The sequence below is a fragment of the Quercus robur genome, chromosome 9 (assembly GCF_932294415.1).
Source record: "Quercus robur chromosome 9, dhQueRobu3.1, whole genome shotgun sequence".
Classification (NCBI taxonomy): domain Eukaryota; kingdom Viridiplantae; phylum Streptophyta; class Magnoliopsida; order Fagales; family Fagaceae; genus Quercus; species Quercus robur.
The window spans coordinates 33,402,350-33,474,438 of NC_065542.1; the positions used below are offsets into that span (position 1 = coordinate 33,402,350).

The following is a 72,089-nucleotide window of genomic DNA, read 5'->3' on the forward strand; positions in this document are numbered from 1 at the left end:
TGATGTAATGTATGAGATTTTAAACACATTTAAATGAAAACCCGACCCAAAATTTCAATGAAATCTCATCAATTTTGAAAAACCCCAAAAATTTCCAAAACCCCAAATCTTAGGTTTCAAAACATGAAATGCATGAATGAGAAAGGATTAGAAGCTTACCAAGTGAAGAAAAACTTGAAAAACCTTGGAAAATCCTTGAGAACCAAGATAGGAGTGAGATTGGAGTGTTTTTGGGAGAGAAACGGAGAACTATCGAGAGAGAGATCGATGGAAATGAGATCCGGATCACACAGGGGCTTTATATAGGAAAGCCAGTAATTCTCGACAGATGAAGGTATCGACAGGTATCGAGGGATTTGTCGAGGAGGTGTCGAGAAAGTACTTGTCGACAGCTGAGGTGTCGAGGATCATCACACCGGAATTTAGAACAGAAGCTCGATCGATCCACCAGGTATCGAGAAGCTATTGAGCATACAGACCCAATCTCGATAGATCCACTAGGTATCGAGGTGCAGGTGAGATTGCGATAAGAAAAAGCTTAAGGAAGCTCGACAGATAGCCAGCTATCGAGGAGGTATCGAGTAGGTGTCGAGCTAGCTTTTAAAAATAGTTTTTCGAGATGTGAAAAACACAAACATGAATGCAATCCAACATGCAACTCAACCAACGATCCAATCAGCATATTAAGTTCTTAAAATCATCTCTCACATGAAAATTTAAGCACATGTATCTCCACAAACACATACATACACTAAACAAGTCTAACCAATTTTATATTTCAAAAATAAGTCTAGACAGTTTAGTGAGCATACATTAATACATGTAAAACCTTGTGATGACCAAATCACATTGTACTTGCACATGTACCAAGAGTAGCAAAGAATATTGCGTGTTGTGTGTGAAAAATATCGCAAGATTGCATATGTGTATGCATGTTATGATGATTTGAGATATGAGAAAATCACTTAACTCACTCACAATCATAATTGCTTGATGGGGACTATCACCTTTGAGGTACATCCTATAACTCCCACATCTCGTAGAATACACGCTTGCAATCATATTTAAAACATTTTTAATCTTTTTTGCTTTTGATTTTACTTTGCATATTTTTCTTTTAAAACATATCATGCATGGGCTTATTAGAGAGAGAAAAGAAATACCCAATGATATTTGACATTCCAATTTTGTTATGCCTAAGCACACAAATGTCATTGACATTGCATTTTTGCTATGCCGAAACATACAAGTGTCTTATTATGATTGGTGGGTAACAGTGGTGAGATGGTTATTTATGCCTTTCTCTCAGGATTTTTCAGTCCTTCCCATAAAAAACAGTGATATGCATGTTAAGTTTAAGAGACAACTTAATCGTACTCATCACAAACACGAGTCACAAAGCTCACTTGCTTAGTTGTGCAGAGAGATGCTCATCTAAGCTACAAGATACAAAGTTTAGAAGATTTTGTTTCAATGGCCATCCAAGGTACACAAGTACCAATGTACAAAACACACACTATTTTTGTATTTTTCTGATTTTTCAATTTTTTATTTTTATTTTTATTTTTATAAAGAAAACAAAACAAAGTAAAAACTGAAAAATAACCAAACAAAAACATGTTAAACAAACAAAGCATAAAAACTAGATGCAAATGCATGAGGAAGAGGGAAAAAGAGAGGAAGAGGGAAAAAGAGAGGAAGATCATCCCATGGAGATAACACCAATGTTTTTACGAAGGAATTCGAAGCGTTTACTGTCAAGAGGTTTGGTAAACAGGTCAGCCTTCTGATCATCGGTGTGAATGAACTTAAGAGTGAGAGTACCATCTTCGACAAGTTCCCTAATGAAATGATGTCGAATCTCTATGTGTTTGACTCTAGAATGTTGAACCGGATTCTTAGAGATATTAATGGCACTGGTATTACCACAATAGATAGTGAGATGTTCTTGACAGATACCATAATCACGGAGGAGTTTTTGCATCCATAAGAGTTGGGTGCAATAGCTACTAGCAGCAATGTACTCAACTTCTACAGTGGATAATGAGATGGAGTTCTGCTTTTTACTCATCCAGGAGACAAGATTATTACCCACAGAGAAACAACCTTCTGAAGTACTCTTTCTATCATCAGCATTCCCAGCCCAATCAGCATCAAAGTACCCAGCTAGGACATCACTTGTGTCCTTGCTGTACCACACACCAAACTCAACAGTGGTTTTGACATACTTTATGATTCTCTTTAAAGCAGTCATATGGGACTCTTTGGGATTAGCCTGATATCTAGCACAGACTCCAACACTGTAACTAATGTCACGTCTACTAGCAGTAAGGTAAAGGAGACTACCTATCATGCTTCTATAAAGAGAAGGATCAACACTTCTACCTAACAAGTCAACAGTGAGTTTAACATTTGGGCTCATAGGAGTTCTGACAGAACTAGTAGATTCCAAACCAAATTTTTTCACAAGATTCTTAGCATATTTATATTGAGATAGAAATATACATGAATCTTGTTGACGAATCTGCAACCCAAGGAAGTGAGTCAGCTCTCCAATCATGCTCATCTCGAACTCTGCCTGCATGAGTTTTGAAAAATCATGAGCAAGTTCATCCTTAGTTGATCCAAAGATGATGTCATCAACATAGACTTGGGCAACTATTAGCTCGCTATCTTCTCTTTTGATGAAAAGAGTCTGATCAGCCTTTCCTCTTGTGAACCCATGTGACACCAAGTATTGTGTAAGTTGATCATACCAAGCTCTGGGGACTTACTTTAACCCATAGAGTGTTTTCTTGAGTTACAGTACATGATCTGGAAAGTGTGGATCAATAAACCCTTTTGGTTGCACCACATAAATGTCTTCCTTGAGAAATCCATTTAAGAAAGCAGTCTTCACATCCATCTGATAAAGCTTGAAATTTAATTGACATGCCAGTGCAAGGAGAATTCTGATGGACTCCATACGGGTAACCGGAGCAAATGTCTCATCATAGTCTACTCCTTCCATTTGAGAGTATCCTTGAGCTACAAGCCGAGCCTTGTTCCAGATTATATTGCCCTCCTCATTAGTCTTGTTGCGGAATATCCACTTTGTACCAATGATGTGTTCACCCTCCAGTCTAGGTACCAAGGTCCAAACATCATTCCTCTGAAACTGAAGAAGTTCATCATGCATTGCTTCAACCCAACTTTCGTCCTGAAAAGCTTCCTCAACTTTTGTGGGTTCAACCTGTGATAAATAACAAGAATAAGACACAAAGTTAGCAACACATTTATCAACAGTTCGTTTCCTTAATGTGAGTTCATTCATATTTCCCACAATATCTTCTGGAGGATGGTTTAATTTAACCCTGGATGAAGGTCTTGTCATGAGACTCAGAATTTGGTGAAGTGAGTATGTCTACAGAATCTTCCAAAACACTGGGAGTACTAGGAGTACTTGGAGATGCAGGTTCTTGTTCAATAAGTTCTTGAACTTCATTAGGCTCAGGATGAAGAATTTCTTTGGGTAACTCTTCAATACTTTTCTGAGAACTGGAATCTGAAGACTCATCAATAACAACAGTTACTGTCTCCATTATCTTCATAGTTCTCTTGTTGTATACTCGATAAGCCTTGCTTGTGGAGGAGTAGCCCAAAAATATACCTTCATCACTTCTAGAGTCAAACTTTCCCACATTCTCTCTATCCTTGAGGATGAAACAAGTGCTTCCAAAGATCCTGAAGTACTTCACATTCGGCTTCCTTCCTTTCCATAACTCATATGGAGTCTTCTTGGTACCAGGTCTGAAGTACACCCTATTAACTGTATGACAAGCAGTATTAACAGCTTCTCCCCAAAAGTTTCTGGCCAAATCCTTGTTATATAACATGGCTCTGGCCATCTCTTGAATAACTCTGTATTTTCTTTCTACCACACCATTCTATTGAGGAGTAATAGGAGCAGAGAATTCTTGAGATATGCCTGATTTCTGGCAAAAGGACTCCATATCTGAGTTTTCGAATTCTTTACCATGGTCACTTCGAATTCGATCAATCTTCAGGTTCTTCTCATTCTGCAATCTTGTGCATAAGGCTTCAATGTGCTCAAGAGCATCAGACTTGGATCGTAAGAGAATGATCCAAGTGTATCTGGTGAAGTCTTCTACCACAACCATGATGTATCTCTTACCACCAAGAGACTCGGTTCTAGTTGGACCCATAAGATCCAAATGTAGGAGCTCCAATGGCCTAGATGTAGCTAATGTCTGAGTGCTTGGATGCTTAGCTTTTGTCTATTTCCCAAGTTGACATGGTCCACACACCACATTGTTCATTCTACTAAGCTTCGGTATTCCCAAGACTGATTCATGCTTAGATACAATAGAAAGATGTTTGTAACTAGCATATCTCATCCGTTGATGCCATAAATCTTCATTAGGCAAACGAATATTGTTGCACACAATATCAGCATCAGGAACCAATCCATAACAGTTGTCTAAAGTGCGAACACCACTTATGAGGTTCTTTCCAGACTCATCCATGACAAGACATTTTCCCTTTGAGAAAAGCACCATGAAGTCTTGATCACATATCTGACTTATGCTTAACAGGCTCACCCTTAGACCTTCTACATAGAGGACATTTACAATGTCTGGCAATCCAGGTAGATAAATAATTCCCTTTCCTTTAATTTGAGATTTGCTCTCATCACCGAAAGTTACATTGCCACCCTTTTTAGACTCAAAGGTCTTGAAGAGAGATCTGTCTCCAGTCATATGTCTTGAGCAACCGCTGTCGAGGTACCACAGACATGTGTCCATAACTTTAAATGTAGATTTCATCATAAAACACACTTCATGTTTAGATGACAAATCAGTAGGAATTGTGCTTTCTCTCATCTGCCTTTTTCGAGCTAAGCCTTTAATGTTTACTCTTCTCAAACGAACTCCTTTGCACATTTTCATTCTAAGTCAGTCTAGTTTCTTCTTAGCCAAACTGAGATCTTCTTCCATAGTCATTATAGGAGAATTCAAATAACTTTTAGACTTGTATGTTCTGAAACACTCAATCAAAAAGAGATTAGAAAAACAAGATGTATTTGAAAACATAGATCTCTTCAAGCTGGTTTCAGTCATGACAATAGGGGGTCAATGGATCAACACAGCAAAGATTAAACCCTAATCAGAGTGTGCCTACTCTGATACCACTTAATAGGCCACAAACTAAATGACCCCTTGTGATAGAAATTAATTAATTAATTAGCCAAGTTATTAATTAATCAATTTATCATGCAAATGCGTGGTAGCACAAACAAATCATCAATAAATTAAATATGCAGCGGAAAATAAAAGACACGGTGATTTGTTTACGAATGGGAAAAACTTAATGGCAAAAACCCCACCGGGTAATTTTCAGGTCACCATTCCCGAAACTCCACTATTATCACAACAAGCGGTTACAAGTAAAGGAATCCAAGTACCTTACCAACCTACAGTTGAACTTGTTCTGTAGTGATAGTACACAATTGGACTTGTTCTGTAGTGATAGTTCCCCTTTCAGATGCACGACTCCCAGTACGCGACTAACCAATTGCGCGGATCTCAGTACGCGACTTCAATCACCAACTAAGAAGGTTGTTGGTTGCAAAGTTCTTCAGTTCATCAAAACGATGAAAATCAAGAAGATGCTTGGTTACAAAACCCTACGGTGCACATACACAACAACTTCTTCAAGAGAAAGAGATGAACTAGGGTAAGAACTTCGTCTCCGGCCACAATTTGCTTGAATAGAGTTTGCTCAAAACTTGTGCAACTTGTGAACACTTTGACGGCCCTTAAACTAATCATTTTATATGTCTAGATTTAGGAGAAAAGAAGGCCTAAAGACATATTCATGGATCCCAAGAAAATCATATTGAAATTCTGAAAATCTTAAACCTCGACAGATAGCAGGTGTCGAGAAGCTGTCAAGCAGGGGTCGAGCACACTGAATGAAGAACAGCTTCCTTAAGCTCGATAGATGCAACTGTCGACCAGCTGTCGAGCTTTAATGATTTTGCACTCTGAACTTATTTTCTTGAACAGACTTGAAAGCTTCAATACTTGATCTTGAAACAAGGTTTCTTGAAGTATTTAGAACATCCTAAATCTACCCAAATACAAGTAAAGTGCGTTTTGTCAAAAGATAAGCCAATTACATAAAATCATGACATATGTTCTTAACATGTGAAACACATATGTCCTAACAATTATTATGAAGCACTTTTTTTTTTTACGATTCATTTATTCTTGATTCTTTAGTTTTTGTACTTAATAACTTACTTGGATAAATATTTATTATGTGGTTCCACATTTGATTCTAAAATTAAGAAATAAAACTCTTTAAGAATAAATAATTTAGGACACATGGCGCAAAATTGGAACTTTAATTTGGAATTCTAATTTAAATTTCTCTCAGTTTCACCTATTATTATAATTTTAATTTGAATGAAAAAGCAGGTCACTTGCAACTTATATGACATTTGCATACGTGAGTCATGACACAACATGGAAAGAACAAATTACCCCTCTTCAATCCTTTAAACAAAACCATTTAACAAATTTAACTATATGGTCCCACATTATAACCTCTGTTTTTAAGGATTGAAGAGGGATAATTTGGTCTTTTCATGCAGCGGCAGTGGTAGCTCCAGAAATTTTTTCAAGATGGTTATCAAGAAACTTAAATTATACAAAATATAATAAAAAAATAACTTCATATATTGATCAAATAAATAAATAACACATGCACACACACACATGCAATACATAAAGTCTTATAATTTCTTTTTATGAGTTTTCTTATTTTAAAATTGTTGCTTGATAGCTTCATTATCAATGCTGCAAGCTATATCTCTTTCAAAATTTTAGTTTAATAAAATTTTTATTGGATTGGATTTTTCCTTTTTGTTTGTAAGGACCTAATATATTGTTAAGATGACCAAAGTTTAAGAACAAAACTTGGCTACAAACTTAGTTTCTAGCCAAACTTAGTTGTAGCCTAAGGCACACAAAAAAAAAAATTAACATGACTATATATTTTGAAAGTCTAACTATTGAATTGCATGTTCTTTATTTTTTTAAAATACATATTAAATTTCATGCCAATCGGATATTATTTACTATTTGATCCAAAAACTTGAAGTTTAAACATTTGAATGATGACATAGTTATTGATCTTTGATTTTCTTGAAATTTTGTAAGCATGGAGGATATAAGAAGAAAATGTAATCCAATATAGTAGATTTGTCAAAATTTACATCCAATAAAAAAAATATTAAGTAGAGTTGTAACATTGGTCTACAACCAAGTCTATTGCCAAATTTTGTCCAAAGTGGTCACAAATTTATATTGGGCTTAAAAAAATTTAGAGTGGTCACAATTTTTTTTTAAGGGTAGAAAAATCATAAATTTTTTAAAGTTTATATATAATAATTATTTTTTTTCAAGTTAGGATGATCCTATGACCACACTGCCTTCAATGTGAAGCAACCCTATGCATGTAGTTCGACATATGCAGAGGTCATATGAGTCGCACATGACATACTTTTCCGTTCAAGTTAAGAGCCCAATTGACAGTATTGTGCAAAGTGAAACATTGGTTATAGTTTAGGGTGATAATCATACATTCTAAAAGTCTAGGGTAATAAGTGTTAACAATGTTATAGTTTCGGGTTGTAAAGTATAATTATTCCAAGAATTTGATGGTTATAATATGGCGACTGTATCTCAATGCATAGAGTTGACATCAAAATAAGTTGAATTTGCAAATGCTTTGTTCTAAAATTTGGAGCTCTGCATCCTTGGGCTACTTGTTTGATTCCATATTTTGAAAAAAAAAAAAAAAAAAAAATGAATTATGTCTGCAGATGGATGCTTAATGCTTTAATATCTCATAGCTCCAAAAGCTATATGCTTGTGTTGGATAGAATACTCATGCATATTACAGCTCTTCAAGAGACCTGACTACTCCGACCAAGTGCTTGAATGGGTATGCTTTTCTATATGATTCGACTTCTGAGGTTTGATGGACCCTGTCCTCACTAGGATTACTTTTTCGGTGCCTGGAAGCTTAGCTCAGAAGCGCCCTAAAATTTGACGACGTTGATATTGCCTTGGTTAGTGATTCTATGGTGGCCAACAGCCTCTATCTTTAAAAACAGTAGTTGTGCATCCTCATCAGGTGTACCACTGAAATCTGAGCAACCTGGCTCTTAATTAAATTCATTGTTTGTAAAATTATTGTTCTTCTCTCATTTCTTGACTTATTTTAATCTATACTTGTTTTTTCTTATGATGGGTTATTGTGTGAGGAATGCTAAATACTTTCTTTTCTTAGATCCTGGAAGAAAATTATATGGTTTACAAAAAGCCATTTGTTTGATGTTGTAAGTAACTGAAGTTTTACAATTAACTAATACTGTTATTTTCAATCATCAGTGCTTGCGAACATGTCTCTCATGTTACACTCAAATTTGTATTCATTAATCATGAGATAGACTGATTTTTAAGTGAAACAAAGAGCTTGAACTTTAGCCAAGCTTTTATTCATGAATAGCTTTAATTAGGATGATTCTATTCGCTCATTTGCATTATTCTACTACATTAGGTTATGCTTAAGTCATTTACATGATTCATGAATATTACTTGGGTCTAGTTAATGTATACCCTTGGAGTATAAATTAATTAATTATTTTAGGAAAGTTTTACGAGGAATTGAAAAAACTGTTAAAACAGTTAATCATTTTTTCTTTTTCTTTTTTTTATAAAAAAATTTCCTAAAATAGCTTACTAATGTATGCCTTAAGGGTACATATCAGTAAAACTCATATTACTTTACATTGTTAGGGATACATAAGATCAATTTTTTTTTTTTTTTTTTTTAAGGTGATAGCAATGAACTTTTAATTGATATAAAACAGACATCACAAACCTTCCTAGAGCAACGAGGGTGCCTGAAATCACAGTGCAAGAGCAAGGAGTACTAATAGAAATAATTGAGGAGATAGTGTCGGAGTTGGATAAAATTTGGATGGTTGAAGGAAAATGATCTTCTGAATAAAAGTTGTCATTTTACCATAAGGTGCGCCTTAATTTTGGTGAATTCCTCCATTAACACTCTAGAAAAAGTGAATTTTTCATTTTTAGTCATTTTTGTTTCTTTAGGTGATAATATTGAACTTGTAATTGATGTAGAACAGTCATCACAAACCATCCTAGAGTAACGAGGGCGCCTGTAATCACAGTGCAAGAGCAAAGGGTGCTAATAGAAATAATTGACGCGACAATGTCGGAATTAGATAAAATTTGGATGGTAGAAGGGAAATGATCTTCTAAATAAAAGTCATCATTTTGTCATGAGGTGCGACTTAATTTTGGTGAATTCCTCCATTAAGGCTCTAAAAAAAGTGAAATTGTCGTTTTTAGTCATTCTTGTTTCTTTAATAACTTTTTACTCAAGAGTCAGAATAAAGTCCCACTTGGTTTTGGACGACCCTTAAAGTCCGTAGTTTATGATTTTGCATTTAAAAAAATATTCACTTTAAATGGTTGTAGGTGTTTGATGAAGAGCTTTGATCGAAGCAAATAGCATCATTCATTTCGAATAACTTGGTTACTTACTCTTGGAAGATGATGTTGGTTATCATTTTTTGGAATTTTTTTTAGAATGGATTGTACCTTGAGGTCATAAAAGTTGTATGAAAATATTGTATTCAAATAGATATATGTACACGTAAAATAACCATTCTAAGTAGAGTGTAATCATAGTTCCTATAAGAATGGGATTGACATTGTATTACATTTTTGGTGCATTGTTTCATATTTTTTCAAATGAACACTCTATAATAAATTTCTTACTCATAGAGTAGCACAAGCCTTACACATGTCATAAGAGGTGTAGCTAGGAATTTTTATTTGGGAGATGTTGCAAATTATGTCTAGTTCACTATGGACATACAAAAATATCCAAAAAAGACATTTCGTATAAAACTTATGCTCAACAACGATCTTTCATAAAATAGATTTTTTATTGCAAAGTCTGAGTTGTGAGGGGTTTTATTTGGATGTTGAGATGAGAGTTGTGTTAAAAAGAAAGAAATATTGGGTAATGTGGGGCATCACTATAGAGGAGGAAAAGGGCGGTAGCATTGAGATTGAGAATTGAAGGGGGAAAGTAAATTTTTGTTTAGAAATGAGCTGCCAAATATGCTATTTGGAAAGAGTGAGTTATTGTTCATTGGATAAACTACAAATATTTGGACAATTAATTGAGGTACCAGCTATTATCTTAGTTGAGAACAAATAGTCATTGTCTAATGGATTAAATACAAATCTCAGGAACAACTGGGTTGGAAGGGCCGGTTATATTAAAATTAAAATTTAAGGAGCAATATATATAGCCCCTCCCCTGCGTGCAACCCAACCTAGTACAATATTAGACAAGGATTGGAAACATCATTCTTAGAATATCTTTTTGTTTTGTATATTCTTAAGTAGTGCACTTCTAGACAGAAGAGAGTGAAAATTTTATTTCTCTATCAAAAATATAAATTAAAAAAAAAAAATGATGGAGTAAGTTAGTGTAGAGTGAGTATGACTACTAAGGGTCTGTTTGGATACCGCTTATTGTTAAAAACTGAAAATATTGTAGCAAAATAATTTTTAAATATGTGAATAGTGCCGTGGGACCCAGTTTTAAAGAAAAATTTACTGAAATCTATACTTGCAAGTCCCGTGAACAGTGCACAGGACCCATACAAAAAACGTTAGCACAAGCACAAACGCAAACACGTTTGTATCGAAACGGTCACTAAGCCATCCCCAGTTGCCAAAAGATGATACTTGGTTCATACCAGATGCAATATAAATAAAGGAGATCCATTTGAGACTTTCACATGCAGTTGTTACTTGTTAGAGAGAGAGAGAGAGAGAGAGAGAGAGAGAGAGAGAGAGAGAGAGAGAGAGAGAGAGAGAGAGAGAGAGAGAGAGAGAGTGCAGAAGCAACAGCAGCAAGGTAAGTGCTGTAGTACCATCATCAACATGGGGTGGAGGGAGCAACCGTATAGCAACCATTAATCTGGAGGGAACCCCATCTGCCAATATCACTAATAGTCCTGATAAACAGTTTGATCATAATGAGGACTCTTTGGTTTTTCACATATAACCCTCTTTTATTTCTTTCTTAACTATGCATTTTCTATTTTTAAATCACTTAGTTCTATACGTTTATATAAATTACCTTGTTTGGATAATATATGATGTTCCAGAAATCTAGGTGGAGAAAGTTCCTAACATATATGTAGGCCTTGGATTCCTTGTCTCCATTGCTTATATTGACCCAAGCAATTGTAAGTCTCTCTCTCTCTCTCTCTCTCTATGTGTATTTGTGTGCATGTGTGTGTTTGACAGAGTAATATCATTTTTACCATGTCACAATGGAAATTGATCTGCAAGCTGGAGCAAGTTACAGATTTGAGGTAAATCAAATAGAAAAAAATAGAACTATTACACGAAATATTATGGAAGAGAGAATGAAAGCAAGAGCATTTATTTATTATTTTAACGCATGCAAAAATATTATATAGGACTATTTTGAAATATTTTCAAAGAAATTATTTTTACTCATTATATTACTTCTCGATAAAAGGAGAGGAAATATTGATGGTTAAGATTAATATAATTTGCAATATTGTTGATATTCATTTTTGTAAAAATCCTATAAACTCAATGCATGTTAAGCACATTTTATTTTTGGGTTCAATTCATGTATTTTATCTTATTTTATTCTCTTTTTTCATGGCATGGCCCAAGTCCATGCGCCTTAAGGGAGATTTGAGGGGTGGTGGTTTGGTTGGTGTGGGTAGACTTTTTGCATGATCCCAAAACATAGGTCATGCTATGTAGGATGGAGATGTTTGCATGACCTAGTACTCATGGAGAAGGTCACATGTCCAAAATTTTCAACGAAATGGGACTTATAATTCCTGCTTTATGTGACTAAAACCTTTAGACGAACCTTTTTTATCCCTAAGAATAAGCTAACTTCTTAGTCCACTTAGGGCAACTTCCCAAGGGGTTTAGTTGGCTGGAGAAGAGCACCCAATCCCATTTGATTAAGCTTTTCCCCTTTTGATGTAAAAAGCAAGCCAACTCTTTACCTAAACAAAAGCAATCTAAGTACAAACATCAAAATAGTACCAAAGAGGTCCATGGCCTCATCCATTATCCATAGACAAGTCCTTACAAGCTTGTTATAAAGCCTCCCAATTAAATCTAAACCAACTAGCCACGTTTTACCTACAAAAACTCCAACCTTAGAGCAAAAGCTCTTAAATAGAAGCATAAGAGCCACATTCTGAGGCCTTGGAGTGAAGACAATGGCACAATCGATTCTTCCCTTTCTCCCTCACCAACTTTCTCAAATTTCTCTTCTTGTTTTATGTGAAGAAAAGTTTCAAATTTATGTATTTCACATACTTTGTCATTTTTTCGTTGTCTAGCACCTTGGACTTGTTCTTGTAATGCACCAATAGCATCTATTTAACCAATATTGGAATTTCACACTTGATCTCCCCATCTTATTTCATTTTCTAAGAACCCAAAGGGATTTCATTTTCTTCATTTCTGCCTATTCGAAAATCGTCCCTAACAAATGTTAATGTATTTCTTGGGTGCATCATGCATATGAAATTTTCTTTTTCCTTATGTTACTTTTAGTTTCAATTATTGTTAAAGGAACTAAATAGACCTAAGAAGTAATGTCATATTCTGAATAAATTGTTTCTTATATAAACTCATTTTACATGAATAATTAGTGCATTTCCTATAGATTAATACATGAATTTAAATAAAATTACCCCCCTTAACATATGAGAGTGAATTAATATTTTGATATGAATACAAAGTTTTGATGAGATGAAAAGTTAAATAAAATGTATTTCATTTTCCATCATAGAAGTATGACTCATGGCACAAATTTAAAGTACTGTAACTTACTTAGGTTCATACTTTTAGATGAAAATATACTTCTGACCTTTAAAGTTTGAAACTATTTTCATTTTGGCAATTTCTGTTTTATAAATTCATTTTGGCTCTTCATGTTTGACTCGGTTTTTGTATTGGCCCTCGAAGGTTCAAGTTTTTCATTCAAAATGAAAATTTTGAAATGTAAATGACCAAAATAAAAACAACCCAAAACTTTTTTTTTTTTTTTTTTTCTGTTAGGACATATGTGATTCACTTGTTAGGAACATATGTCACTATTTTATGTAATTGGCTTATCCATTGACAAAATGCACTTTATTTGTATTTGGGTAGATTTAGGATGTGTTTAATACTTCAAGAAACTGTGTTTCAAGATCAAGTGTTGAAAACATGCAAGTTTGTCCAAGATTCAAGTTGAAGAAGTGCTGTTCATTAAAGCTCGACAGCTAGCTATCCATCGAGCTTAAGAAGCTATTCTAGCCTTGTGGCTCAACAGCTGCTCGACAGCACCACGACAGACAGCTATCTGTCAAGCTTTATGAAAAACAGAACTCCAGTTCTGTTTTGACTCTAATCTGTAATTATGTGTTTGGGCCTTCGTTTCTTCTAACCCTAGACATATAAAAGGATTATTTTAAGGGCCATCAAAACATATACAAGTTGCACAAGTGTTGAGCAAAGTTTGTTTAAACAATTTGTAATCGGAGACAAAATTTGCCCTAGTTTATCATTTTTGTGAAGAAGTTGTTGTGTATGTGTACCGTAGGGTTTTGTGACTAAGCATCTTCTTGATCTTCATCGTTGGGATGAATTAAAGAACTTTGTAGCCAGCAACCTTTTCTAGTTGGTGATTGAAGTCGCGTACTGGGATCCGTGCATTGGTTAGTCACGTACTTAGGAGCCGTGCATCAAAAAGGGAAATTGTCACTACAGAACAATTCCAATTGGGTATTGGGGTAGGGGTTCAACTGTAGGTTGGTATAAGGTACTGGGATTCCTTTACTTGTAACCGTTTGTTGTGATAATAGTGGAATTTCTAGAGTGGTGACCTGAAAATCACCCAGTGGGGTTTTTGCGGTAAGGTTTTCTCCATTCGTAAACAAATCACCGTGTTATTTATTTTCCGCTGCATAATTAGTTTAATTGGTGATTTGTTTGTGCTATCATGCATTTGCATGATTAATTAACTTAATTAATTCACTTGGCTGAATTAATTGGTTAATTTATCACAAGAGGTCGATTCATTTTTGGCCTATCAAGTGGTATCAAAGCAGGCACACTCTGATTAGGTTTTAATCTTTGTTGTGTTGATCCATTGACCCCTGTTTGTCATGGATAAAGGACAATCTTTAATCATACCTCCTTTATTTGATGGCACTAACTATGCATACTGGAAAGTACGCATGAGAGCTTTCTTGCAGTCTTTAGATGAAAAAGTGTGGCAAGCTGTAGAGTTAGGCTGGACTAAGCCTACAGAAGCACCAGTCGATTGGGATGATGCCAAGATCAAGGCAGCAAACTTTAACAACAGAGCGTTGAATGCCTTATTCAATGCAGTCACCAATGAGGAGTTTAAGAAGATATCCTTAACTGAAACTGCCAAAGAGGCTTGGACCATTCTCCAGACAACCTATGAGGAAACAAAGGCTGTCAAGGATTCAAAACTTCAGAGGCTCACTACAAGCTTTGAAGAGATTAAGATGGAGGAGGATGAGTCGTTTGATGAGTTCTATGCCAAGCTTAAGGACATAATGAACTCAGCTTTCAATCTTGGGGAAACCATTCCTGAACCCAAGATTGTGAGAAAAGTACTCAGATCTCTACTCGAGAGATTCCATACCAAGATCACTGCAATTGAGGAATCAAAAGATATTGACAAGATTTCTTTGACAAAGTTGGTTGGTAATCTGTAGACCTACGAGCTAAGGTTATCAAGGATTGGCAAGTCGGGCAAGAGTAAGAGTATGGCACTGAAGGCCAAGAGTAGTGAGACAGATGAGTCTTCAGATGATGAAGATTCTAAGATGAAGTCCTACATCACTAGGCAGTTAAAAATTTTTATGAAGAATGCCAATGGAAAGGGCTTCGACAGGGACCGTAGGCAATCCAGTTCTTCTCAGTTCAAGATCCAAGACAAAGGGAAGAAGGATTCAAGGGATGGCGGTCAGTACACTGTTCCCGCAAGACCTAAGTGCTTTGGGTGTCAAGGCTTCGGTCACATGAAACAAGAGTGTCATATATATCTCAAGAGCATTGGGAAGAGCAAAGCACTTGCTGCTACCTTAAGCAACACCGAGCCTAAGGATGATTCCAATAATGAGGATGACGGAATCTTGAATGCCTCCACTGCCACTGTCAATCCTACTGATGGGATTGTTGAAGATGTGGTTGAAGAAGAGGAATTGGTGGAGTCCAAGTTTGAGAAGATGGATGATCAAGATGATATCCATACAGCCTATGAGAAATTATACAAGCTTTCTGAAAAACATGAGAAACTTTACAGGCTGACCACCAAGAAGTTCAGTGATGTGGAACTTGACCGTGAAGAGCTTTCCACAAAGTTTGATGAGGCTAATCAGACTATTGGAGTACTGAGATTCGAGAACAATTTCTTGGCTGAGAAGACCAAGAAGCTTGAAGCAGAGCTATTTCAAGTCAGAGCTCAATTGGAGAGGACTTCAAGTGCAAAGCTTGATGAGATGCTCAGTCTTCAGAAATCTGCTTCTGATCGAACTGGTTTAGAGTACGGTTTCTCTTCCTCTAATACTGCTTCTACTAGTACTACTGTTTTTGTTCCTCTTAGCAATAATGTTGAAATTGAGAACAATGATGTTAAAACTGATTTAGCTAGTTAGAAATTAGACAAAGGTAAATCTATCTTAGGAGCACCCCATAAGCAAGATAAGAAGGAAGCTAAGAACCCTAGAGCTAAGAAGGCTAACTCTCAAAAGCCTAAACAAAAGACGTAGTATCTCTGTCATCATTGCGGAGTTGCCGATCATACTCAACCAAATTGCTATAAGTGGCTTGCCACTCAACAGAGCAATGGCATGATAACATTTGGAAGCCAGAATCAGCTTCAATCCTCTCTTGCTCCCCTTGGAGATCTTCTCAAAGCCCTCATGTTCCTTTCGAACTTGAATGGTTTAAATTCTTCCCCCTCACCACCGGTTCAAGGGTTTAATCAAAGGAAAGATTCTTCCAGGGTGTGGAAGAAAAAGGACTCCAAGTGATTCTATCACTTTTCTCATTTTCTCTTCTTGTTTGTTTTTGCATAACTTGTGTGTTTTGCTTTTATTTTGAGTCAATCTAGTTTTTATGCTTTGTTTTGTTTAACATGTTTTTGTTTGGTTATTTTTTAGTTTTACTTTGTTTTGTTTTTCATATAAAAAAAATTGAAAAATCAGAAAAATACAAAAACAGTGTGTGTTTTGTGTACAATGGTACTTGTGTACCTTGGATGGCCATTGAAACAAAGTTTTCTAAACTTTATATCTCTTGTAGCTTAGATAAGCATCTCTATGCACAATTAAGCAATTGAGTTTTATGGCTCGTGTTTGTAATGAGTAAAATTAAGTAATCTCTTGTACTTAACACACGTATCACTCTTTTTGACGGGTAGGACTAGAAAATCCTAAGAGAAAGGCAATAATAATCATCTCACCACTGTTGCCCGCCAATCATAATATGACACGTGTATGCTTCGGCATAGCAAATGTGCAGTGTCAATGACATTTGTGTGCTTTGGCATAGCAAAATTGGAATGTCAAATGCTTACCATCATTGGGTATTTTTTTTCTCTTTCTTATATGCCCATGCATGATTTGCTTAAATAAAATATGAAAAGCAAAAAGATCAAAAATGCTTTAAATATGATTGCAAGCATGTATTCTAAGAGATGTGGGAGTTATAGGATGTACCTCGAAGGTGATAGTCCCCATCAAACAGTTATGATTGTGTGTGAATTAAAATAATTTTCTCATATCCCAAATCGTCATAACATGTATACACTTATGCAATCTTGCGATGTTTTTCACACACAACATGCAACATTCTTTGGTACTCTTGATACATGTGCAGGTACAATGTGATTTGGCCATCACAAGGTTTTACATGTGTTAATGTATGCTCACTAAACTATCTTGACTTGTTTTTAAAATATAAAATTGGTTAGACTTGTTTAGCGTGTGTGTGTGTGTGTGTGTTTTTGGGATCATTGTGCTTAAAATTTTTGTTGAGAGATGATTTTGAGAGCTTAAACTGTTGTTTGGATCATTGGTTGAGTTGCATGCTTGATTGCATTCATATCTGTGTTTTTCCCTTCTTGAAAAAAGATTTTTAAGCAATCTTGACACCTCTTAGATACCTACTCGACACCTGGCTATCTGTCGAGCTCTTAAGGTATTTTTCTTATCGTAATCTCGATAGATCCTCGATAGCTGGTGGATCGAACGAGAAAGTTCCTGGATCCTCGATAGCTTCTCGACAGCTAGTGGATCGATCAAGCTTGTCTTCTTGTGTCTTTCCTTTGTTTCTCAACACCTTCTCAACACCTGTATCTGTCGACGTTGTTTTTCTTGACACCTACCTCGACAGATGGCTCGACACCTCTTAACACCTCTATCTGTCAAGAATTACTGACGAGCTATATATTCTCTCTTTGCGATCCGATTCTCACTTCTTCGATCTCTCTCAACTTGTCCGCACCTGTTCCTCTCCCAAACACCATATCTCTCACTCCAAACCTCTTCCCAAGTGATTTCTCAAGCTTTTTCAAGTTTTCCTTCACTTAGTAAGCTTCTAATCTCCTTCATTTACATGTATTCATGTTTCGAAACCTAGGTTTTGGGGTTTTTGAAAAATTTGGGGTTTTTCAAAATTGATGAGTTATTGTTGAAATTTTGGGGTGGGTTTTTACTTAAATGAGTTTCAAATCTCATGCATTGCATCACATTAGCATAATAACAGTATTATCATGCTTTTAGATGTGTGCAAATTGATTGTGTGCTGGATTGGGCTGAGCCCATGATGCAATTTCTTTTGCATATCACACGTTCATATATTCCCCATGCATACGTACTTTCTTTTCAATATACTTGTTATATTTAAACTGCTTTGGAGCTTTTTTGATTGTCTTTCTTTCTTTCCCTCTCCTTCTGTTTACGTTGGTCGTGTCTATGGCACCTAAGCGTAAGTCAGCTCCGTCTCAGAACCCTTTGCGTTCTAGGACATTGTCTTCTTCTGATCCTACTCCTCATATTAGGTTCCGTGATGAGGATGCCCGAAAAGACTTCTCAGAGAACTTCTCTCGATGAGGTGTTCATTCGAAACGCCGAGTCATTTTGGCAGACTTCGCTGACATTGACCTTCCCATTGTCATTCACAGTCGGGGATGGGAGTCACTGTGTGACGTCCTAGTCACTTGTCCAACTGTGCTGATCCAGGAGTTTTACTCCAACATGCATGGTTTCGATTTTTCAGTACCTCTCTTTTCTACTTGCGTTCGAGGTACGCGCATTGTAGCCACATCGCAGTTTGTTGCGGATGTGCTTCATGTTCTGAGGGTAGAGCATCCTGACTACCCTGGTTGTGAGCGTCTGTGGACTGTGTCCAAAGACGAGATGATTTCCACTTTTTGTAAGCACCTTGTAGATTGGGGTGATCGTCAGTTCACATCATGTAGGCCTTTTGCTAAAGGTCCTAGATTCATGAACATGATGATGACTTTTGTTTTGCATCCACTCTCTCACTATAATTCTATCACAGAGCCTCGTGGTTCAATTTTTGCTTTCTTTTTTAGAGCACCTCACTATAGATTTTCCTTCACAATTCATTCTTTGTATCTTAGATGTGTATAGGGATACGGCTACCCATGATAAGTTCATTTTCCCTTCGGCTATCACGCGGATTCTATGCCATTTTTCTGTCCCTTTTCCCTCTTCCAACCATTTTCCTATCATGTGTGCCATAGACTACACTACCGTTAAACGTAGCGAGGTGCAGTTTTGGTCTCGGCAGTCGGATTTAGCAGCTCCTCCCTCCCATTCTGCTCCATCCACATCCGCTCCCTCTTCTTCTACGGGCGATGTGACTCTAGGAGACATCATGGCGCAGCTGCAGCGCATGGATGCTCGCCTTGATACACTCTCTACGGAGTTGTATCAGGTGAACGTTCATGTTGGTTGTATTGCACGACGACAGGCGACCATGGGTGGTTATGCTCCTGAGGCTTCTCCTCCACCACCTCTTCCAGTGGCTTCTGAGTCTGCAGATGATGATGATGATGATGGTGATGACGATGATGCTTCAGATGATGATGATAATGATGGAGATGCTAGCTCTACCGATGATATGTCTACTTGACACTCTTACCCTTTGTCACTTGTGTCAAAAAAGGGGGAGTAATTTTGGATATGAGAGTAGTCATTCTTAGGGGGAGAGTTAGTATAGGACATTTTGTTAGGGGGAGTGTTGATATCTGAGGGATGTAGTGAGGATTACATGTATCTTTTTCTTTTCTCTATTTTAGATACATTTGTTCTTGTACATGGGTCTTGTGACCATTTTTTACATACATTGTACTTATCTTCTTCATATATGTTGATGTATGTTTCTTTCACCTACCCTTACATATGTTGTTTCTTTTCTCTCTTTATGCACATGCTTCTTATTACGTGTATGCAATCTATTATTTCTGTTTCACACAAAGATGCCTTGATGAGTTTTGTTTAAAGTGTTTCAGAAATACAGGTTGTCAAAGTCTACTTGCCATAAACTCTTTTCTTGCAATGTTTTTCAAGAGTTTGTGTTAGGATAGATTTTATTGTATTAAACAAGTGAATATGAGTTGAGTGATTTATGACTTCTCTCATATGTTCATTTGCTTGTTGTGGTTTTGTCACGAATTGCCAAAGAGGGAAATTGTTAGGACATATGTGATTCACTTGTTAGGAACATATGTCACTATTTTATGTAATTAGTTTATCCTTTGACAAAACACACTTTACTTGTATTTGGGTAGATTTAGGATGTGTTTAATACTTTAAGAAACTGTGTTTCAAGATCAAGTGTTAAAGACATGCAAGTTTGTCTAGGATTCAAGCTAAAAAAGTATTGTTCATTAAAGCTCGACAGCTAGCTCGATAGCTAGCTATCCATTGAGCTTAAGAAGCTATTCTAGCCCCGTGGCTTGGCAGCTGCTTCATAGCACCTCAACAGACAGCTATCTGTCGAGCTTTATGAAAAATAGAATTTCAGTTCTGTTTTGACTCTAATCCGTGATTATGTGTTTGGGCCTTATTTTCTTTTAACCGTAGACATATAAAAGGATTATTTTAAGGGCCGTCAAAGCATATACAAGTTGCACAAGTGTTGAGCAAAGTTTGTTCAAGCAATTTGTAATCGGAGACAAAGTTCTGCCCTAGTTCATCATTCTTGTGAAGAAGTTGCTGTATATGTGCACCGTAGGGTTTTGTGACCAAGCATCTTCTTGATCTTCATCGTTGGGATGAACTAAAGAACTTTGCAGCCAACAACCTTCTCTAGTTGGTGATTGAAGTCACGTACTGGGATCCGCGCATTAGTTAGTCACGTACTTGGGAGTCGTGCATCGAAAAGGGAAATTGTCACTATAGAACAAGTCCAATTGGGTATTGAGGTAAGGATTCAACTGTAAGTTGGTATAAGGTACTGGGATTCATTTACTTGTAACCGTTTGTTATGATAATAGTGGAATTTTGGGAGTGATGACCTGAAAATCACCCGATGGGGTTTTTGCCGTTAGGTTTTCCCTATTCGTAAACAAATCACCATGTTATTTATTTTCCACTGCATAATTAGTTTAATTGGTGATTTGTTTGTGCTACCACGCGTTTGCATGATTAATTAACTTAATTAGTTCACTTGGCTAAATTAATTGGTTAATTTATCATAAGGGGTCAATTCGTTTTTGGCCTATCATTTTCTTTTTTTGAGAGAAAACGTAACGCATTTTATTAAGAAACCCAGCAATATTGGCTAGGACAACAGGAGATATAGGTGGTGGAACATCCTCCATCCACACAACAAAACCAGAAATACATAAAGCATGCTGAGCTAACTTATGAGCAACCTTATTCCCTTCTCTCTTTACATGAAAGTAATGCAATTGATTAAAAAATCTAGCTTGAAGTCTTAAAATCCTCAATCAACAAACCATTCGAAGACAAGAGAGTAGTGTCATTGCAAAGGGCATTTACCAAGACCACTGAATCGGACTCTAGAACAACATGATTAAATCTCGGGTCCATGGCAAATTGAAGTGTTGTAGCTGCTACCATTGCTTTGATCTCCAATGGGGTATAGGCCTATGGTAATTGTTTGGAAATTAAGCCTAAAACCAAACCATGACTATCCCTTATTACCACACCAATACCCGATTGTTTCTTGTCGGTAAGCACGGCTCCATCAAAATTTATTTTCACCAATCCCTACGTTGGTTGTTGCCAATGAGAACGTATCATAGGAGGAGTTGTATGCATAGTTGGTGTGGGAGACCGAACCGCCTTGAACTCAGCAAGGTACTCTTTTGCAAGTGAGGCAATTGAGTGGGAGCTGTTGCTGGGTTTGTTTAAGCGGATTTGGTTCCTTTGAGTCCACACCGACCATGCCATGACTGAGAATAACTCCGGGTGATGCTGCATTGAGATGAGCCAAGATAGAAGCTCCTTGAAATTGATGTTTCTTTGTACTGTGTCTAGCCTTGCTTCATCTGCCAATGTCTTGGTTATAAACACGACAGAGGGATCTTTTGCCTAGATTATATCTCCAAGCTCCTTCCCTGTACACAGGTTCCCAAGACCGCGACAGTTCCATACTAAGCAATTCATTGTGACTAGCAGGGCTGAATATTAGCCTCCATCAATTCAATAATTTCTTCCTCCTCACTCTGTGAAACCTATTGACGTTTATTGGGTAACTTGAAGTGAGCCTCAAATAGAGTTAACAATCTTTTCCCATAGCTGGAAGTAGCTGGAGCCTTAGAAGCATGCACTAGTTTATTTGGTCGATCAACCCTAGTCCATGGCTAAGATGGATGCAAAAGACTCCTAGTGATCCCATGTGTGTCATGTGCTTGTTGATTGTCAACGGAAGGAAATAAATTGGACCTTGATTCCTGATTTAATTCCATTGGGAGACTTAATTCCATATTTCAATGCATTGAAGGAAACAACCCAAAACTTTAAAGACAAAAAATATATTGAAACATGAACGTCAAAATAATTAGAAATTATTTACAAGAGTGAAAGTTCAATTAGTGTGTAAAACACTAATGAATGTTTAGACCCCCAATTTTAACAATACCAACACAAGCTTATAATCAAACAATATATGTGAGGAAAATGAAATATAAGCAATACCCAATTTGGCAAACTACTTTAACACATAACCAATCACAAAACATAATAGCAATTAATGGTTAAAGAGTAAAGGAAGAGAGGTGCAAACACAATGATAACATCAGCACGTGTTATCGAAGAGGAAACCGAAGAACTCGGTGAAAAACCTCTCTGCCGGCCTCCAAGTGGTAAAATGATCCACTTGAGAATGAAGTTAGGATACATGAATAGCAAAAGTGACCCTCCAAGCCTAATCTACCTGATGCACCTAAGCCCTCCAAGCTTCTTGCTCCAATAGGGTTTAGCCTAACCGTGTCTTCTCTAAATTTCCGGAAGCTCCATATTGCATCCACCATCCTTGGCATCTTCCAATGCTTCCCAAGCTCCAAAAACACTCTCAACACTCTAAACGGTTGTGGGTTGTGTTTGGATACAAATCTTCTCTCAACGGGTATAACAATGGGAGAGAAAATGAGAAGAGACTACAAAGATTTCTCTCTAGGAATGAGTAGTTCTCTCTAATAGGGTGGGTGTATTGTAGAAACCTCTCTTAGGGTTTTTCTCTCAATAGGCTACTTCCTATTTTTGTGGGTAATGAGGGTATATATAGTATGAGTGATGAGGGAATACGAAAAGTCACATTTATGCTAAACAGGGCATTCTAGCAACTCACTATTGTGACTGGAACAAGTCGCAAGTTTAACTACCATGCCAAACTATACTTTTTGTCCTGTAGTGCTCCAGCTGTCATGACCCTTCAGATTCTGGCATGTGCTCCTCATGTGACTTTTAGCTGTCTTGATTAAATCTCCACCACTTAATACTAAACCCAATACAAATAACTCCCACAAAAATACAAGGAAATAAATTTATGCAATTACAACACCTTTTTGTCATGGAATAAGCCAATACAAATGTTATGAGCAAAATCATAACTTAACAATTTCCCCATTTGGCTATTCCGTGACAAAACACCCTAAGACAGACTTTAGACTTAAACGCGAGTTTGGAAACAGTGACAAAACTCACTCACACCTAAATCTAGAAGCTGTGATGAACTTGGAACAAAATACTTATAACTTGAAACACTTGCACAAAACACATTAGACTCTCAAGGTATAGCAAGTAATAAAAGGACAAGTATAATGTACCAAGTAAATTGCAATCAACTAAACATGATGTGAAACATGTGAGCAACTTGGTCATGCACCAAAACAGTCATAAAGAAATGACTACAATGATCACATGGCAAAGCAAATGATCATCTGAACATGCAATCAATAAAGCACAATAACATAAGGATGTATGCATGTCCAACACAAACATAATGCAATGAGAACAACAAAGCATAGATACTAAACATAACTCAAAGCACCATAAAGCAAACAAGAAAACAAACATAAAAAAAAAAAAAAAAAAAAAAAAACAAAACAATGTTTTCTTATTAACACAATGTCTTCTTCTCCTTGGTATATGCATCTCTCCTACAGAATATCTCTCCCCCTATAAATGTGCATAAGAAATATAATTTCTTTCCCTAAAAATGTGCACAAGAGTCATATAGTCATATACTCTCCCCTTTTTTGACACGAATAGACAAAGGGTCAAGAAGAAATGAGGGCAAGAGATGAAAGTATGAACAAGGAGAATGATGCATGAGGAGTGCAAGATGAATGAGAAATGAAGCTCAAACAAAAGACAAAACAAAACACTACAAAGCATAAGGTAAACATGAAATTCTAGGATGAAGAAACAAGGTATAGGCCAATGCATGACAAGAGTAGTAAAAGTGTGTGCAAGAGGTGGCAATGTGCAATGCATGACCAAAGCATGAAAAATGCACATGTGAGGCAAGCTATGTTAAATATACAACCAATGAATTAAACATGTTCCTAATGAGAAAACATGAGAAACCCCTAAGTTTGGTACTCCTCAGAGTCCAAACAAGTGGAAAATGCCTAAGAGACATTTTATCAAACACTTAGTGTGCACACTATGAACAACAGTGTAAAACAATGCATGAACATCATAAAATCCACCCATAATACATATTCTTTTTGCCACAAGGGGCCAACATCCAAAGAAAATCATTAAAAGAAACCAATCCCATACAAAAATTTGACAAAAATTAAGTTTTCCCAACCCTTATGATGAAAAACCCAACCAAGAGCACAAAACTCTCCAAAACATAATCTAAGGATCCAAATCAATGAAAAGAATTTAAAATTACCTTAGAAATATTAATGGAATGAAAAACCATTCAAATTGATTGAGTTTTGAGGTAAAAATATTGAAAGAGGGGTTTAAGAGAGGATGAGAGAGGTTTAAAACAAGTTTCCCACGAAAAGCCCTTTAAAAAGCTATTTCTACGCGTTTCGTGACTAGCGAGTCACGAGATGAGCCGCGAAAATTTTCATGAGTCACGAGTGAGTCGTGAAAGCTTTTGGATGAACTCGCGACTTGCGTTTCGTGACTAGGTGAGTTGCCAAAACGAGTAGCCAAAACTCGCTACCTGCAAGAGTAGCCAAAACGAGTAACCAAAAATTTTGACACCTGTTTTTCAACACAAAACTTTCTTAAAACAATGATAAACAAAGTAAGTATTAAACATGAACACAAAGAGTGATAAAAATCACTTCCAAATACATATAAAATGATCAAAAATCTTTTTGATTTGATCTATATATAGTTGAGCACACACACATCACATTTAAACAAGTACAATCGAATAAATGAATAAAGCATTCATTGAACATTAGGCATGTGTGTTGCGGGTGTGTATCAAATGTGGAATAATCCTTAGTCTAGAGTGAAGCTTCAATAATGAATTTAATCAAGTTATACACAACTAGTACTAAGTCAAGTGGTTTATCTCAATTATAGAAATGAACATATATGATCTCCCATAAAAAAATGATTACATATCTTTGAAGTTTTTCATTTAGCTTCTTTACAATTCATAATATTTGATCATTTTTTATCTTTACATCTCTTTTTGAGATCGATGCTTGAAATTTTTGATATTTCAATTTGTGAGTAAGCCTTTGGCTTTTTGGGCACCATACATTTCAATACAAGTCGCTTTCCCTTTTTTCTAGTCAAATACTAGTATGTGCGACGACTTTTGCAGCTCATTATCTCTTTTCAAGATTTGACATTTGTTGAGCTGTAAAGCAAAAATATAAAAAATGTGAGAAAATATATAGGCACAAGTCTATGTATGTATCAAAACCATCAAGATTATTGACAAATCATTCATGACAAGCTTGAAGATCAATTTATAACAGTCACACATAGATTTCAAGATTTTTCTCACAAAGATAGATGTGCATACATAACAAGCTAAGCTTGTAAATACACTATGCCGTTAGAACGAAGGTACTAAGCCAAACTTACATGAGATATGTGCTTAAACATATACGATCAAACTTTTTGAATTTTTCACTTTTATGTGGTTTTGGATTTTTTACTCACACAAAACTAAAACATAAAAGTAAGATAAAAAAACAAAAGCTATGCATACAAAAAAATGCAAGATGCATAAAATGCATGAAGATATGACATTCAATGCATAAAGGGTCCTACAAAGATTAAAAGAATTAGATCAAGGACTAATAAAGCAAAAACTTAACCATAAGAACCCTTCTTCATCCAAACGGAACAATTTTTTGGAATGAGTGTCTCATGAGAAGAGAGATGAGGGTTGGAAGAATGAGAACCGGAGATGCACATAGACAATAGGTTAAGAGCATTAAAAACTTTCTTTAACAACATGCTATTTTCACTTAAATCCGATTTGCCCTTTTTAGCACAACTTCCAAGAAGCTCAAGTTTCTCTTTTCTTTTGATTCTTTTAAGAGCATGAAACTTAGAGCAATGAGGTTTTAGATGACCAAAAGCACCACAATGATGACAAACAATGTGTTTAGATCCACTAGGCTTTATGGGGGAGGGGATCTAGTAACATGGTTTTGTTATCTCTTCAACTTATGACATTGAGATCTTATATGACCAATCACATCACAATGGTGACAAGTTGGAACAAACTTAGATCCATTCAAAACCTTTGGTTGAAACCTAAATGGAGGCTTTGACTTAATAGCCTTTCTCTCCACCTTTTGTATGGAGGAATGTACACCAATTTGTCTTTTGAGGGAGAACACACAATAGGCACAAAATCGAGTACCACAACATGATTACAACAAATATTTTCATTCTTTTTAGCAATAGGTTCAGCAATCAAACACTTGGCACGCATCTTAAGAGATTTATTTTTACATTTCAGCTCATCAACAAGTTTGTTAGACAAAACAAGTTTAGTATCCAAGTCCATATTCAAACATTCAAACACTTGGCATGCTTCTTAAGCGATTTATTTTCACATTTCAACTCATCAACAAATTTGTTAGACAAAACAAGTTTAGCATCCAAGTCCAAATTCAAACATTCAAACTCTTTTAGCTTTTCAAGATAATTTTCAACAAGTTTCTTATATTTCTCAACCAATTTGTTGGATTCATTGAGCTTAGCAATCAAATCATCCTTTTAACAAAATAACTTGCTCAAATTCTTGTGAAACTTCTTAAGGATTTTTCTTCAAGAGTTTGATGTTAGGAATATCAATAACACCCAAAGATTCATGTAACATAGCATCACAATCATGAGGATTATCACTCATAGAGGCATTTTCATAAATAAGTGGCATATTACATTCATCAACATCCAAAACATGCATAGAAGCATACAAAGCACTATCCATGGAAAATAACACAAGGGGTCAAGGATCATGTACTTAGGTATTTAAACCAAAACAAGTGTATCCGGTCTGATACTAATTGAAAGTTCAATTAGTGTGTAAAATACTAATAAATATTTAGACCCCTAATTTTAACAATACCAACACAAGCTTATATTCAAACAATATATGTGCGAAAAATGAAATATAAGCAATACCCAATTTGGAAAACTACTTTTACACATAATTAATCACAAACACAGCAACAATTAATGGTTAAAGAGTAAAGGAAGAGATATGCAAATACAAAGATAACACCGGCACGTGTTATCGAAGAGGAAACCGAAGAACTCTGCGAAAAACCTCTTCGTTGCCCTCCAAGCGGTAAAATGATCCACTAAAGAATAAAGTTGGGATACATGAATAGCAAAAGACTTTCCAAGCCTAATCTACCCGATGCATCTAAGCCCTCCAAGATTCTTGCTCCATCAGGGTGATTGTACTTTTTGTCCTGTAGTACTCCAGCTATCATGTCCCTTCAGTTTCCGGCATGTGCTACTCATGTGACTTTTTGCTGTCTTGATCAAATCTCTACCACTTAATACTAAACCCAATACAAATAAATCCCACAAAAATACTAGGAAATAAATTTATGCAATTACAATACCTAGTAAAAATCATAACTTAACAAAGAGAAAAATGTTATGAGAAAAATCATAACTTAACTAAGAGAAACACTAAGCATGGTCGTGCTATTTGCTATTTTCAGCAACTATGGGTGATACTTATTGGGTTGATCTTTGCGCTCATAATTCAATCACTAGCTGCAAATCTTGGTGTAAGCACTGGAAAGATGCACAGCAAACAAATTCTAGACCAAAATAACCAATTGATAAAAGCTATTATGCTTTCTGCCGCAATTTTGTTTCTACTAGTAATTAATCAAGCTAAGTATTTGTTTACTGTTTACATATCTCCACAGGAAAACACCTTTCAGAATTATGTAGAGTATTTGTTTACTGTTTACATATCTCCACAGGAAAACACCTTCCAGAATTATGTAAGTTTGAGTATCCAAAATATATGAAGTATTGCCTATGGTTGCTAGCCAAGGTTGCTGTCATAGCCGCTGACATACCCGAAGGTAAAACAATAAAATTGACTTCTTCTTTTTTAAATAATATCCTTACCATTCATGCATGCAGGGGTCTTATCATTCTTGGATTTTTTGTTGGGTAATGTTGAGCCTAATTTGTGTTTTAATCTTGTCTGTGACCCGACCCGACATGAAAGCATGACAATTTTAAAAAGGAGAAAGTTCCATTTAACAAATTCTTGGCCAAGCAGGAAAAGCAGGAAATAGTGCTATGAGGCTTAGTCCATGGCTGCCCCTAGGAAAAAATTTTGTCCCAATTTTATCCCGTTTAGGACTTGCAGTTTGGGTATTTATTTTTTACTTCATTTTAGGGTTTTAATGTATTAATGACTGCTTTCTCTGTAATTTTTCTCTGGCATAGTAAAAACACAATAATTTTGTGGTCATAGGAAAATTATCAAACCATGTAAATTTTTTTTGTCATGCAATTGCTTTTATTTTATTTTTTCTATTTTTTATCTCTCACAGATTTGGATATACGACATTGAATTCCCAACATTTTCCTCAACCATGTCTCATTGTTCATATTCAAATTAAGAGAAGAATAACACAGCAAATAAACAAGACAATATAGATAATGTCATTAATAAATAACTTTTTATTTTATTTTATTTTATTTGTGGTAGTGATTGGGACATCCTTTACACTAAATATACTATTTCACATGCCATTTTGGACCAGAGTTCTCATCATTGGTTTAAGCACTCTCATACTTCTTGGCCGGCAGAGATATAGGGTAATTTATTCATTATTTAAACTTTCCAAGGCATAATTTAAGAATCTTTTCTACTTCATTACTCATGTATGAAATTTGGGTGTTTAATTTTTATGCTCTACTATATGTCCACATACTTTGTATACTATTTTTATGCCAACTATCCATTATCTACGTATGTTTTTTGTCTAGCCATTATTATTCTCCTTTTTTATTCTTTTTTATTTTTTAATAAATTCAGTCTAATATTTCTTATATATAGCTAACTATCTCTATATATTATTTTTGTGTTTGTGTGTTTTAATAATTATTACTTTTTTCTAAATAAAAAAAAACTACGTAAGTTTTTGGCCATGTACATTTTTTTTAAAAATATGTATAATATTTTTATGCTCAACTATCTACTTACGCCATTCAGCAAAAAAAAAAAAAAAAAAAAAAAAAAAAAAAACCTGCGTAAGTTGTGTGATGTATAGTTACATTTTATTTCATAGTTTGTGACTTGTAAGTAATCGGATTCATATAAACAATGGGAAAGAAGGGGCATTGACTCGGTCGCAGGCTTTTGAATCCATTCACACTACGAATTGTCTATCTATTTTATTTTTTAATCCTAGTGATAGTTTGATAATTTTATAAAGTTAAAAATCTTAAAATTGAATATAGTATAACCCCTGTGACTATCAGATGCAAGTCAAAACAATTCACACTATTGAATCGAACGAAACACCTTCATTCACCGAAGTGGTGAATTAATAATTAATATATATATATATATATATATGCATTTTACTGTTTGTTTGAAAAGACAATTACGTTGACTTTATTTATTTATTTATTTTCCTCTCTATTCGTGCGGATTGCATCATTGTTTAAGTAGGTCTAATTATCCCTCAAAAAATTAATATAAAAAGCGCAGCGGGTACTAGGTAGTTTATTTTAAGTCAAACAAGTAACCACCGGACCCATAGGTCGGGATAATACCTCCCCCATGCACTAAATTAAAACGTGACATATACTTTATTCTTTATATTTTTCGCAACTTCACTTCAAACCTAAATTTTATAGTTAAGAGAAACAGATAGATGCTTATATCACCATGACTTCAAGCTGCTGATCCCTCTCTCCTATTTTCTAACTGTATTATTATTTTTTTAAAAGGGAGTTGAAATAGTCAGCTATACAATAATTATCTCATTTGATCAAATATTTGCATAATTCCTTATACATCATATGAGTCCTATAGGCATGTAGAGCTCCCCACACTATGAGAGAGAGTGTGTATGTATTCTATGCTATGCTCAAGATTCCTACTTAGTTGGAGAGGCAAATATAAATCTTTTATAGTGTTTTACTTTATATTAAACCAATCGTAGCTGGAAAAAAATAAAATCCAAACAAATGACATATTGTATTTTGTGAAGTATAAAGTGATACGCTAAAAGTGAGACAAAATATTTTTATTCAAGAAAATGCATGGTTTCAACTCTCAACACTTGAAATTCAAAAAGTTGAATTTTGCTTCTCTTCAAGTTTTGAATTTCGATCTATTTTGCTAGGAAAGGCTATAATTTTCCATTCAAATTATTTAATTGGAAAGAATCACCTCTCCATTCAATGTTATTCTAAATTTTGGCTCATTCCACTTTTTTTTTGGTTCATTCCACTAAATCTCATCTAATATGGTGATTTTGACCGGTATGTAAATGAAAAAAAAATTAATAAAAAATAAATAAATCTCTTAAACTTTTTTTTATTACTTCACTCACATATAACATTTTATTATTACTTTCCTTTAACAATATGTTTTTCTTGTTTAATTTACTCACATATGACATGCTTTTTTTTCTTCATTAATACATACATACATACATACATACATGCATACATATATATGTGTGTGTATTCTTTACTCATATATGACATGTTATATACTTATATTATGTAATGATGATATTAAGAATACACATTATTTGATTTTGAATGAATAATTTGATATTGTATAATATATATTATGTAATGCAGACTTAAAATATCTTCTTATCTTATCTTATCTCCTTATCTTCTTATCTTATTCCTTGTGTGGGTTTGTGTGTGTATATATAAAATTCTAAAATGATACTCCAAAATAAGTCATTAACAAAATATTTCATTCCAATAAACAAACTTGAAGGATCTAAACTATTTAGAACATTAAATTTATTCCGTATACATTTGCTATTTGTTTGAAAAAGAAAATTACGTTTGACTTTATATTTTTTCCCCCACTTGTTGCGTGGATTGCATCATTGCTTAAGTAGTACTAGGTATCAACAGTTATTTTAAGTTTCTAACCTTTCTCACCCCCAAAAAAAAAGAGTAGTACTGTACTACCGTACTAGGAAGTTTATTTCAATATTTTTTTTTATGTGAATAATGCACTGTGTCTTTTTAATTTGCTGCTCTCCATTCTTGCTGTGAAAGTCAAACAAGTAACAACCAGACCGTTGGTCCAGAATGGTACTTCCCGCACACACTAGTTTGTATATAGTTTTCTGACTCATTGGAATAAAAATCACGGAAATTTTTTTTTTTTTGGGGGGCAACTTCACTTCAAACCAAAATTTTATAATTAAGAGAAACAAATAGATGTTTATATCGAGCAGCAAATATATATATAATCTCTTACGCAATGTATGAGTCCTACAGATATGTGGAACTCCCACACTATGAGAGAGAGAGAGAATGAATATATCTTATGAACGGGATACCTACTTGGTAGGACAAGCGAAAAAAAAAAAATCTTTTGAGACATTCTACTTTGTACTCTACCTATCTTCGTTGGAAAAAAAAAAAAAAAAAAAATCAAACAAATAGCATATTATATTTGTGAAGTATAAAGTGATACACTAAAAGTGAGACTAAGGTTTTTTATTTGAGAAATGGCATTGTCTCAACCTGAGCTATTTCTTAGAGTTCAAAAGGTTGAATTTTATTTTCCACATTAGTTTTAGGAAAGTATTAATGGTATTATAAATTTATCTACATAAAATTTAAATAAATTAATATGGTATTGAATGTGATTGTTAAGTGAATGTTTGAATTTTATTTTTTATTTTAATATCAGTCACAACAGTTTGTAAGTTCTATATAATAAAATTGGAAAATTATTGTGTACTCCTGGAATACCATAAATACATACTCCCTCATCTCACATGAATAATGGGTTTCACTTGAATAGTGGATCTCACTAATTAAATTCATGGTGGGACCCACCATTCATGTGAAAGGAGGGATTACGCATTTATGATACTCCGAAAGTACCTAATAATCTTTCAATAAAAGGGAACATCAACCTTAATTTTAACGTAAATAAATTTTGGGTGGCCAGATTAGGAAGCTGGAGTTGCTGATATCATTATCGACATTGGTAATGGCTGCATGTTTCTTTGCGGAAATGGCTTACGTAAAGCCTCCGGCGGGTGCTGTCGGAAATGCCATAGCCCTTTTGGGTGCCCTTATCATGCCGTACGTGATTTACTTCTTCATTAAATATCCTTGCTCATTGTTTCATATGTATTTCTTTTCTTCTTTCTAATTGTTTGTGTTATATATGATATTATTCATTCCATTTATTTGTTGTCAATAGGCACAATCTTTTTCTCCACTCAACTCTTGTGCTATCCAGAAAAGTACCAAATTCTGTCCATTGCATTAATCTAAGAAGCTTGTGCTTTCATGCATATTCCCAGCCAGCATTAAGACTTTAATGAAAATGTTATAGCTACTTGCACTTTCACTTTTACTACTAAAAGTTTTACACAAATTTTATGTGATAATGAATGTTGCCAAATTAATAACATTAAAAATAAATTTCTTAAATGCTTTTTTGTTGAGAGTTAAAAAAGTTAAAACAACAATATGTAAAGCTTATGTAGTTAGATTTGTAATATCCCTATTATCACAAAAGTTGAAGTGAGGACAATTGCACCCTGATACCTCCAAAAAAAATTGTACTTATCTTACGAGAAAGCTTTGCCTAACAAAACAACATCTCATGTAAAACAACCATGTATGAGATGATATGCTAATTTGGAAATGTTATGATATTGTTGTTAAAAAAATTTTGTTGTGTCCCACCCTTCCACTATTTCTCATTCATGGCAACTTTTGCTTTTTTTTTTTTTTTTTCTTTTGGCTCACAACATTTTAATTAGTGGGTCTCATATTTTACACAAAATAAATTTTTTTTTTTTTTTAAATTACGTAATATGTTTGTTGGTTACTAAAACCTTAAAACCTTAAAGTCGACATTTTCGTTTTTCTCTTCCATCTCATAGCTTTTTCATAGTTTCAAATTCTGGTTGTTTGCTATAATCTCAAATTGATTTATATTTTATTTTGCAGATATATTGCTATACTATGAACACTTTTAGATTTTTATTTATTTTCTCAATTTATTTTAAGAAATCAAATTAAATTTTTAAATTTTAAGTATTTAGATTAATCTCTTAATTTAATTTTTAGAAACTATTAATTGATTATTTTTGTTCCTTTAATTTAATGATGATACAAAATATATAATTTTACATTTTACATTTATATTAGATTTGGTATTATAATTACATTAGTTTACTATTATTTATTTATTTTGTTGTTAATGTAGATTAATTTTTTAGACTATTTTTGCTTCTAATTTTTCCTTCTCGAATTGAAATCTGGCTCTGCCACTTATTATCACTCTTAAGAAAAAGAGAAAACAATTATACAAATGTGCTCCAATAATTACACACATTTGGATACCATATTTATTGTGGTTGGAGAAAAGAATAGTACTCATATACCATTTAATCATGGATTATAAAACTATAATTAATTTAATGAAAGATTAGACATAGATAAAGTCTTTATTTTACAAAACAATTGCATTTTACTATTTTGTCAAATGCTTTTGTCTTTGTCTGCCTCATTTTGTAATACTACAGGATGCATGTCGATATTACTTGATGAAGAGTGGATTCGCATTGTTTATTGCATTTTTAATCAATGTTGCAATTGTCTCTGTATCGGGCACCATTTGCTCAGCCAACAATGTCTCGGATGAGATTGTAAATCAATGCAATAATCTTAACCTCGACTCAGCCCCTTTCCTTCTGAAGGTTCAAATTTATAAATAAAGTTATTTTATATTAAAATAATGGTTAAATGATAAAAAATTATCTTTTTTTTTTTCAATTTATGCTTTTGAGATAAATATTATCTATCAATTTGAATCCAATTAAATCTTTAACAAAGTCTAACATAATTTTTATTTTTTTTTAAATTGTTTTATGTGCGTAGAATGTGTTGGGCCAGTCAAGCTCAATTATATATGCCATTGCTTTACTAGCCTCAAGGCAAAGCTCCACCATCATAGGCACTTATTCAGGGCAATTCATCATGTAGGTTTTGAATATATATATAACACACAAATAGCCACACCGCCATCAGCTATCATATACCCAAACTAGAGACCCATCTTGCCACCACCGCCGGTTGCTCGATCTGCATTGCCCAGCCCAGCTTAGTTGCTCCACTGTTCCTGCCTTTACAGTTCACAAGTATTTAATCTATCATTTCCTTCAAAACCAAATATAATGTTTGTGAATCTCAGAATCTACAAATCTATGCTTGTGGAATTGTGGTGTTTGTGTTTTTACTGATGAGTGATGAACTAATGTTGGTGATTCCATGATTGTGAATCTAAAAATTTATTCTGCCTGTGGTGTTTTTTTTTTTTTGCTTTTTTGCTTTTTTGCTTTTTTGGCTTTGTGACTCTCTGTGACTCTATGTTTGTGACTCTCTCTCTTGTATTATATATAGAGAGAAAGAGAGAGAGAGAGTAGAGTTTGTAAAAATTAAAGAATATATTAGTGTAGTGTTTGTCTGTTTGTTCTTTGTTGACTGGTAGTTGGGCAACAATAAAGACAAGTGACGGAAAAAAGAAGAAGGTAAAGTTAAGAAAAGAAAAGGAAGGTAAAGTTAAAAACAGTTTTTGTTACTAGTGTAGAATAAATTTATAGTGTTTGCAATGGGATTGGGTCAATGTCTAACATATGGAGAGCACAAGACAAAGACAAAGATAAATAAAGGCAAAGACCAAAGACAAAAGATAAAAACAAATCATATAATATAGAAAATTGTCACACATCACAAATTTAAGAAAATAATAGTGATTCACTTGTGCCTATTGCTAACTCATAATACTAAATTAAATAAATTTATAAATTGAAAAGAAGTGAGAAATACTAAATTTATAATTAAATGCATCATGCATATTACCTAGATTCTAGTATTTGTCTTTAGTTAGTAACAACAACCGTTTGTGAGATAATATATATGATTCTTATTTTATTTGTAGATCATGAAAAAATCAACTACAATGTTTGATTTTTTCAAAAGAAAATATTCAAATTCTTTCGAAGTCAACGTGAGATTGCCAACAACTAATGTTGCTATTCCAATTCCAAAAAATGTGGATGTTCCAATTCTAGAAAATATTCATTCCCCAATTCCGAAAAATGTTGATGTTCCAATCCCAAGAAATATTCATTCCCCAATTCCAGAAAATGCCGATATCCCAATTTTTGAAAATAACCATATCTCTCAAACACAATTTCAAAAAGTTGATCTTGATATATTAAGAAACAATGATTTTTGGGTATTTTTCTTGGTTGATAGTTTATTAACACTATATGGATGCGTATTTTAAAAAAAAAAAAATTCGCTTATCTCTGGCCCCCCCCCCCCCCAACTTTAAATCCTGGGTCCGTCCCTGCACACACACATACATAATGTGAAACTGCCCTGATTAATTGGGATTGAATTTTAATTAATTTAAGGATGGTGTGGCATTTTTAGGGTTTCTTGGACCTTAGGATTAAAAAATGGACTAGAAACCTAATGACAAGGTGCATTGCCATTACACCTAGTCTTATTGTTTTCATTATTGGAGGAGCTAAAGGTGCAGCTCAACTTATCATCATCGCATTGGTTTGTAACTTGTGAACTATGTCTTTGTAATGTTGATACCTATATTCAAATATATAATAAAAATTTAATGGGTTTTGCAGATGGTACTTGCATTTGAGCTTCCATTTGCTCTAATCCCTCTCCTTAAAATAATATAAACAACTCATCCAAATTTTTGATTATATAAAGTGTAGTCATATGATTAAATTTAAGATATAATATAATATAGAAACAACGGTTTCGAGTATTTATAATTTTTAAATAATATATGAATGCCTATTTGGAGTTTTTATTTTTCGTTATACTCTCTAGTTCTGCTAGCTTAAAATCCTAAGTTCGTCCTTGACTACGATATTGAAGTATTGGAAGATGCAACTCTAATGGTGTCTCTGCTAATGTCAAAATTTTTGGCGTGTACATTTTGAGATCCTTGTAAACTAGATTGTTTAACCTAATTAATTAACCAAGTGAATACTTAGGTTTATTATTTAGATATAGGTTAAAACAATAAAATCATATCATGTAAAGTAACGGAAAAATAAATAACAAAATGATATGATGACCTAGGAAAACCAAACCGATAAAAAACTTAGGGAGGATTTAACCTAACTATCCTTAAGGTAAAAAGAAAATCCACTATAGAGAATTGAAGTTTACAATAAGACTTAGGCCACTAACATCCTATTGCCACCACATGTAAAACTTACTGACACGACCACGTGCAAGCTCCGAATCCACGGACTCCTTCTCTATTAGGCCTTTACAGCACAAGCACCCACACTTGTGACTTTGAGACTCCACTCAAAGGTTTTGGATCTCCTTAGATATTGATCTTGTATGCAACAACTTCTACAACACCAGATCTTGAGATTCTTCAAAGAATAACACCAGTAGAAGACATGAGAGAGCATTTTGGTACAAAACTCTAGATACAAAAAAGGCACACTCTTCTCTCTTTGAAAAGCCTTATAAAAAAGTGTTTAGAGTTTCCTTTATATACTAGTAGCGTTTTACTTGAAACTCAATACGCTTAAGTAGAATTCGGGTTGAAATAGAATTCTGCAGATACGTGTTTCGATAGGTCGAACCAGGCAGTTTTTGAACTCTTCTTTTTGCAGCTTACTTGTTTTTGAATCTTGACTTGAATCACCTTGAGCATTGTCTAATAATACCTATAGACTCTAAGATCTATATCTAGACAAGTTTGTGTTCATAATTTGTCAATTGTTCTAAACTTTTAGAATCTAACATGGTGAAGTAAATTTTTAGAGAAGTTAAAACTATGGAGCTATAGAAAAATGGAAGAACGTACACCAATCTCAAATATGTCGTTGTCTTTCTCTCTCTACTAAGTTTTTTTCTCTCTCTCAAATTGAGGTCTATCTCTTTTTTCTTTATTGGTTTCTTTGGATGATATATATGAAACTAAAAGCCTTGGACAAATCAAAAACATTCAAAATGTCACCACAGATTAAAATTTGCAATCAAAGCTTAAGCGTTGGGAACTAATTTAAGACCAATCAAAAATCATTGACCAAAACAAGGCGGAGGGAGGATCAGTATTAGACAATATTTGTTGGGGAATGTCTACGTGTGAACTAAAATATAGGGAAATGCTAACGAGTGCTCTTAGGGCATTGGTTAACAATCAATTTTAGGAAATTTTTGACATCACTTTTATGAAAAATAAAAGAAAGCTATCAAAACATTAATTGTTTTTTTTTTTTTCTCTTCCCATGAAAACTTTTTTTAACTGGATTGTTAACCAATGCCCTAAAGGCACTCATTAGTTTAACCCTTAAAATATATAGCTCCTGGCCTCCCAATAGCAATATATATAGAAACAAAAATTTTAGCAACACCAATTAAAACACAACCACAAAAGAACACTAAATCTTACATGGAAAACTCTCTAGTATAGAGGGAAAAATTACGGGACAACTCCGAAAAATATCCACTATGAAATAGAGATTACAATTCTTAAGTTTATACTAAACTTGAGTATATAATAAATTGGACGTACAACAAATAAATTTCAAGAAGTAAATACAATTTCACAACAAAGCCAATAGCAAAATCTTCCCTTTAAACACTACTACAACTCTCCATGGTTATAGCACTTAAAGCTCCAAGAGAACTCTACCAGTTTGATAGGCCACAAACTAAATGACCCCTTGTGATAGAAATTAATTAATTAATTAGACAAGTTATTAATTAATCAATTTATCATGCAAATGCGTGGTAGCACAAACAAATCACCAATAAACTAATTATGCAGTGGAAAATAAATAACACGGTGATTTGTTTACGAATGGGGAATACCTAACGGCAAAAACCCCATCGGGTAATTTTCAGATCACCACTCCTGAAACTCCACTATTATCACAACAAGTGGTTACAAGTAAAGGAATCCCAAGTACCTTACCAACCTACAGTGGAACCCTTACCCCAATATCCAATTGGATTTGTTCTGTAGTGACAGTTCCCCTTTCTTATACACAACTCCCAAGTACATGACTAACCAATTGCGCGGATCCCAGTACGCGACTTCAATCACCAACTAAGAAGATTGTTGGCTGCAAAGTTCTTCAGTTCATCTACACGATGAAGATCAAGAAGATGCTTGGTCACAAAACCCTATAATGCACATACACAATAACTTCTTCAAGAGAAAGAGATGAACTAGGGCAAGAACTTCATCTCTAGTCACAATTTGCTTGAATAGAATTTGCTCAATGCTTGTGTAACTTGTGAACTATTTGACAGCCCTCAAAACAATCTTTTTATCTGTCTAGGGTTAGGAGAAAAGAAAACTCAAAGACATATTCACGGATCCCAAGAAAATCATATAGAATTCTGAAATTCTTAAACCTCGACAGATAGGAGGTGTCGAGCACACCAGGCTTTGAACAGCTTTCTTAAGGTTGATAGATGCAATTGTAGAGCCAACTGTCAAGCTTTAATGAATTTGTACTATCAGCTTGTTTTCTTGGACAAACTTGAAGATTTCAACACTTGATCTTGAAACATGGTTTCTTGAAGTATTTAAACATAACCTAAATCTACCCAAATACAAGTAAAGTGTGTTTTGTCAAAGGATAAGCTAATTACATATAGTAGTGACATATGTTCCTAACAAGTAAAACACATATGTCCTAACAATCTCCCCTTTTGGCAATTCATGACAAAACCACAACAAACAAATGAACATATGAGAGAAGTTATAAATCACTCAACTCATATTTACTTGTTGAATACAATAAAATCTATCCTTACACAAATTCTTGAAAAACTTTGCAAGAATAGAGTTTATGGCAAGTAGACTTTGTCGACCTGTATTTCTGAAACACTTTAAACAAAACTCATCAAGGCATCTTTGTGTGAAACAGAAATAATAGATTGCATACAAGTAATAAGAAGCATGTGTATAAAGGGAGAAAAGAAACAACACATGAAATGGTAGGTGAAAGAAAAACATACATCAATATAAATAGGAGTAAAGTACAATGTATGTCTATAAATGGTCACAAGACCTCATGTACAAGAATAATTTATCTAAAAAGAAAGAAAAGAAAAGATACATACTATCCTCACTACATCCCTCAAAACATATCAACACTCCCCCTAACAAAATGGTCATATACTAACCTCTCCCCCTAAGAATGACTACTCTCATATCCAAAACTACTCCCCCCTTTTTGTCACGAGTGACAAAGGGTAAGAGTGTCAAGTAGACATCTCATCGGTAGAGCTAGCATCTCCATCAACATCATCCAAAGCATCATTGTCATCACCATCATCATCATCCTCATCCTTAGAATCAGAAGCCACGGGAGAAGGTGGTGAAGGAGTAGCCTCAGAAGCAAAACCACCCATGGACGCTTGTCACCATGTAATATGATCGACATGAACGTTCACCTGATACAACTCCATAAAGAGTGTATCTAGGCGAGCATCCATGCGTTGCAGCTGCGCTATGATGTCTCCTAAAGTCACATCGCCCGAAGAAGAGGGAGGAGCGGATGTGGATGGAGCAGAACGAGATGGAGTTGAACGGGAGGGAGGAGCTGCTGAATCCGACTGTCACGACCGAAACTGGTCCTTGCTACGTTTAACGGTAGCGTAATCTATAGCACACATGACGGTGAAATGGTCGGAAGAAGGAAAAGGAACGGAAAAATGGCGTAAGATCCTTGTGATAGCGGAAAGAAATATGAGCTTATCACGGGACGTCAAATCTAGATGAACATCTATAATAGAAAGAATGAAATGCGAAGGGAAATCTATAGTAAGATGCTCAAGAAGAGATAACAAAAATCGAGAACAAGGTGTTGTAATGGAGTTATAGTGAGAGAGTAGATGCAAAACAAAGGTCATCACCATGTTCATGAATCTTAGACCTTTAGCAAAAGGTCTACATGGTGTAAACTGACGCTCACCCCAAACAAAAGGGCGCTCACAGAAAGCAGACATGAGCTCATCCCTGCACACAGTCCTCAGACGCTCACAACTAGGATAGTCAGAAAACTTTATCTTAGGGACTCAAAACACATTCGCAACAAGTTGCAGTGTGATAGGAATGCGAGTACCTCAAACGCGAGTGAAGAAAAAAGGTACTGAATGATCAATCTCGTGCATGTTGGAGTAAAACTCTTGGATAAGCACGAGAGGATAGGTGATCGGGATGTCACATAGTGACTCCCACCCCTACTGTGAATGACAGAGGGAAGGTCGGTGTCAGCAAAGTCCGACAGAATGACTTGACGTTCCGAATGAATGCCTCGTCTAGAAAAGTTCTCTGAGAATGCCTTGAAGGCATCATCATCACAAAACCGAATATGAGACAGAGTAGGATCAGAAAATGAAGAAGCTCCGGAACAAAGAGGGTTCCGGGCTGGAGTGGATTTACACTTAGGTGCCATAGACACGACTAACGTAAACAGAAAGAGAAGGAGAAAAGAAAGACAATCAGAAAAGTCCCAAGCAATTTCAAATATAACAATTATATTGAAAAGATAGTACATATGCATGGGAAATGCATGAACATGTGACATGCAAAAAAAATTTCATTATGGGCTTAGCCCAATCCAAACCTATCAGCGCACAAATAGATAGCACACATCTAAATGCATAACAATACTATTATAATGCTAATGTGATGCATTGTATGAGGTTTTAAACTCATTTAAGTGAAAACCCATCCCAAAATTTCAATAAAAACTCATCAATTTCGAAATACCCCAAAAAATTTTCATAAACCCCAAAACCTAGGTTTCAAAACATGAAATGCATGAATGTGAAAACAGAGATGAGAGAGTTTGAAAGGATTAGAAGCTTACCAAGTGAAGAAAAACTTGAAAAAGCTTGAAGAAACCTTAAGGAACAATTATTGGATTGAGATGAGAGAGTTTGGGAAAGAAAACAGAGAAGTATCAAGAGAGAGATCAAGCGAAATGAGTTCTGGATTGCATAGGGAGCTTAAATAGTGTAGCAGTAAATCTCGACAGATGAAGGTGTCGAGAGGTGTCGAGACATCGGTAGAGGAAGGTGTCGAGAAAAATGGTCATCGACAGATACAAGTATCGAGGAGGTGTCGAGGAACAACTCATCAGATACTAGATCAGAATCTCGATCGATCCAGAAGGTGTCGAGAAGCTATTGAGGAGGCAGAAGCATTCTGGATCGATCCACCAGGTGTTGAGGAGCTGTCGGGATTGCGATAAGAAAAAGCTGAAGAAGCTCGACAGACAGTAAGGTATCGAGGAGGTGTCGACCTAGCTTTTAAAACCAGTTTTTCGAGATGTGAAAAACACAAACATGAATGCAATCCAATATGCAACTCAACCAATGATCCAATCAACATATTAAGCTCTCAAAATCATCTCTCAATAAAAATTTTAAGCATGTGGATCCCAAAAAAAAACACACACACACACACTAAACAAATCTAATCAATTTTATATTTCAAAAACAAGTCTAGATAGTTTAGTGAGCATACATTAACACATGTAAAACCTTGTGATGGCCAAATCACATTGTACTTGCACATGTATCAAGAATAGCAAAGAATATTGCGTGTTGTGTGTGAAAAACATCGCAAGACTGCATATGTGTATACAAGTTATGACGATTTGAGATATGAGAAAATCACTTTAACTCACACACAATCATAACTGCTTGATGGGGACTATCACCTTCAAGGTACATCCTATAACTCCCACATCTCCTAGAATACACACTTGCAATCATTCGTAAAGCATTTTTAATCTTTTTGCTTTTAATTTTTCTTTTGCATATTTTTGTTTTTCTTTTGCATATTTTTGTTTTTCTTTTAAGCATATCATGTATGGGCATATTAGAGAGAGAAAAGAAATACCCAATGATATTTGACATTCCAAATTTGCTATGCCTAAGCACACAAATGTCATTGACACTGCACTTTTGATATGCTGAAGCATACAGGTGTCATATTATGATTGGCAGGCAATAGTGGTGAGATGGTTATTAATGCCTTTCTCTCAGGATTTTTTAGTCCTTCCTGTCAAAAAGAGTGATACGAGTGTTAAGTACAAGAGATAACTTAATCTTACTCATCACTAACAAGAGCCACAAAGCTCACTTGCTTAGTTGTGTATAGAGATGCTCATCTAAGCTACAAATGATACAAAGTTTAGAAGACTTTGTTTCAATGGCCATCCAAGATACACAAGTACCAATGTACACAAAACACACACTATTTTTGTATTTTTCTGACTTTTCAATTTTTTTTTATATGAAAAACAAAACAAAGCAAAACTAAAAAATAACCAAACAAAAACATGTTAAACAACCAAAGCATAAAAACTAGATGTAGATGCATGAGGAAGAAAGAAAAAGAGAAGAAGATCATCCCATGGAGATAACACCAATGTTTTGACGAAGGAATTCGAAGCGTTTACTTTCAAGAGGTTTGGTAAACAGGTCAGCCTTCTGATCATCGGTGTGAATAAACTAAAGAGTGAAAGTACCATCTTCGACAAGCTCCCTAATGAAATGATGTCGAATCTCTATGTGTTTGGTTCTAGAATGTTGAACCGGATTCTTAGAGATGTTAATGGCACTGGTATTGTCACAATATATAGTAAGATGTTCTTGACAGATACCATAATCATGGACGAGTTTTTGCATCCATAGGAGTTGGATGCAACAGTTACCAGCAGCAATGTACTCAGCTTCTGTAGTGGATAATGAGATGGAGTTCTGCTTTTTACTCATCTAAGAGACAAGATTATTACCCACATAGAAACAACCCCCTAAAGTACTCTTTCTATCATTAGCATTCCCAGCCCAATCAACATCAGAGTACCCAACTAGGACGTCACTTGTGTCCTTGCTGTACCACACACCAAAATCAGCAGTGGTTTTGACATACTTTATGATTCTCTTTAAAGCAGTCATATGGGACTCTTTGGGATTAGCCTGATATCTAGCACACACTCCAACATTGTAACTAATGTCAGGTCTACTAGCAGTAAGGTAAAAAAGACTACCTATCATGCTTCTATTTAGAGATGGATCAACACTTTTACCTAACAAGTCAACAGTGAGTTTAACATTTGGGCTTATAGGGGTTCTGACAGAACTAGCAGATTCTAAACCAAACTTTTTTCACAAGATTCTTAGCATATTTAGATTGAGATAGGAATATACCTGAATCTTGTTGACGAATCTGCAACCCAAAAAAGTGAGTCAGCTCTCCAATCATGCTTATCTCGAACTCGACCTGCATGAGTTTTGAGAAACCATGAGCAAGTTCATCCTTAGTCGATCCAAAGATGATGTCATCAACATAGACTTGGGCAACTATCAGCTCGTCATCTTCTCCTTTGATGAAAAGAGTCTGATCAGCCTTTCCTCTTGTGAACCCATGTGACACCAAGTATTGTGTAAGCCAATCATACCAAGCTCTAGGGGCTTGCTTTAATTGATAAAGTGCCTTCTTGAGGTACAGTACATGATCTGGAAAGTGTGGATCAATAAATCCTTTTGGTTAAGCCACATAAATGTCTTCTTTGAGCAATCCATTTAAGAAAGTAATCTTTACATCCATTTGATAAAGCTTGAACTTTAATTGACAAGCCAGTGCAAGGAGAATTCTAATGGACTCCATACGAGCAACCAGAGCAAATGTTTCATCATAGTCTACTCCTTCCATTTGCGAATATCCTTGAGCTACAAGCCGAGCCTTGTTGCGGATCACATTACCCTCCTCATCAGTCTTATTGCGGAATATCCACTTTGTACCAATGATGTGTTCACCCTCCGGTCTAGGTACCAAGGTCCAAACATCATTCCTCTGAAATTGAAGAAGTTCATCATGCATTGCTTCGACCCAACTTTCATCCTGAAGAGCTTCCTCAACTTTTGTGGGTTCAACCTGTGATAGATAACAAGAATAAGACACAAAGTTAGCAATGCATTTATCAACAATTCGTTTCCTTAATGTGAGTTCATTCATATTTCTCACAATAACTTTTGGAGGATGATTTAATTTAACCCTGGATGAAGGCCTTTTCTCTTCATGAGACTCATAATCTGGTGAAGTGGGTATGTCTACAGAATCTTCCAGAACACTGGGAGTACTAGGAGCACTTGGAGATGCAGGTTCTTGTTCAATAAGTTCTTGAACTTCATTAGGCTGAAAAGGAAGAATTTCTTTGGGTAACTCCTCAATTCCTTTCTGAGAACCAGAATCTGAAGACTCATCAATAACAACTTTCACTGTCTTCGTTACCTTCATAGTTCTCTTGTTGTATACCCGATAAGCCTTGCTTGTGGAGGAGTAGCCCAAAAATATATCTTCATCACTCCTAGAGTCAAACTTTCCAACATTCTCTCTATCCTTGAGGATGAAATAGGTGCTTCCAAAGATCCTGAAGTACTTCACATTCGGCTTCCTTCCTTTCCATAACTAATATGGAGTCTTCTTGGTACCGGGTCTGAAGTACACCCTATTAACTGTATGACAAGCAGTGTTAACAGCTTCTCCCCACAAGTTTCTGGACAAATCCTTGTTGTATAACATGGCTCTGGCCATCTCCTGAATAACTTTATTCTTTCTTTCTACCACACCATTCTGCTGAGGAGTAATAGGAGCAGAGAATTCTTGAGATATGCCTGATCTTTGGCGAAAGGACTCCATATATGAGTTCTCTAATTTTTTACCATGGTCACTTCGAATTCGATCAATCTTCAAGTTCTTCTCATTTTGCAATCTTGTGCATAAAGTTTCAATGTGCTCAGGAGCATCAAACTTGGATCGTAAGAGAATGACCCAAGTGTACCTAGTGAAGTCGTCTACCATAACCATGATGTATCTCTTACTACCAAGAGACTCAGTTCTAGTTGGATCTATAAGATCCAAATGTAGAAGCTCCAATGGCCTAGATGTAGCTGATGTCTGAGTGCTTGGATGCTTAGCTTTTGTTTGTTTCCCAAGCTGACATGGTCCACACACCACATTGCTCATTCTACTATGCTTTGGTATTCCCAAGACTGATTCATGTCTAGATACAATAGAAAGATGTTTGTAACTAGCATGTCCCATCCGTTGATGCCATAAATCTTCATTTGGCAAACGAATGCTGTTGCACACAATATCAGCATCAGGATCCAATCCATAACAGTTGTCTAAAGTGCGAACACCGCTTATGAGGTTCCTTCCAGACTCATCCATAACAAGACATTTTCCCTTTGAGAATAGTACCATGAAGTCTTGATCACATATCTGACTTATGCTTAACAGGTTCACCCTTAGACCTTCTACATAGAGGACATTTGCAATGTCTGGCAGTCTAGGTAGAGAAATAATTCCCTTTCCTTTAATTTGAGATTTGCTCCCATCACCAAAAGTGACATTGCCACCTTTTTTAGACTCGAAAGTCTTGAAGAGAGATCGGTCTCCAGTCATATGTCTTGAGCAACCGTTGTCGAGGTACCACAAACATGTGTCTATAACTTTAAATGCGGATTTCATCATAAAACACACTTCATGTTCAGATGATAGATCAATGGGAATGGTGCTTTCTCTCATCTGCCTTTTTCGAGCTAAGCCTTTAACTTTCACTCTTCTTAGACAAACTCCTTTGCACATTTTCATTCTGAGACAGTCTAGTTTCTTCTTAGCCAAATTGAGATCTTTTTCAATAGTCATCATAAGAGAATTCAAATAACTTTTAGACTTGTATTTTTCGAAATACTCAATAGTCATCATAAGAGAATTCAAATAACTTTTTGAATTCAAAACAAGATGTATTTGAAAACAAAGATCTCTCCAAGCCGGTTACAGCCATGACAACAAGGGTCAATGGATCAACACAGCAAAGATTAAACCCTAATCAGAGTGTGCCTGCTCTGATACCATCTGATAGGCCACAAACTGAATGACCCTTTGTGATAGAAATTAATTAATTAATTAGCCAAGTTATTAATTAATCAATTTATCATGCAAACGTGTGGTAGCACCAACAAATCACCAATAAACTAATTATGCAGCGGAAAATAAATAACACGATGATTTGTTTACAAATGGGGAAAACCTAACGGCAAAAACCCCACCGGGTGATTTTCAGGTCACCACTCCTAAAACTCCACTATTATCACAACAAGCAGTTACAAGTAAAGGAATCCTAAGTACCTTACTAACCTATAGTTGAACCCTTACCCCAATACCCAGTTGGACTTGTTCTGTAGTGACAGTTCCCCTTTCTAATGCATGACTCCCAAGTACGTGACTAACCAATTGCGCAGATCCTAGTACGCAACTTTAATTACCAACTAAGAAGATTGTTGGTTGCAAAGTTCTTTAGTTCATCCACACGATGAAGATCAAGAAGATGCTTGGTCACAAAACCCTACGATGTACATACACAGTAACTTCTTCAAGAGAAAGAGATGAACTAGGACAAGAACTTCGTCTCTAGTCACAATTTGCTTGAACAAAGTTTGCTTAATGCTTGTGCAACTTGTGAACTATTTGACGACTCTTAAAACAATCCTTTTATATGTCTAGGGTTAGGAGAAAAGAAAGTCCAAAGACATATTCACGGATCCTAAGAAAATCATATTAGAATTCTGAAATTCTTAAACCTCGATAGATAGGAGGTGTCGAGCAACTGTCGAGCAGGTGTCGAGCACACCAGGCTTTGAACAGCATTCTTAAGCTCAATAGATACAGCTATCGAGCTTTAATGAATTTGCACTATCAGCTTGTTTTCTTGGACAGACTTGAAGGTTTCAACACTTGATCTTGAAACATGGTTTCTTAAATTATTTAAACACATCCTAAATCTACCCAAATACAAGTAAAGTGCTTTGTCAAAGGATAAGCCAATTACATATAGTAATGACATATGTTCCTAACAAGTAAAACACATATATCCTAACACAATTTACCTTCCTCATGTGTAACTTGAGAAAAACAAATCTCATTTTTCTTTTTCGGTCTTTCACACTCTCATTGTGTATCTCTTTATGCCTTTGTTTGGACTGTACCTCAAAATATCTCTGTGTTTCTTGCTCAATATGTGTAACTCACAGTGTACATTCTTCTGAATGGCCAAATGGCCTTTGTTTCTTTCTTTTTCTTCTTTTCTTTTCTTTTCCTTTAGCGTGTCCCACACGGCTTGCATCACTTCTCATTAAGGGTCTGTTTAGGATCCGCTTATTTTGTTGAAAGTACTGTAAATAAAAGTAAAAATTAGCTAAAATAATATAGTGGGACTCATGAATAGTATCAAAAAGTGCAGTGGAATCCATTAATAGTAGCAAAAATAAGCTGAATAGTAAAATAAGTTGGCAAAATTAATTATGCCAAACGGACACTAAGTCAAACCTCTCATAACTTTGGTCATTTCTCAATAAATAAGAAGGCTGGTTTGAAGACTTTGGGAACAAGCTCATTAAATAAGCTGTAAGGTTGAATTTAATCAACCATGTGTTGGCTTTATTCCATGACAAATTTGCTTGTAATATAGCACTTAGAAACCTTGTATTTAGGTGGGAATCATGTAAGGGTAGTGTGTGAGAGAGTGTGAAGAAATGCTCAAGTCAGTGCAGTGAAGCAGAGACTCGCGGCTAGGACTCGCGGCTTGTAAGCCGCCAAAAGTTGCTCACGTGCAGAGCATGCAGGGGAGCTGAACAGTCACGCCACCTGGAGCACTACACGACAAAAATCCAGACTGGCCATTAAGTTAGCTCGCGACTTAAACTCGCGACTCAGTCAAGTCGCGAGGTCAAGTCGCCAGCCAGTCCTGTTTTTGGAAAAAAAAAATTGACTCTTCGTATTCCATTCTCACACCAGTATAAATACCCCTCATTCCCACAAGATATGTGTGGCTATTCAGAAAGAAAAACCCTAAGAGAGGTTTCTTCAAAACACCCACCCAATTAGAGAGAGCTACTCATTCTTAGAGAGAAATCTTTGTAGTCTCTTCTCATTCCCTCTCTCATTGTCATACCTATTGAGAGGAGATTTCTATCCAAACACTACCCACACCCCTTCAGAGTGTTGAGTGTTTTTGGAGCTTTGGGAAGCATTGGAAGATGCCAAGGATGGCGGATGCTACGGTCTAGTAGCGGAATCCGGTAAGCTAGAAAAGAAAAAGGTTCGGCGCAACCTCGTTGGAGCAAGAAGCTTGGAGGGCTTAGGTACATCGGGTAGATTAGGCTTGGAGGGTCTATTGCTGTTCATGTATCTCAACTATATTTTCTAGTGGATTATTGACCACTTGGAGGGCGGCGGAGAGGTTTTACGCCGAGGGCTTCGGTTTCCTCTTCGATAACACATCGTGTGTTGTCCTTGTGTTTGCATCTCTCTTCCCTTTATCTTTGCCTTTTATTTTCTGCTGTGGATGTGATTTATAATTGGCTTAGATTGATTTCCAATTCTGTTTATAGCTTATGTTCATTTTTCGCACACTAGTTGTTTGTCATAAAGCTTGAATTGGTTAATTTGTATTTGGGGGTCTAAACGTTCAAGGGTGTTTATACACGTTTTTGAACTTTCAATTGGTATCAGAGCAGGTACACTTGTTGTGGTTTAAATACCTAAGTGTGATCCTTGACCCCTTGTGTTTATTTGCCATGGATTGTGCTTTGTATGACTCTTTGCATGATTTGGTTGGTAATGAATGTAACATGCCACGTGTTTGTGAAATTGCCTCTATGAGTGTTAATCCTCATAAGTGTGATGACATGTTATTTGAATCTATGGGTGGTGTTGACAAACTCTTAAAGAAAAATGCTAAGAAGTTTCAAAAGAATTTGAGCAAGTTATTTTGTGAAAAGGATGATTTGATTGCTAAGCTCAATGAATCCAACAAATTGGTTGAGAAATATAAAAAACTTGCTGAAATTTCTCATGAAAAACTGAAAGAGTTTGAATGTTTGAATATGGACTTGGATGCTAAACTTGTTTTGTCTAACAAACTTGTTGATGATTTTAAATGTGAAAATGAATCTCTTAAGATGCATGCCAAGTGTTTGATTGCTGAATCTATTGTTAAAAAGGATGAAAATATTTGTTGCAATCATGTTATAGTACCCGATTTTGTGCCTAGTGTGTGTTCTACCTTAAAGGACAAATCGGTGTACATTCCTCCACATAAGAGAAATCAAAATGTGGAGAGAAAGGCTGTTAAGTCAAAGCCTCCGTTTAGGTCTCAACCTAAGGTTTTGAATGGATCTAAGTTTGTTCCAACTTGCCACCATTGCGGTGTGATCGGTCATATAAGACCTCAATGCTCCAAGTTGAAAAGGGAACAAAACAATGTTGCTAGATCTCTTTCTAAAAAGCCTAGTAGACCTAAACGCATTGTTTGCCACCATTGTGGTGCCTTTGGTCATCTAAGACCTCAATGCTCTAAGTTTCATGCTTTTAAAAGAATCAAAAGAAAAGAGAAACTTGAGCTTTTTGGAAGTGCTAAAAAGAGTAAACTGGTTTTAAGTGAAAATAGCATGTTGTTAAAGAAAATGTTTAATGCTCTTAACTCCTTGACTATGTGCATCTCCGGTTCTCATTCTTCCAACCCTCGTCTCATTTCTCATGAGATACTCATTCCAAACAATCATTCCATTTGGATGAGGAAGGGTTCCTATGGTTGAGCTTTTGCTCTTTTGGTCCTTGATCTAATTCTTTCGATCTTTGTAGGACCCTTCATGCATTAAATGTCATATCTTCATGCATTTTGTGCATCTTGCATTTATTTGTATGCATTGTTTTATTTTTTATCTTACTTTTATATTTCAGTTATGTGTGAGTAAAAAAAAAAAAAAAAAAAAAAAAAAAAAAAAAAAAACCAAAACCACATAAAAAGTGAAAAATTCAAAAAGTTTGATCGTATATGTTTGAGCACATATCACATGTGAGTTTGGCCTTGTACCTTTGTACAAATAGCTTTGTGCATTTACGAGCTTAGCTTGTTATTTTTGCACTTATTTCTTTGTGGGAAAAATCTTGACATCCTTGTGTGATTGTTGTAAATCGATCTTCAAGCTTGTCATGAATGATTTGTCAATAGTCATGTTGGTTTTGATACATGCGTAGACTTGTGCTTATATCTCTTCCCACTCTTTTATTTTTATTGCTTAAAGAGCTCAATAAATATAAATTTCAAAATGAAAAGAGATAATGAGCTGCAAAAGTCGTCGCACATACTAGTATTCGACTAGGAAAAAGGGAAAGCGACTTAAATGAAATTGTATGATGCCCAAAAAGCCAAAGGCTTGTTCATCAAATTGAAATATCACAAATTTCAGGCATCAATCTCAAAATGAGATGTTTTGATTCAAAATGATCAAATGTTATGAATTGTAAAGAAACCAAATGAAAAGCTTCATCATATGTAATCATTTTCTTGTGGGAGGTCATATATGCTCATTTCTATAATTGAGATAGACCACTTGACTTAGCCCTAGTTGTGTATGACTTGATTGAATTGATCATTGAAGCTTCACTCTAGACTAAGGACTATTCCACATTTGATACACACACACAACACACATGCCTAATGTTCAATGAATGTCTTATTCATTTGTTAGATTGTACTTGTCTAAATGTGATGTGTGTGTGCTCAATCTTATATGGATTAATCCAAAAAGATTTTTGATCATTTTATATGTTTTTGGAAGTGATTTTTATCACTTTTTGTGTTTATGTTTAGTGCTTACTTTGTTTTTCATTGTTTAAACATGTTCTGAATTGAAAAACAGGTGTCAGAGTTTTTCGCGGCTCAGCTGGCGACTCGCCAGTCGCGAAACCCCAGTCGCGAGCTCATCCAGAAGCTTTTGGCGACTCACTCGCGGCTTGCTCGCGGCTCACTCGCGACTCGCGAAAATTTTCGCGGCTGAAACTCGCGGCTCGCGGCTGAAACTCGTGGCTCGCGGCTTGCTCGCGACTAAACCTCGCGACTCGCCCAGTCACGAAATGCCCAGAAACAGCTTTTTAAAGGGCTTTTTGTGGGAAACTTGTTTTAAACCTCTCCCATCCTCTCTAAAACCCCTCTTTTAATATTTTTACATCAAAATCCAACCAATTTGAATGGTTTTTCATTCCATTAACATTTCTAAGGTAATTATAAATTCTTTTCATTATTTTTGATCCTCGGATTATGTTTTGGAGAGTTTTGTGCTCTTGGTTGGGATTTTTATCATAGGGGTTGGGAAAACTTAATTTTTGTCAAATTTTTTTCATGGGATTGGTTTATTTTGTTGATTTACATTGGATGTTGGCCCCTTGTGGCAATTAGAACATGTATTAAGGGTGAATTTCATGATGTTCATGCATTGTTTCACATTATTGTTCATAGTGTGCATGCTAGGTGTTTGATAAAATGTCTCTTAGGCATTTTCTCGCTTGTTTGGACTCCGATGAGTACCAAACTTTGGGGTTTCTCATGTTTCCTCATTAGGAACATGTTTGGTTCATTCGTTGTGTATTTTGCATACTTTGCCCCACATGTGCTTTTTTCATGCATTGGTCATGCATTGCACTTAGCCACCTCTTGCACACACCTTTGCTACCCTTGTCATGCATTGGTCTTGACCTTGCTGTTTCATCCTAGCTTGTCATGTCTACCTTATGCTTTGTAGCATGTTACTTTGTCTTAGGTTTGAGCTTCATTTTCTCATTCATCTCACATCCCTCATGCATCATTATCATTGTTCATTACTTCATCTCTTGCCCTCGTTTCTTCTTGACCATTTGTCTATTCCTGACAAAAAGGGGGAGTGTATACTCTAGAGAATGTTTCGGAGTATTTTGTCATTTCTATATGACTCTTGTGCACATCCTTAGGGGGAGAAATTCTATTTCTCATGCACATTTGTAGGGGGAGAGATATTCCATAGGGGAGATGCATATATCAAGGGGGAGAAGACATTGCGTTAACTAGAAAACCTTGTTCTGTTTGTTTTCTTGTTGGCTTTATGGTGCTTTGGTGTTCTCATTGCATCATGTTTGTGCTTTGGACATGCATATATCCCTATGTTATTATGCTTCATTGAATGCATGTTCAGATGATCATTTGCTTTGCTATGTGATCATTGTAGTCATTTCTATTCTTGTTATATTATACTTGTCATTTATTACTTGCTTTACCTTGAGGGTCTAATGTGTTTTGTGCAAGTGTTTCAGGGTACAAGTATATATATGATTCCAAGTGCATCACAACTTCTCATCACTTTGAAGGGGAGAAACTTTATGCACTTTTAGTTTATATTGTTTAAGTTTTTATTCAATATAATGTGTTTGTACCCATGTGCTTTTGTAAGCTTTTAGGGTTAATGTTTTATGCATAGTTTGTAGGCTTTATGGTATGTACCTTGCTTAGTGCAGCCTTTATGCTATGTTGAAATCAGTACTTTAATCTAAATGTTCTGCATTTTGGTTTATGTACTGTCACTCTTGTGCCCTTGTAGGATTGTTCCTAGATGCATATGCCTTGTGTGTTATGCATTGGTTGAGTGTTGAGCATACAAGTGTCTTGCCTTGTGCTTGTTAACTTGTATGTCCTTGTGGTCATTCCAAGTGTGAATGAGCACTGTGATCACTACCTTGTGGTGTTCACTTGGTTGATCAAGCCATGGTTTGTTTATTAACTCCATCTTTGCTTGATCACATATTGCCTGTTTCATATGCATTTATAATTTTCTGCTTACAATGATCATGGTGTATTGTTGTGTTTCAGGAGTATTATGTTCATATGATTCAAGTGCTTCACAGTTTCTAAATTTAGGTGTGAGTGAGTTTTGCCATTGTTCCCAAACTCACGTTTAAGTCTAGAGTCTGTTTTAGGGTGTTTTGTCATGGAATAGCCAAAGGGGGAGATTGTAAGGTTGAATTTAATCAACCATGTGTTGGCTTTATTCCATGACAAATTTGCTTGTAATATAGCACTTAGAAACCTTGTATTTAGGTGGGAATCATGTAAGGGTAGTATGTGAGAGAGTGTGAAGAAATGCTCAAGTCAGTGCAGTGAAGCAGAGACTCGCGGCTAGGACTCGCGGGTGGCTCGCGGCTTGCAAGCCGCCAAAAGTTGCTCACGTGCAGAGCATGCAGGGGAGCTGAACAGTCACACCACCTGGAGCACTACACGACAGAAATCCAGACTGGCTATTAAGTTAGCTCGCGACTTAAACTCGCGACTCAGTCAAGTCGCGAGGTCAAGTCGCCAGCCAGCCCTGTTTTTGGAAAAAAAAAATTGACTCTTCGTATTCCATTCTCACACCAGTATAAATACCCCTCATTCCCACAAGATATGTGTGGCTATTCAGAAAGAAAAACCCTAAGAGAGGTTTCTTCAAAACACCCACCCAATTAGAGAGAGCTACTCATTCTTAGAGAGAAATCTTTGTAGTCTCTTCTCATTCCCTCTCTCATTGTCATACCTATTGAGAGGAAATTTCTATCCAAACACTACCCACACCCCTTCAGAGTGTTGAGTGTTTTTGGAGCTTTAGGAAGCATTGGAAGATGCCAAGGATGGCGGATGCTACGGTCTAGTAGCGGAATCCGGTAAGCTAGAAAAGAAAAAGGTTCGGCGCAACCTCGTTGGAGCAAGAAACTTGGAGAGCTTAGGTACATCGGGTAGATTAGGCTTGGAGGGTCTATTGCTGTTCATGTATCCCAACTATATTTTCTAGTGGATTATTGATCGCTTGGAGGGCGGCGGAGAGGTTTTACGCCGAGAGCTTCGGTTTCCTCTTCGATAACACATCGTGTGTTGTCCTTGTGTTTGCATCTCTCTTCCCTTTATCTTTGCCTTTTATTTTCTGCTGTGGATGTGATTTATAATTGGCTTAGATTGATTTCCAATTCTGTTTATAGCTTATGTTCATTTTCCGCATACTAGTTGTTTGTCATAAAACTTGAATTGGTTAATTTGTATTTGGGGATCTAAACGTTCAAGGGTGTTTATACACGTTTTTGAACTTTCATAAGCTAAAGACTTCGTGTGCTGGACCACACAAGTCACGTGCAGCCAATGATATCTTCACAGGGCAAGAGAAAAAAAGTTTAATTACAAGGAGTATGCAACATCGATAAAGAGATTGAAACAGTACAAGTGGTCCCTAAACAAGCAACTCTGCCCCACACTAGAGAAGAGAACCATTACACTTGGTAGATAAGTTTCAACAAACTTCAAAATATTACTATGTAAATTTGGTTTTCGTAATTTTGTCTTTAACATGCATCTCACGTAAGTGAGTGTTTGATAGTTTATTTTGTAAGGTTGAATTTATTCAACCATCTAATTGGCTTTATTCCGTGCCAAATTTGCTTGTAATTCAGCATTTAGTAACCCTGTATTTAGGTGGGTTTGTTGTAAGGGTAGTGAGTGAGATAGAGTGAAGTTTGCTCAAGAGTGTGCAAGAAAACAGAGACTCGCGGCTGGGACACGCGGGTGGACTCGCGGCTGCAAGCTGCCAGAAGCAGCACACGTGCCAAGCATGCTGGAAGATGAACAGTCATGCTAGCTGGAGCACTACAGGACAAAACAGGACAACTGGCCATACGGTTAACTCGCGACTGGATCTCGCGACTTGGTCAAGCCGCGAGGTCAAGCCGCGAGCCACCCCTGTTTTGTAAAACCTGACGTTTTACATTCCTCTCCCACTCCAGTATAAATACCCCTTTAACCCACGATTGAAAGAGAGTTTCTAGAGAGAATTTTGAGAGTGAAACCCTAAAGAAAAACCAGATTGCTTTACCCACAATCTCTACCTTAGAGTCTCTTCAAATTCCTCAACTCTCTTCCTTTCCATTGTCAAATCCTTGAGAGGCATTATACCAAACCTGGTTCTCACCATCATCATCACTGTGAGACAGTCGTTTGGATTTCTGGGAAGCAGTTAGGAAGGAGCCAATCTTCATTGGTTGATGCTACGGTCTAGTAGCGGAATCCGGCAAGCTAGAAAAGAAAAAGGTTCGGCGCAACCTCGTTGGAGCAAGAAGCTTGGAGGGCTTAGGTGTACTGGGTAGATTAGGCTTGGAGGGTCTGTTGCTGTCCTTGTATCCCAACTGTATTTTCTAGTGGATTGATTACCGCTTGGAGGGCGGCGGAGAGGTTTTTCACCGAGGACTTCGGTTTCCTCTTCGATAACACATTGCGTGTTGTCTTTGTGTTTGCATCTTCCTTCCTCTCTATCTTTGCCTTTATATTATCTGCTGTGGTTTTATTATGTTATGGCTTAGATAGATTTTAACCAATTTCATATTATAGCATGTGTTAAGTTTCCGCACATTAGTTGTTTGACATATTGCTTGAATTGGTTAAGTTGTATTTTGGGGGTCTAAACGTTCAAAGGTGTTTTGTACACGTTTTTGAACTTTCATATTTAATGGCAGACAAACAGAAGCATTGATTTGGCACATATATGAAGTTCGAGGAGTGAATTGGTTAAAAGAAAAGTTTAGGAGGTGTAATGGCCACTATGCCAAAGTTCAAGAGGGTGTCATGATATTTTTCCTAAAAGGAAGAATATAAGATTTAACATGATTCAACAATAGGTGGATATCCATAGAGAATAGTGCTTAGAGGCTCTTTTTATTTCATTCACTTTCACCATATTTTGGGCCCAAAGCTATCTTTTGAGGTGTATTTGTGCAAAAAAACTATTTCGTTTTAGCCACGAATGATTCAAAAATATAGAACTTTCATAAAGTATATACGATCAATTTTCTATGCCTCAGGACAAATAGCTTGATAATATATGTTGGGTTAAGATAGCTTGACCCTAGTTAATGAATTCAGTTAACCAAGTTAATTAATTAGGTCAAATTACATGCAAATCATGGAGGCACCAACAAATCACCAAACAAACTAATTGCAGCGGAAATTAAATTGACACGGTGATTTGTTGACAAATGCGGAAAACCTCTCGCAAGGCAAAAATCCCACCAAGTGAATTTAAGATCACCACTCTCAAGAACCCACTAATCTATAATCAAGCGGTTACAAATCAATAATCAAGAATCCTCATACAAGAAAGACAACAAGAACTCTTTGGTTTGATGAAATAGAGAAAATTTGGTTACAAAACCCTATCCACATAAATGGAGTGTTTCTCTCTCTAAAAATCCTTCTAATAGATGGCTTATGATGTCTTTTAAATACCGGTTCCAACGGATCACAATTCGGGCTTCAAACGAATAAGTTATGGGCTTTTTCGTATTGCTGATTTTTGTTGATCTATAAAGCTCGATATATCGAGTTGCTATCGAGCTTGTGTCAAGAAAAAAATCTTGATAAATTGAGCTTGTGTTGAACTTGTGTCAAGGAGGCAATAAGTTTCTAGCTTCTATCAAGAGGTATCGAGCTGCTATTGAGGTATATGCTGAAAATGTGTTTTCCTTGAGCTTTTCTTGAGTAAATTATGTGTCTTCAACTTGGTCTTCAATTACATCTTCAAGACACATCAAAACTCAATAAAAGACACATAATTTGGCATGGTTGATAATACCAAAACAAATGACCCTAACAATATCATCCTCAGATTGAGATATGTTGCATGCACAAGATAGGCAAAAAGTCATCCTTGCAAATTTCTGTGATGAGCCATCCTACTTCCCAGTGAAATATCTTCAGAATCGTTGCTTCAAATGGAATAAAGTAAGTATCTTTGGAAATTATATTGCAATACCTTTTCGATGACAACAAGAGCATTAAAATCAGGAGTACCTTTTGCTCAAAACATCGGTTATAGGTTTCAAGAGTGCCTTCTTGTTCTTTTTGGGCTGGCACAAACCACTCCTCCCTCTTTCCTAAACTGTTGGGTCCCACCCCCTCTATGTTGCATAAAAATCAATGTCGATGCAACCATTTCTACCGGCAAAGCAGCTTTTGCAGTTTTTTACAAAGATCACCTTGGTGCTGTTGTAAAGGTTTAGGCTAGAATCTTGCCGACTTCCCCCCCTCCCCCCCTTCTTCTTCAAGATGAGACCAAGGCCCTCCTTAGGGCGGTGCAACTTGCTAAGCGTGAATGTTAGAATCATGTCATCTTCGAAAAGGATTCCAAGATTTTTTTTTGACGTGCTCCTCTCCCCCCGGTGCACTCTAGACTGGTCCATCTGCACCTTAGTGGATAATATTCGTGTTTTAGCTATTGTTTTTATTTCCTGCTCTTTCCTTTGGGTTAATAGGCTTTGTAACTCTACTGCTCACACCGCAGCAAAGTTTGCTTTAGGTTCTAATTCCTCTTGTTTTTTAAATCTGAAAATCTTCCCTCTACTTTGTTTGCTGCTTGTAAGGAGGATTCCCCCTTTGTTTCTCTTCCTTTGTTTAATAAACTGAAGATTATCAAAAAATAAAAAAAAAAAGCATTAAAATTAGAGTTCCAAAAGGCCCCCAAACAACTATTCAAAGATGGAACTCATTAGGGTTTTAGACCTCAACTGTCTCAGATTTAATCAAGTTTTAGCAAAATAATTAATTAGATTAATTATGCAATATATCTGAATCAATTAACATCAAACAAGTATAGATCACATGAACACCAAGAATGATGACACTGGAAAACTTTTGAAACTGTGGTTTCAAAGTGTTGAGATTCAAAATATATCAAAGAGCTAGGCTCATAAAAGCAAGAAGGACCCAGTCCACTGAAGTGAGAAAAACAAAGATGGCTTAGGCCTTAAGATGGAAGAGGAAGGCTGGACTGGTTAGAAGAAGGAGATAAGCCTTAGGCCCTATAGAAAGGGGAATGAGGAAGGCTTAGCCCAAGGGTGAAAAAAAGCCATGACACATATGAAAGTCCAAAGGAGTAGGTAGGATCTAGGCCAAAGTCACACAAGATCCTGACAAAGGACAACCAGGACATAGACAGCTCAAGATAGCATACTCATGTAAAAAGGGGGGCACGAAGATCGAAGGAGGTCTGTTGAAATCATTTACCTACGGCCCAAAAGGGAGTGATGGGGACAAATGGTAGTTTTGGAACCAACACCTTATGAAGGAACCTAGGACCTCGGGCAGAGCAGGGAAGATGGACCAAGACGGAAGGTGTCCAGGAGTCTTTCCGACTACACCATCAGCAAGAAGGAATTTGTCCATTTGGGGGAAAGAGACGAGTTATGAGAAGTCAACATCAAAACCTCAGAACTCTAAGGTGTCCTTTTTAAGGTCTTGGGGAAAGAAGAGGAAGCCTTGACCTTGGAGAAGAATTTGGATTTACTTAGAAAGGATCTCCCGTAAGATGAAAGCCCATAAGAGGAAAGCCAGCAAATGGATTTTTGGCTACCAATCTCCAGGAAAGTGAGGTAAGAGTAGAAAAAGAAAAGGACTAACCACCAATATTTCAGACATAACATTGATTCTAATATCTAGAACGCAAAAGGGAGGGATTGTTGGTGTTAAGGAACATTCAAACAACACTATAAAAAGAGGGTAATGCCTAAGCTAGAGGCATTTAGCAACAAGCATTCAAGATACAAAGAAATCACTAGAAAGAGAATCTAGAGTTCTTACTTAAGAAAGAGTGAAAAGTGAGGCATTTTAAGGGATCCTGAGGATACACTTGGACTTAAAGGAATTCAAACTCCACGAGTCTTGGATGCCTAAGGAGAGTTATCTAAATCTGTGATTTTTGAACTTATTTGAGTCTTGTGAGATATCCCAGCAAAGCAGGACTTAATGTACTTAAATACTCAATATAATGAAGCATAATCATATTATATTCAAGGATCTTTGACATTTTACTTGCACTTCTTTTATTTTATTTGTTAGTCCTTAGTTATTAATTCAACCAATAAATATATGTGTGTGTGTGTGTGGGGGGGGGGGGGGGGGGTTCATGTCTTATGCACAGATTGGATTGTAAATGGCCCAACAAGGCCGCGGTGAGTCAAGCACAGTCCAATCAACCATCAACCACCATCTTTCTTGGAGGCCTAGGATCCTTCATTACCATTGGACCTAGGTACCATCCAAAACAGGAACCCACACAAAGTAAAAAACCTGAGGAGGATATAATCTAAACAATCCTCAAGGAAAATTTTCACTAATAGAATGGAAGTTTATACAATAGACTTAACCCTAATCTACTGCTACGTCATGTAGTACTTCCTCACGTGACTACATACAGCTCTGAATCTACGGACTCTTCTACTGTTAAATTGTTGCTCAGAAACACTCCAGTTTGTGACTCTGAGATCTCCATTCAAAGATTTTCGATCAATAGTGTTAGGTTCTAAGGATTAGGAACTAATGTATTAGAACTCTAATTTTTAATGTTGGCAAACCATGATCAAAATAGGTTTTAGTCTTGTTTAGACTTGCTCAAAGTGTATGCGTTTAATGTAAAGTTGGAATTGAGTTACTGCAAAATTTATTGTGCAATTCTGTCTGGCTCGATCGATCTAGAATTAGACTTAATCGATTAAAACTCGGGCAAAACGTTTTCCTGCAGAATTTTTCAACTCAACCCAAGCCAGTTTGATGTATAGGGTTTTATGCTTTGTCTTAAGTATAAAAGGGAAAACCCTAACCACGTTTTGGAGATGCTCTTTATGCTGAGTGTGTGAATCTTTTGTGAGATCATGAGGTGTTTACCTTCACACATACCTAGGGTTTCCAAGTTTAAAGATTATGTCAAGAACTTGGTGATCGATTCAGTTGCTGCATTAAGAGCTTAAAGATACATAAGCGGGTGTGCTTGTAATTGCTGGGAATCCAAGAAAGAAGTATTCCGTGGACTCGGAGCTGTCACATGGTTATGGTAGTAAGTTTCCTACTCGAGGTAGCAATAGGATGTTAGTGGTCTAAGTCTCTATCGTGTAAACTTCAATTCTTTCATAGTGGATTCAGTTTACCTTAAGGATAGCTAGGTTAAATCCTTCCCAAGTTTTTACCGGTTTGGTTTCCTAGGTCATTATATCTTTGTGTTCTTTATTTTCCGCACTTCACATTGATATGATATATTTGTGTTAACCTAGATCTGATTAATTTGACTAAGTAATCACTTGGCTAATTAACTAGGTTAATCTGGTTATGTTTTAAGGGGTCTAAAAACAAACAAATAGTTTCACAGTAGAAAGGTTCATGGATTCGGAGTTGCATGTGATTACATAAATAAGTACTACATGAGGTAGTAACAGATTTAGGGTTAAGTCTATTGTATAAACTTCCATTATATTAGTAAAATGTTGCGTTGAAGATTATTTAGGTTAAATCCTCCTAAGTTTTTTACTTTGAAACCACAGTTTCAAAAGTTTTCCTGAGTCATAATTCTTGGTGTTCATGTGATCTATATTTGTTTGATGTTAATTGATTCAGATCTATTGCATAATTAACCTAATTAATTATTTGGCTAAAACTTGATTAAATTTGAGACAACTAGGGTCTAAAACCCTAACAATTGGTATCAGAGCAAGTAAACTCTGATAGGACTATTTGTTTGGAGTGTGATCCTTGACCCCCGCTATCATAAAAATTGCTAATTGTCTTAATGTGCATGATCTTTGGTTCGGGTGATTTTGATGACCTTCAAGAAGCATATGATAAACTTTATAAAGAGTTTATAAAATATGCCTAGAAATCTATAAGATTAGAGGCTAAACTTAAGGAATCCAACAAGTTAGTTGAAAAATATAAGCAAAATGCTGAAAAGTCCTTAGAAAAATTGAATGAAATTGAACATGTCAAAGAGGACTTCAGAGTAAATCTTGAAAAGACTAACAAGTTGGTAGATGAGATCAACATTGAGAATCAATCCCTTAAGGCTAAGGTCAAAGGCTTAGAAGAAGATCTAGTTGAGTTTAAAGCTAAACTAGAAAAAGTGTTTAGTCTTAAGCCTGTTATTGAACCCAAATCTGAATCTACTCTCATTAAGCCTACAGATTTTAAAGTGTATGTTCCCCCTTTTAAGAGAAATCATAATGAAGAAAAAGCTCATTTTACTAGGAAAGACAAAGGTAAAAGTATTGTGAATGAATTTCATGTTAAAAAACCCATGTCTAGATCTAAATTTGTTCCTACATGTCACCATTATGGTGTGGTTGGTCACATTAGACCCAACTGTTTGCAATTGAGATCTCAATCTAAAGTCAAAGCTAAACTAAATTCAAGAGAGAAAAGTAGACCTAAGTCTACTCATGTTTATCACCACTATGGTATTCTTGGTCACATTCACCCTAACTGTTTCAAGCTTCATCCTAAGAAGCGAGTGTCTAAATTGTCCAAGGTACATGATCATGTATCATTGGTTGAAGAGTTATTAGCCTTAAGCTTTCTAACTCGGTTTCAAGGGAATGTTATTCGTTCCCCGTCCTTTCATAGATTTGATAGGACTCATGCCTCTTCATCTTCACAGCCAAAGATTTGTGCTGTGTGGGCGAGGAAGGATTCTAAGACTTAATTGTCTTCTTGTTTGTCCTCTATTTGTATTCTTTCAATCTTCTGTAGGACACCTCTGGTCTAATTCCTTGTTATGCTTCATACGTTTCATATATGCTAGGAATCATTTGTACATTGTACTTGGTTTTTTTTTTTTTTTTTTGCTTTGAATTTTTCATTCATTTTCAATTTTTTTTTTTGGTTGCTTATTTTCATAAAAAGAAAAAGAACAAAAAATAATTGTTTTAGTTATGTACTTGAAAGTACATGTACTCATGGGTTAGTTAAAAAATTGATTCTTCTTACTTATGTACCTTTTATAGCTTGGTTGAGCACTTTTAATGCACACATTATGTCAGTTAAACAAATGTTAGATTTTGTGTAATCAAGGTAGTCGATACCGTACTGATACTGGTCATACCGATACGTATACCAGTATCGAAATGCCAACGTTTCGTACCGGTTTAAATACCGGCCAATTTCGGGCAATACTGACTGGTATCGGGCGTACTGGCCGGTATCAAAAAAAAAAAAAACACTTTTTTTTTTTTGGTTTTGTAATTTTTGAATTTTTGTAAGGGCAGAATGGTAACTTATTTGCATTAACTTATTAGTATTATTTGTTTTCTTAGTATGCAATGAACAATTAAGCTTTCTATTTTTTATATTGTGTTTTTTTTTCTTTTTCTTTTAATTGATGCTAAAGTCTAAAACCATGAATAATTTGTTCTGAATTAAGGTAATGTTTTATAGTAAACTTTTATATTTATTATAACACACACACACACACACACACACACACACACACACATATATATTTTTATAAATATAAAAAATAATGGTAAACCCGAAACGGTACACTAGTATTGACTGATACCAAAATATATCGTTCCACTGGTCAAATTGGTATAGCCTCCGATATGAGATTAACTCCCTTGTGTATGATACTAGACTAAAAATCTATGATTAAATTAGTTGAGACTATTTTCACTCTCTTTGATGGAAATGACTAAAAAATCTGGAAAGAAAAGCATAAATAACCATCTCACCACTTGTGTATGCCAATCAAAATACTCTAATGCTAAAATGAAAAACTTATGCAAATAAGGGACGCACAACACTTTAGAAAAAGTAAAGGGTAAAAATAAAATAAAAATTTTACGGGCTTGATAAAAATTTTCTATAAAAATGCATGCCATTAACTGTGATAGAAGCTTAAAGCTTTTTTTTTTTTTTTTTTTTTTTTTTTTTTTTTTTTTTTTTTTTTTTTTTTGTTGCACAAGTCTTTGGTTGCAATCAGTCATTTAGGAGATGTGGGAGTCATATGATATACCTTGAAGGTAATAGTCCCCATCAAACAGATGTGATATAATTCATTTGATTAAATTGCTTGTTTGTGGTCTTTTATCTCATAATTGACAGCTCTTAAACATTGACTAGTTATTCACACACTCAAGCGTATTCCTTGCTTAATTGGGTACTCAGTTTGATTAATCTTTTGATTACTTAATTCTTGAGTTCATTATTGTTTTAGTATGTGCTATTTTTTCTTGATGTGTGAACTACAGAAAATTTGAATTTTTTTGAGATTAATTGAGTTTTCAAGACACCTTGACATATGAAAATATCTTGCATGTTGAATTTTTATATCATTGAGATCTATATTGTGTAGTCTAACCAGCATATAATTAATGCCCCCATTAGCTTCTTAATTACTCTCTTAAGTAAGCTTCTAATTATTCGTTCCCTTTATTTAATTACTAGTCTAGCATCTTTTTACACTTGCTAAATAGTATGCTTACTCAGATATTGTGATTAACATACTTGGATGTTTGTATTTAGCTACTTAACAGGTTATTGTGATTATGAGCTGATGAATTAATTAACATGTTAATCATTTACATCCCTTGATGAAGCCTACGCATGTTTAATTACACAATTTCTTGTGAGATTATATGTTTTTATGTGCATGCAAACCCATTTTTTATCCCTTGAATATGATTCACCATTTCTTTTTAAATTATTTTTTTAGATGGATTTAAATGCATTCATGATGATTTAAGCATGTATTTAGTCTCTTACCCATAGGATTAAGCATGTATTAGTGAGATTAGTTTGAAATATGTGATGATATGCTTTTGTATTCATGGGTATGAGTTGAATTAGTGTTTGAATGTTGATGTTGATATCTTTTGTCTATTTATTCAGCCCCTTTTGGAAATTCATACATGTACATGTTGATTTAGGGAATATGCCTTGGTACATGTAGTTGTATTGTGAGAAATTCATGGATAGGTAACTAGATGATGCTTAGATGATTATGGTTATAATATCTTTGTTACGTGAATATTTGTTTGCCTCTTATACCCATAGATTTATGTATATGTGTGAAGGTTTACACCTTTATATACTCACTTATATATACAAATATTCATGGGTGTATATAATTTTGATGCTTTTTTTTTTTTTTTTTTTTTTCTAGAGATATCCTTGCTTTGTCTATAAACTCGGTTAATTTCTATAACCCTAGAATCAAAATGAGCTTGTGAAGGCATTTTCTATACACAACGTTAGGAACCTAGTGGTTCCTAATTGGGATTGATGGGAATTGTAGGGGAATGTTTGAGAATTATAGAAAAATTGACTTAATTCAAGGTAGCCGCCCTCCTAGAGACATATTAGGAGAGAAAGAGAGAGAGAGAGGAAATGCACTAAGCAATCAAATGGTTCATTCTTCAATGAATAGAAATGTAATTGCAAGTAGGTTTTTTTTTTTTTTTTTTTTTTTTTTTTTTGATAAACAAAGATATCTAGACTTCTTCAAGTATCTGACTATTCCCTTGGACATGTGCAATCTCCTGTCCCACACACACAAAGTTATTACAAGAAGGAATCTCATGGGAATGGCCCTAAGTAGGTATTTATAAAACTATAAAACTATGATATTGGCCCACATGGCCCTATCCTAATGGTTCTATTATTCCTAATGTCCATTTGAAAGTTCAAAAACGTGTATAAACACCTTTGAACGTTTAGACCCCCAAATTACAACTTAACCAATTCAAACTTTATGTCAAACAACTAGTGTGCGGAAACTTAATGTAAGGTTGAATTTATTCAACCATCTAATTGGCTTTATTCCGTGCCAAATTTGCTTGTAATTCAGCATTTAGTAACCCTGTATTTAGGTGGGTTTGTTGTAAGGGTAGTGAGTGAGATAGAGTGAAGTTTGCTCAAGAGTGTGCAAGAAAACAGAGACTCGCGGCTGGGACTCGCGGGTGGACTCGCGGCTGCAAGCTGCCAGAAGCAGCACACGTGCCAAGCATGCTGGAAGATGAACAGTCATGCTAGCTGGAGCACTACAGGACAAAACAAGACAACTGGCCATACGGTTAACTCGTGACTGGATCTCGTGACTTGGTCAAGCCGCGAGGTCAAGCCGCGAGCCACCCCTGTTTTGTAAAACCTGACGTTTCACATTCCTCTCCCACTCCAGTATAAATACCCCTTTAACCCACGATTGAAAGAGAGCTTCCAGAGAGAATTTTTGAGAGAGAAACCCTAAAGAAAAACCAGATTGCTTCACCCACAATCTCTACCTTAGAGTCTCTTCAAATTCCTCAACTCTCTTCCTCTCCATTATCAAATCCTCGAGAGGCATTATACCAAACCTGGTTCTCACCATCATCATCACTGTGAGACAGTCGTTTGGATTTCTGGGAAGCAGTTAGGAAGGAGCCAATCTTCATTGGTTGATGCTACGGTCTAGTAGCGGAATCCGGAAAGCTAGAAAAGAAAAAGGTTCGGCGCAATCTTGTTGGAGCAAGAAGCTTGGAGGGCTTAGGTGCACTGGGTAGATTAGGCTTGGAGGGTCTATTGCTGTCCTTGTATCCCAACTGTATTTTCTAGTGGATTGATTACCGCTTGGAGGGCGGCGGAGAGGTTTTTCGCCGAGGACTTCGGTTTCCTCTTCGATAACACATCGCGTGTTGTCTTTGTGTTTGCATCTTCCTTCCTCTCTATCTTTGCCTTTATATTTATCTGCTGTGGATTTTATTTTGTTATGGCTTAGATAGTTTATAACCAATTTCATATTATAGCATGTGTTAAGTTTCCGCACACTAGTTGTTTGACATATTGCTTGTATTGGTTAAGTTGTAATTTGGGGGTCTAAACGTTCAAAAGTGTTTTTATACACGTTTTTGAACTTTCACTTAACATAAGCTATAAACAGAATTGGAAATCAATCTAAGTCAATTATAAATCACATCCATAGCATAAAATAAAAGGCAAAGATAAAGGGAAGAGATATGCAAACACAAGGACAACACACGATGTGTTATCGAAGAGGAAACCGAAGCCCTCGGCATAAAACCTCTCCGCCGCCCTCCAAGCGGTCAATAATCCACTAGAAAATGTAGTTGGGATACATGAACAGCAATAGACCCTCCAAGCCTAATCTACCCAATGTACCTAAGCCCTCCAAGCTTCTTGCTCCAACGAGGTTGCGCCGAACCTTTTTCTTTTCTAGCTTACCGGATTCCGCTACTAGACCATAGCATCCACCATCCTTGGCATCTTCCAATGCTTCCCAAAACTCCAAAAACGCTTAACACTCTAAATGGGTGTGGGTAGTGTTTGGATAGAAATCTCCTCTCAATAGGTATGACAATGAGAGAGGGAATGAGAAGAGACTACAAAGATTTCTCTCTAAAAATGAGTAGCTCTCTCTAATTGGGTGGGTGTTTTGAAGAAACCTCTCTTAGGGTTTTTCTTTCTGAATAGCCACACATATCTTGTGGGAATGAGGGGTATTTATACTGGTGTGAGAATGGAATACGAAGAGTCAGTTTTTCCAAAAACAGGGCTGGCTGGCGACTTGACCTCGCGACTTAACTGAGTCGCGAGTTCAAGTCGCGAGCTAACTTTATGGCCAGTCTAGATTTTTGTCATGTAGTGCTCCAGGTGGCGTGACTGTTCAGCTCCCCTACATGCTCTGCACGTGAGCAACTTTTGGCGGCTTGCAAGCCGCGAGCCACCCGCGAGTCCTAGCCGTGAGTCTCTGCTTCACTGCACTGTCTTGAGCATTTCTTCACACTCTCTCACACACTACCCTTACATGATTCCCACCTAAATACAAGGTTTCTAAGTGCTATATTACAAGCAAATTTATCATGGAATAAAGCCAACACATGGTTGATTAAATTCAACCTTACACCATTAATAATTCCAACAAGTGTTAAATGAGATTAACACGCTTGAAATTATAACTAACTAAATGTCTAACTAACTAAATGCAACATTGCAACAATTATTAACTAAATACCTATAGGAATTCCTAACACACAACTTCATATTGACAAGGGTATAGAGTTACTCAAAGTATGTAGATCTTTGCTTGTTTAAATAAATTTGTCTATATTGATGTGTGATTAACTTATTTATCCTTGCTCCATTATTTAAATTCCAAAAGCTTGATATTGAGATATATGGTTATATGAATATTGAGTTAGTTTATAAAATGAATAAAAATGTGAACTTTCCTTTAATTCATATATGCTTGTTTTAGATTTCATTAATCCTTGTATGATTTCTCATATGGGTGGAGGTGTTTAGATACTAACTTTTAGTTAGCATCACACAAACACATTCCACCCAAGATTAAAAGACTTGATTCCAACAAACACTATAAATGTTTTTAAAAAGGGTTTTTTTTTTTTTTTTTTTTTTTTTTTTTTTTTTTTTTTTTTTTTTTTTTTTTTTTTTTAAAGTAAGCTTTTCATTGCTAAAGGAAGGGATTTTTCCAAACAAAGAATGAAAAACTAATCTCCAAAGATTCCAAATAAATTTCCAAGTAAAGCTTTTAACATTGATGTCGAAGATAGAGTCTTTGCTTGTTCCACTTTCCAAAAATCATCATTCAAAGATCCTTAAAGTATCAATTTTCCTTGAAAATGGCTTGTAAAAAGCTATGGGATTTTAATCTCAATAATGATTTCTTTATAAAAGCTCACAAAAATAATTTCTTTTAAAAAATGAATATTTTTTCCTAGAAGGCACAATAATCCATCTTTGGCAATGATCCTTTTACACGAAATATTATTTTTCCAAAAATAATTGTTCACCCTTTACGTTTTTTCTACCAAAATATTATACATTGGCTTTACATGTGGCACATTGTGGATAATTTATACTGTCCTCGTGTATCATGTCACTTACTCATCATTCTACTAAAAACTTTCACCTATTTAAAATTATTGAGTCAGTTTATGATAAAATAAAACTTTAAACAAAAACTGACTTCCTTTTTAAATTTACTCAACAATTTTAAATAGATAAAAGTCTTTTAGTAAAATGATGGATGAATAACGTGGTCTATCACAAAGATGGCATAATTTATTTCCATTGTGAGTGCTACTGCAAGTTGTTCTTTCATCACCTGATCTATAGCTTTTTTGTTTTTTTATGTGAGCACCTTGAACTATAATGATTATAGTTTCTTATATTTTAAACTGTTTTTTTTAATTAACTCAGGCAATGCATACCCATTAGCAAAATTATTCTGTATTCTTCCGTCTATAAAAGTCAATGATTCTGTTTAAGTCATTATATATGCAGATCACAATAATACCTGGGGGCGGGTTTAGGGAAACCGGTTAACCTGCAGCATATATTTAAAATTAATTTTTAACTATTTCAAAAACAAGAATAACTCAAATGTGTACTTTAATATAAAAAGAGGAAAATACAATTTGCCAAGGAGTGCAAACATCATACTCTTAGATCTATATCTTTTTTTCTTTTTCTTTTTAGTTTATTTTTAGATAGCACACTTCTTCTAGACAGAAGGATCTAAAAGTGACATGCAGATTTATTTCTCTATCAAAAAATATATTGAGAGAGAGAAGAAAGTGACATGTCCATATTTGAACCGTCCAGAACTGCCAAAGATGATGCTTAGTTCACGCCACATGCACTATAAATAAAGGAGCTCCATTTGAGGATTTCACATGCAGTAGTTAAATCAAAGTCGAAAGAGAGAAACAGAGAGACAGAGAGAAAGAATGAGAAGCCAACTGCAACAGCAGCAAATAACAGAAGTTGTACCATGATCATCATCATGGGGTCGAGGGAGCAACCGTATAGAAGCCCTTAATCTGGAGGAAACCCCTCCCCCAAATATCACTGATAGTTCTGACAAAAAGTTTAATCATCAGGATTCTCCGGTCTCTCTCATTTAACCCTCTCTTTTTCTTTTTTCTTTTTCTTTTCTTAGCTATGCATTTTCTATCTTTGAATCACTTAGTTCTATATGTTTGGATAAATTACCGTGTTAGAATCAACATTTGAATATGTATATTTGTATGATGTTCCAGAAATCTGGGTGGAAAAACTTCCTATCATATATAGGCCCTGGATTTCTTGTCTCCACAACTTATATTGACCCAGGCAGCAGTGAGTCTCTCTCTTTCTCTCTCTCTCTCTCTGTCGTCACTATGGGTTTGTGTGCATGTGTGTATTTGACAAAGTAATATCATTTTTACCATGTCGCAGTGGAAAATGATCTGCAAGCTGGAGCAAGTTACACATTTGAGGTAAATCAAATAGAAAAAAATAATAATTTGGAACTCTTACTCGAAATATAATTGAAGTGAAAACGAAAACAAGAGCATCGATTAGTTATTTTAATGCATGCGTATATATTATAGGTTTAATTTGAAATATTTTCTAAGAATTATTTTTACTCATTATAGAAGTTTAATTTTATTACTTCTCTTTAAAAAGAGGAGATATAGACCATTAAGATTAATATAATTTAAAATAATAATGTATTTTTTAGGTGTATTCAAGCCTATGAAATTTTATTTTTCCTTTTGTTACTTTTTAGTTTAAATAATTGTTAAAGTTTCATATTCCAAATAAATTGTTTCATATATACATTTATTTTACATGTATAATTAGTGCACTGCCTAAAGGTTAATACATGAATTTTAGTGCATTTACCCCATTAACATACAACAATGAATTAATACTGTGACAAGAATACAAAGTTTTGTTGAAATTTTTACCAAAAAATAAAGAATAGTTTTGTTGAAATGAAAAGGTAAATGAAAAAGTACTTCATTTTCTATCAAAGATAAATTAACTACTCATGACGCAAATTTAAGGCACTGTAACTTACTGTAACTTATTTAGGTTCATACTTACTTTTGACTTATAAAGTTTGAGGCTGTTTTTATTGTAGTCATTTTCGTTTTAAAATTTCATTTTAGCTCTTCATGTTTAATTCAGTTGTCATATTGGCCCACTAAGTTTATAAGTTTTCATTCAAAATGAAAATTTACATAAATGACTAAAATGAAAACAACTCGGAACTTTAAACTTTAAGGATAGAAAATGTACTTAAACATGAAAGGCAAAAATCATTAGAGATTAGTTTACAAGAGAAATATTAAGCTGGTTGTGCTATTTGTTATTTTCAGCAACTATGGGTGATACTTATTGGGTTTATCTTTGCGCTCATAATTCAAATGCTAGCTGCAAATCTTGGTGTAAGCACCGGTAAGATGCACAGCAAACAGATTCTAGACGAAAATAGCCAATTGATAATAGTTATTATCGTTCTGCCCAATTTATTTTCTACTAGTAACTAATCAAGCTAAGAATTTGTTTGCATATATATGTCGACAGGCAAACACCTTTCAGAATTATGTAAGGCTGAATACCCAAAATTTGTGAAGTATTGCTTATGGTTGCTAGCCGAGTTTGCCGTCATATGCTCTGATATACCTGAAGGTAAAACAATAAAATTGTTTTTTCAACAACAACAACAAAAAATGATATCCTTACATTCATGCATGTTCTAGTCTTATCATTCTAAAATTTTCCTCTCATCCGTGTCTCCTTGTTCATATTTAAATTGAGGGAGGAATAACATATCTAATAAACAAGCAACAAGACAATATGGAACATGTCATAAATAAACTTTTCAATTTTTCAATACGTGGCAGTGATTGGGACAGCATTTGCACTGAATATACTACTTCACATCCCAGTTTGGACTGGAGTTCTCATCACTGGTTTAAGCACTCTCTTACTTCTTGGCATACAAAGATATGGGGTAATAATTCTTTAATTATTTAAACTTTCCATGGCTTAATTTAAGAATTTTTTTTTTTTTTTTAATACAAGATAGAAATTCTATTCTAGCATAATCTAAGTATATATGTGTGTGCATGTGAAGCTCCCTTTTGGAGACTTAAACATTAGCCCTTACCCCTCATACCCCACAAGCACTTATATTTGTGGAGTGACTATCGTACCATGTCTTTTGTGCTTCACAACTTTCACTACTTATTTATGGAACTTGGGTGTAATTTTTATGCTCCATTATATATCCACATACTTTGTGTAATATTTTCATGCCAACTGTCAATTATATATCTACGCATGTTTTTGTCTAGCCGTTTTTTTTTTGGAATAATCATTATTCAATTTTTATAAATTGAGTATAATATTTTTATGCTCATCTGTACTTACGCCATCCAGCAAAAAAAGTAATTATTATAATCTATGTGCGTCACTGACCCAAATAATTTCAAGAAATTTTTTATTAAAAAAAAACTACGTAAGTTGTCTGATATGTATTACATAGTTTGTAACTCGTAAATAATCGGATTCATATAATAGACTATTGTCTCGGTCACTGCAGGCTTTTGAACTCATTAATTGCATTCACACTTCACAGTGATATTAATTTTATATCCTAGTGATAGTTTGATAATTTTATAAAGTTAAAAATAATAAGATTGTTCACCAAAAAAAAAAAAAAAAAAATCTTAAAATTGAACATGGTATACCTTATGCGGCCATCAAATACAAGTCAAAAGACTTTACGTTAATTGACTCATACGAAATTAATAAATTATTTTTAATAAAGTTTTAATGTCATTTTTATAAGAAATATTTGTTAAATTTTTTTTACAAAAATTTTCTAAAAATATTTCTTAAACTAATATCTTAAGATATCTATTAATATTTTCTATAATAATATATATATTGAGGTGGCTGTTTGTTTGAAATTGACAATTTCGTTTCACTTTATTATTTTGATCCCCTCTCGTTTGTGTCTGGATTGCATCATTGTTTATGTTGGTACCAGGTATCTCTCATAAAAAAAATAAAAAATACCACGTGCTAGGTAGTTTATTATTTCATTAGTATTTTCTTATTGTATGGAT

The 72,089-nt window shown here is 35.3% G+C and overlaps 2 pseudogenes; both read left to right on the top strand.

Annotated features, from left to right (window-relative positions):
* Positions 1-11,012: 11,012 nt before the first annotated feature.
* LOC126700986 (metal transporter Nramp5-like) lies at positions 11,013-36,138 on the top strand (annotated as a pseudogene).
* A 32,774-nt stretch (positions 36,139-68,912) lies between these two features.
* Positions 68,913-72,089, top strand: part of LOC126700987 (metal transporter Nramp5-like) — a 9,702-nt pseudogene continuing 6,525 nt past the window's right edge.